General features: G+C 41.1%; 1 long non-coding RNA gene across 1 annotated transcript; it reads left to right on the top strand.

The window, feature by feature from the left end:
• The first annotated feature begins 40,847 nt into the window (after positions 1–40,847).
• LOC134583557 (uncharacterized) lies at positions 40,848–71,261 on the top strand. Its single transcript, XR_010086321.1, has 3 exons — positions 40,848–41,037; positions 66,856–66,967; positions 69,914–71,261. It is a non-coding gene; the product is annotated as an uncharacterized LOC134583557 (long non-coding RNA).
• Positions 71,262–72,089: the final 828 nt, after the last annotated feature.

Below are 72,089 nucleotides of genomic sequence, written 5' to 3'. Positions count from 1 at the left end.
AAAGACAAATAAGTCAATGGGACCTGATGGAATACACCCAAAGCTATTAAAAGAGCTTAGTGGTGTACTAGCAAAACCATTAACAGATTTATTTAACCAATCATTGATAACAGGAGTAGTCCCAGAAGATTGGAAGTTAGCAAATGTTGTGCCCATTCACAAGAAAGGTAATAGGGAGGAGTCGGGCAACTATAGGCCAGTAAGCCTTACTTCAGTAGTGGGGAAAGTGATGGAAACCATGTTAAAGGATAGGATTGTTGAACATCTAAAAACACATGGATTTCAAGACCAGAGACAACATGGGTTTACTTCAGGGAGATCATGCCAAACTAATCTTATTGATTTTTTTGATTGGGTAACTAAAATTATAGATCAGGGTGGTGCAGTAGACATTGCTTACCTAGATTTCAGTAAGGCTTTTGACACTGTTGCACATAGAAGGCTTATCAATAAACTACAATCTTTGAGTTTGGATTCCAATATTGTTGAATGGGTAAGGCAGTGGCTGAGTGACAGGCAACAGAGGGTTGTAGTCAATGGAGTATATTCGAAGCTTGGGCTTGTCACCAGTGGGGTACCTCAGGGATCTGTACTTGGACCCATTCTCTTTAATATTTTTATTAGTGATATTGCAGAAGGTCTTGATGGTAAGGTGTGTCTTTTTGCGGATGATACTAAGATATGTAACAGGGTTGATGTTCCAGGAGGGATAAGCCAAATGGAAAATGATTTAGGTAAACTAGAAAAATGGTCAGAGTTGTGGCAACTGACATTTAATGTGGATAAGTGCAAGATAATGCATCTTGGACGTAAAAACCCAAGGGTAGAGTACAAAATATTTGATAGAGTCCTAACCTCAACATCTGAGGAAAGGGATTTAGGGGTGATTATTTCTGATGACTTAAAGGTAGGCAGACAATGTAATAGAGCAGCAGGAAATGCTAGCAGAATGCTTGGTTGTATAGGGAGAGGTATTAGCAGTAGAAAGAGGGAAGTGCTCATGCCATTGTACAGAACACTGGTGAGACCTCACTTGGAGTACTGTACACAGTACTGGAGACCCTATCTTCAGAAGGATATTGATACCTTAGAGAGAGTTCAAAGAAGGGCTACTAAACTGGTTCATGGATTGCAGGATAAAACTTACCAGGAAAGGTTAAAGGATCTTAACATGTATAGCTTGGAGGAAAGACGAGACAGGGGGGATATGATAGAAACATTTAAATACATAAAGGGAATCAACACAGTAAAGGAGGAGACTATATTTAAAAGAAGAAAAACTACCACAACAAGAGGACATAGTCTTAAATTAGAGGGACAAAGGTTTAAAAATAATATCAGGAAGTATTACTTTACTGAGAGGGTTGTGGATGCATGGAATAGCCTTCCAGCTGAAGTGGTAGAGGTTAACACAGTAAAGGAGTTTAAGCATGCGTGGGATAGGCATAAGGCTATCCTAACTATAAGATAAGGCCAGGGACTAATGAAAGTATTTAGAAAACTGGGCAGACTAGATGGGCCGAATGGTTCTTATCTGCCGTCACATTCTATGTTTAAGCCAACTTTTGAGTAAGCCTTTTGTTTGTTTTTTAAAACATTTTAAAATGCAGTCAATATATAATTTAACATATTGATAAATAATTTATTTCATTTACTTCGAGTGATGTTAATTAATAAGTTTCCTCTTCAGATATAACTGCGTGGTCATGTCTCATGGACCTTGGTTGTTAAACTAATGTGCCGGGGCAGGGCCCGAACGGTCGCATGTAGACTGAGCTCTGTATAGAAACTTAAGTTATATGTTAAAAACGACTACATACCATTCAAAAATCAGCAATCTACAAGCTGGATGTATCCTGCACATGATTCTACCTTTCTCTGAAACTATTTCATCGCACGCAGGGCAGTCTGAACCTGAAGTGTTTTTGGGCCTACCTGTGGGTGCGGGTGTGGGAGAGGTGGACAATCTCCCTGCTGGCCATCCCGCTGGAGCACGTGGACGTAGGAATTCCAGTTCCCCCCCACCCTCTGCTGGTGGGGGCTATCCTGGCACCAGCACTTAAACTCTGCCTACCAGTCCCTGGAGGTACTTTCGCCCAGCACCTGCTCTTGCCACACAAGCTGAGTCCCATCACTGGAGCTAAGATGGCGGATGCCATATCTTATGCCACACCAGGAGGCCTAATGGAGCCTGTTTTAACGCCCCTAGATTAAATATTTAATGAATTCTGGCTGAGAATAAGTAATCAACAAAATAGGATGGCAGAAAAGACAGGTTGAAAACCCGCTGCACTACTCACCTCCTGGGGCTACGAGCTCTACTCCTGGCTCTACACAGTGGGTCACATCTGCACTCAAGCGCAGGATGCCCTGGAGGAGAAACTCCCGACCACCTGATGCAAGGCTTCATCGGAAGGGGTCTAGTGCCCGTTGCCGCATCCCAGGGCCAGGGGTCCTAAGTGGGATAATCCTGGTGCATGTCCCACACCCCAGGAGGGGCTATATACATCACCTTCCAGGTCGTCGCTTACGGAGCCTGGAGTGTACGGAGCAGTGAGAGTCACATATTTGCTCTTATGTGGGCCTGGGGCCAATGGCATGGCCAACAGAAGACTGCTGGGAATCTCTCTCGATACAGGATCCTTGTGGCAAGTGTGGTGTGAAGCCCATAACAAAACCCTGATGCAAGTGGTGCACAATTTTATTTTCAGTTTAGGTTCATGTTTTAATTATTTTGATGTGCACCCTATAGTGTGCCCTCGCTGGGGCAAGGGCTGAGGAAAGGGACAGGGCTGAGCAATGGGACAGGGGGAGGAAGGGGGACAGGGTTAAGCAAAGGGGACAGGGGCTGAGGAAAGGGGACAGGGGCTGAGGAAAGGGATAGGGCTGAGGAAAGGGACAGGGAGACAGGATTGAGCAAGGGGACAGGGGCTAAGGAAGAGGACTCTCTCTCTGAGTCTGATTTCAATGGATTTCAATGAGGATGACAGAGGATATCAGTTCCTCAAGATCTTTAGGTAATTCTCTGGCAGCAATCTCATCCTTTATAGCATTGGAGAGCCTATGTGAAAAGGCAGCCATGAGAGTCTTGTTGTTCCAGTCACACTCTGCTGCTAGGGTACAGAATTCACTGGCATGCCCGACAATTGATCTTGTGCGCTGTGCATTAGACATGAGTTGTTTGGCAGCAGAGGTGGAGTGAGCTGGAATATCAAAAACCCTTTTAAAGGACGCCACAAATTCAGGGTAATTGTAAATAATGGGTCTCTCTGCCTTCCAGAGAGTATTTGCCGAAAGCTAGGGCTTCTGTCTGTAGGAAATGTCTGGGGAACCATTTCAAGGTATCCTCTAAAATGCTGAAGGAGCGGGACAGACCCAGTTATTCCTCTAGCCGCAACAGGTTAGGAGGCTACAACCGGTGCTAGAACAGGAAGTAAGGCAGAATCGGCCGCAATCACAATCTGAACAGGTGCTGGATCCAGATGTGCAGTATGCATCAGGAGGATTTACAGTGCATGCACACAATGTTTCAAATGGTGGTCCTGCTGGTCCAAACGAGAAAATTGGTTAGGTATAGGTGGATTGCCTTTAACATCTGTATTCATGGCCCCTGGGTAATGTTAGGGACCAGGAACCAGAAAGAGACAGAATGTAGATGCAAAGCACCTTTATTAATAAATAGCAACAAATGAAATAAACCAAAAGCAAAGTCCAGGAGGCAAGCAGGGATCAGGCACCAGAGCAGGTAGTCAGACGAGCCGAAATCAGAAGAACAGAGAGCAGCAAAGTCAGGAACAAGGCCAGAAGTCAGGAACCAGGAATACACAGGAAACAGGAAGTCTTCTGGGAAACAGGAAACCACGCAAGAGTACTGGAACTTGCTGCTTAAATAGGCTGCATTGATTAGCATAAGGGCTGGCTACTAACAACCAGGTGAGTAACCGTGGTAATGGTAATGAAGGAGCTGATCGTTAAAAAGCAGCTGAATAGCTTAGACACACAGAGAGGAAGGGTTGCTGTTTAAAACAGCAGAGAAACCCTGCCAATATCAGACTGATCCCACCCATAAGGGCAGTTCAGAACTGAAATGCAAAGAGACAACAACCCCGGATGATTGTTTTCTCCTTCTTTAGGCCTCAGGTGTAGCTGATACCCCACTTTGTAGAGTGAGCACGGGGTCCACTTTTGAATAAACATTTTAACATGTCGTATCTTACTTTTTGTAAATCTCGCTTTCTTTATTTTTATGGTACATGCTAGCAGACACGGTGTACTAAATCCTGTTTAAATGGTCTAAGAGGTAGGGAATACAAATGTGTGCATCCTCCAGCACAAATCTCTCATACGGTGCTTGTAACAAAGCTAAGCACCCAGCTTGAGTGTCTAGGTCAAGGGTCCCTCTCATTGAACCCCGGATACCTGTAGTGATTATAGCGGTTTCACCCAAAAACTAGCTGAGACTTAGTAAAGGGTGAATATGAACTGATTTTATAAGGAACAAGTAACACTTTTATACACATGAGCCCAACAGGGTGTCCATGGTTAGAACCATGAAGTCCTACCCTGATGCCTCTGAGTATAGGAGATAACTAAATCAAAAACTGCCAAGTTAATTCTGTCCCAGACATCTGTGTATCATCACAATAGATCCCCAAAAACATATAAAAAATATAGATAACCTCCACAAGTCTTATGTCCCCAGATAGCAATGCCTGTCCACCTCCTTTTGTCAAAAGAGCACTCTTGACGCACCCACAGTGTTAAGTGCCAATCGGTTAAAGTTTTAGTTCAGACCAGAGGAACAGCTAGGAGCATCACTGATTTTCCTCAGAAGCTCGGTCACCGGGTATGGTCAGAAATGGCTCTGATTGGTGCAGGGTAGGGGAAACGTCAGGGTGTGTGAAAACGGCTCTAAAGGGGGAAAAATATATCTTTAAATTTGCAGAACTCCGGGTCTGTCAGAGTGCTCTGGTGTGTTAATGATGTTAAATAGCTGGAATATGATATCATATTTTAAAGTTCTAACATACCTGCCCAGGAAAACATGGGAAAGCACACAACAACAGAAATTTGTTACAATATATGTAGCTCTGAGCCCTAACACCACTAAATTAAAGGATGGAGACACATATGAAACAGCCAGGGCCGGATTAACATAGGGGCTGATGGAGCTGCAGCTCCAGGCCCAGGCCCATGGAATAGGCCCATTTAAAAAAAAAAAATGTAACTTTTTTATTTATTTTTATTTTTATTTTTTTACACACTACTCTTAGGTTTTCCTCCCGACTGGTATTTTAAGGCACAGCCTGTATTTGATGCTGCCTGGCTGTGCTGGTATTGCAGTATTACCGGCAATGCAAATATTTTTCTCAGTTTAAACTGAGATTACTCTGCAATACCAGCACCGGCCAGTAGGGGTCACAGTGTATGGAGAGAGACAGGGATAGGAAGTTAGAGCATATCCCTCCCTGCCTCTCTCTACTCACTGATACACAGGGGAGCAGCTACACAGTACAGAGAGTTCAGACAGCAGCTCCCAGCCTGCAGAGACAGACTACAGCTCAAGGAAGTGAGGGATGAGGGGAAAGACATCAGGGAGACATGGGGACACTGAGACACTAGGGGACACTGAGACACTAGGGGACACTGGGAGACGTGGGGACACTGAGACACATGGGGACACTGAGACACATGGGGACACTGACGCTGTGGGACATAGGTAGACACATTGGGACAGATGTCTCCCAGTGTCCCCATGCCTCCCAGCCAGTGTTCCTAGTGTCTCAGTGTCCCCATATGTCTGTGTCCCCATGTCTCCCAGCCAGTGTCTGTGCCCCCATGTCTCCTAGTGTCCCTATGTCTCCCAGCCAGTGTCCATAGTGTCTCGGTGTCCCTATGTCTCCCAGTCTCTGTGTCCCCATATCTCTGTGTCCCCATGTCTCCCAGTGTCTGCGTCCCCATGTGTCTGTGACCCCATTTCTCCCAGTGTCCCCAAATGTCTGTGTCCCCATGTCTCCATGTCTCTCAGTGTCCCCATATCTCTATCCACAAGTGCCCCCATGTCTCCCAATGTCCCCAAGTGTCTCAGTGCCCCTATATTTCCAAGTGTCTCAGTGTCTCCATGTATCCTAGTGACACTGGACACACTGAGACATGGGGACACTGGGAGAAATGGGGACACAGACACTGGGAGACTAGGGGACTGGGCGACATGGAGACACTGACACTGTGATGCATAGGGACACTGATGCCAGGCTGGCCTTCCAAATCTTTGGACAGACATACCCCCTTTTTGGGCATGTTCGCCCCTTCTTGCAGTTCTGGTCATGTGATTCGCATCAGTGGCCTACTCTTTTACCCCGCCCATTGGCTTCCTACTTCACTGGACACTGCTGTTGGTATGGATTTACTTAAAAGATGAAAGCATAAATTAGATAAAGAGATTAGCATAGAGTATGTGTTTTCTTATAGCTGCATCCTTTGAGTTTCCCTCCAACACCAACTCCATCAGATACATGATGCTTGGGAGGTATGACTGTTTTAGTGTTTTTTGTAGATAATATTCTGTAATTAGACCCCATCATAATTGTCAGCACCAGGCCCACTGGGCTCTTAATCCGGCCCTGGAAACAGCTACAGCTCTATGTAAGCATAGGCCTTAAAGGGTTAGACAATTTTACAGTCAAAATCTGCAAGCTTAAGACTTTAACTAAAGAATGGTGTGCATGCAATCACTTTATGTCAGCCGTGATACTTTATGGCATGCAGTTATATTCTATCACTTTTTTTCTCTCTCAGTTTAATATCAATTTACTGTTAATATCAAAGTGCATTAATGCAGTCTGTCGTAGGAATAATCGCATTCTAAAAATAATGTAATTTACAAAACGGAATAGGCGAGTGTTTTTATAGTTATACTAAACAAATATAGCAATAAAATGAGCATAAATGTATGACAAACTACGAGACAGAAACTATAAGGTGAAAATATTATCTCGGTTACTTTTTCCCTGCGCAATTCAAGCATTTTCTTCAAATTTAGTCATAGATTATTAAAATTAGGCTTATCTAATTTGCATGTAGTGTTGTAATGTCTGGGAATGCAGCAATCGGGTCATTAAGATGACTTACAGAATTGCTCCTACATATCTTGAATGTGTTCGGTTTAGTACAATTATAGAACTTAAGCATCCTTATCGTATTGCCATTGTTATAGAGTAGCAATGTTCTATGTTGGCACTACAGAATTTTGTGGAGTACATTTTCTTATTTGCCAACTATGACAAATGTGAACCCGGGATATCCCAGGAGGTCGCAGGATGGACCGTAGGTGTATAAAAGAAACAGTTTGGGGAAGTTGCTTGTGCCAATGTGGTGTCTCCACTTGGCCACGCTACACACAGCCACTCACCCTGCAGCTGCGGGCCCCGGCCCTGAAGTTATAGTGGCCCACTGTCAAAGGAGATGCGATTCCTGTGTGTCACGACTGCTAGTGTGGTCCAACACGCAGAAACTATGTAAACATATACATAGAAATAAGAAAGGAAATAAAAGGACAGAACGTAAACCAGACCATAGAATTGCCGGACTAATACGTTAGAGACAGAGAATGGTCAAAGGGAAAGCCAAGGTCAAGAAAGCCAGAAATACACAATACCATTTAAACAAGCCAAGTCAGGGGAACCAGAAATCGGAATAACCAGGAAAAGCCAAGATCAAAATACCAGAATATCAGAATCACAAGGAAAAGCGCACTCTCGGGAACCAGGAACAGGAAACCACGACAGGGCAAGGTACTGGGGTGAATCAGGGATTTAAATATCCATCTCTAGGCTCTGATTGGTCAGAGGGTGACCTCTGACCCCAGAACGTGCGCGTGCGTTGACGTTGTCACGTCACGCGCACGTTCGTATCATTTTTGGGGGCGGAGCCATTGATGGACACGACCGCATGATTGGCGCCATCTTGTTTTTTCCCGAGCAGCGTGGTGGAGTCGGGAGCCGTGACAGTACCCCCCACTCGAAGACTGCTCACCGGGCGGGAAGGAGCCGGCTTGTGAGGAAAACAGTTGTGAAACGACCGGACAAGACTGGGAGCATGAACCCGGTCAGCAGGAACCCAACTACGTTCCTCCGGGCCATATCCCTTCCAGTCAACCAGATAAGACAGAACACTTCTAGAGAACTTGGATCGGACTTCGTACTCCTCTTGATTACCTACTACCAAGGGCGGAGGAGGAACAACCATTTTTGTGTATCGATTGCAAGTGAGGGGCTTAAGCAATGATACATGGAAAGAATTGGCAATTCTCATATGTGCAGGGAGTGCCAATAAATAAGTCACTGGGTTTATACGACGGAGGGCACGAAAGGCACCTATGTATCGAGGAGCTAGATTCATGGAAGGAACCTTGAGTTTGATATGACGTGTGGATAACCAAACCTTGTCCCCTACTTGATAGACAAGATAGGCACCCCTTTTCTTGTCAGCTTGGATTTTAGCACATTTAGAGGCATCCTGCAGTGCTGAATGAACGGAATCCCAAGTGTCCTGAATAGAAGTCAAACGGGCATTCAAAGCAGGAATATCAGTGCCTGGAAATTCAGAAGGTAACACAATGGGGTGATAACCCTGATTCACAAAAAATTGACTATGATTAGAGGATTCATGAGTCGCATTATACCTGTCAAATTCAGCCATGGTTAAGAGTTCGTACCAGTTGGACTGATTGGCATCGATAAAGCAACGTAAATATGTTTCTAAAGACTGATTGGCCTTCTCTGCAGCACCATTAGTCGGAGGATGGTATGCAGAGGAAAATGAAAGTTCTACACTCAATTTATTACAGAAGGCACGCCAGAACCTAGAGATAAATTGGGTACCTCTATCAGAAACAATGTTTTTTGGTACTCCATGTAATCGAAAGATCTCCTTCATGAATATTTTGACAAGATCTTGAGCAGACGGCAATTTTTTAAGAGGTATAAAATTTGCCATTTTGGAGATTCTATCTATAACCATAATCCATGGCTAAATGGGTCCATGGAGTGTTAGGTATAGGAAGTGGTTTTGACAACCCAGGAGGAGGTTTGTGGGGTGTTTTAGAAACAGCACTCCTAAGAGTAGGCCACCAGAACTTCTACTATAAGCCAAATTCTTATGATCAGTGAAAATCAAAAGTGGCTCTTTAGAACCTTCTAAGAGATGCCTCCATTCCTTAAGGGCAAGTACAATGGGCAGTATTTCCCTATTCCCAATGTCATAATTTTTATCTGCAGGAGTTAGTTTTCGAGAGAAAAACCCCACAGGGATGTAAAGGCGCATCAGGACTCTCTCTTTGAGACAGAATGGCTCCTACTCCTGTTTCTGACGCATCTACCTCAAAAAAAAAAAAAAAAGCGATGAGATAAGATCTTTGGGGACAGCTGGTCACTGGTGTGTGAAATTTGCATCAGGTTCCCCCAGCAAAATCTGAGAATATCCAGCACTCCAGCAATGTAGTTATATAACTCCAGTATTGTATAATATACACACACACACATATTACAGTGCACCAAATCTTGGCTGCAGGGGGGCAGAGTCATCTGAGTGATTTTATTTGCGTTACACTCATTGCATTATCCGCAAAAGCCTTCCGAATCATCTGAATAGTTTTTGCGGAGAAATGTTGATGCTTAACGTAAAATTTAATGCACTACTCGCTCAGTCATTTTTAATTGAATTTCAGTTTCAATTAAACTGTGAATAGCTCCCAACTGATTGCTCCCATGCACCTGTCATTACTTCTCTAATACCTTTTGTGTCACTTTACTCCACTCCCTCTAGCAGTAAACTCATTGAGCAGGGCCACAACCCCTCTGTTCCTGTGCGTCCAACTTGTCTGGTTACAATTACATATTTGTAAAACAATGCAGAAATTGTTGGCGCTATATAAATATAATAATAATAATTTTGACGGCCACACAGTACACATGCTCACTCAATGGCGTCTAGCGCCCCCACTGACTAGTACAGTGAAGTTGTCATTGTTCACGCATGCGTATTCCAGTCCACTCTACTTGGTTGCCAGGTTACATCGATGTATAATAAACACAGGTTACTGGCTATGGGAGGATAATGTATAATAAACACAGGTTACTGGCTATGGGGGGTGTTGCGGAGAGCTGTTTTCTCGCAGCTATTCTCCACTTTAGATCCAAGGAAGGCTCAGGAACAAGTCATTAGTAAATCCACAGCAGAGTTTCCAGCAGGTAAAACGGTACAGCAGTATCCCCACAGCACTCCCAATAACTGGACGACACACAGTTTCAGGAGTAGAACTGACAATCGTTTATTCCAAGGTTTCTTATAAAGCCTGCTCCCATGCAAGGGAGGGAACTACAGTAATTAGGACAGTAACCAATACCATTCTTGTTACCTCCCACACATCCCCTCCCCTCAGAGTGAGTCATAATCCCCTTAAGTTGTACAGTAGTTTACCCCAAACTTGGATGTACCCCTAAACCATCATATATCTTTAATATCAGGGTACCGCTGGGTAGCCCTGATCTGGGTGAATATAATATCCAAAATTCACCCAGATCGGACCAGGGGTTCGGCAGTTACAGGCAAGTGAAGTTTGACCGACCGCACACGGGTTGGTATCCGAAAAGGGTTCCATGAGAATGGGCCCTGCGGTCGGTCTCCGTTCGGTAGTTAAAATAGACATTTACAATTGCCATCCACATTTGCATTCACCTAGATAGTGATTCCCTCATTCGGTACTTTATTACTACCGAATGGGGATTCGTTATGTCTCTCCGTTCGGCAGTTACGGAGCTCTGGAGGTCTCAGCGGTGTTTGATTGTCTGAGTGTCCGATTTGAGTTCCAGACACTCGACGACCAAACACCGCTGGGATTTTCATGCGTAAGATGGCCGCCGCCACGTGTACGCATGCCGAATGGCGGCCACCCAGATACAATGTTAATGAGCCGGTTAACTTGCGGTTTGGAAAGAATGTGAACCTTAATTGCTGGCACACTTCTCTCCGGGGTGGCCCCTCCGTTCGGTAGTTTCCATAAGTATATAGTACGGATGGAAACTACCGAATAACATATAATTCACATAATAAACAGGCGAACAGCAATTTCAACATAGGGAAAAATTATACGAACACAGTCACACAGGCATTTTGCAGGACAGGCTTACTGCATTCCGCTACACTGCTCCCCCTTGCCCACAAGCCGGCATACACAGTCTGATCCCACACGGATCGGCTTGGGGATGACCGGGGTGCTCACGGATCATTTCTCCAGATCAGTTTGTCGCGACAACCCGTCGGCGTTTCCGTTTTGCTTACCCGGGCGGTATTGAATGTTAAAGTCAAAAGGCTGTAGCGCCAAACTCCAGCGCAGCAGCCTGGCATTGTCCCCAGCCACCCGGTTCAGCCAGACTAACGGGTTGTGATCCGTGAGCAGCGAAAAAGCCTGTCCATACAAATAGGGTTGCAATTTCTTCAAGGCCCACACCACAGCCAGGCATTCCTTCTCGATGGCGGCGTAGCTTACTTCCCGGGGTAAAAGTTTGCGACTGATGTAAGCCACGGGATGTTCTCCGCCATCGGCCCCGACTTGACTTAATACTGCCCCCAATCCAAACATAGAAGCGTCTGTGTGAACAAGAAAACGTTTAGTTGGATTGGGAGCGGCCAAGACAGGGGCATTAACAAGTGCGTCTTTCAAGTTTTGGAATGCCTGCTCACACTCCGGGGTCCAGGTTACTTGGCGGGGAAGGTTTTTACGGGTCAGGTCAGTGAGGGGTTTGGCCAGGGCACTATAATTGGGGACAAACTTCCGATAATACCCTGCTGTCCCTAAAAAGGCTAACACCTGGGTTTTAGTTGTCGGGGTAGGCCACTGGGATACTGCCTCTACTTTGGCGGGTTCCGGCTTCTGCTTACCACAGCCCACTCGGTGGCCCAGGTACTGTACCTCGGCCATCCCGATACTACATTTAGCTGGTTTTAGGGTCAAACCCGCCTCCCTGATCCTGTCTAGGACCGCTCCTATATGGGCCAAGTGTTCCTGCCAGGTATCGCTAAATATGGCAATATCATCGAGATATGCGCAGGTATAGTCTTGGAACCCATCTAGGAGACGGTCCACCATCCGCTGGAAGGTAGCCGGCGCGTTTTTCATCCCAAACGGCATGACCTTAAATTGGTACAGGCCGAATGGGGTGACAAAGGCGGACTTGGGGATGGCGTCCGGGGCCAGGGGAATCTGCCAATACCCTTTGCACAAATCAATCGTGGTAAGGTATTGCCCCCTGGCCATCCGGTCTAGTAACTCATCGATCCTAGGCATCGGGTATGCGTCGGATACGGTCTTCTCATTCAGTCTCCTGTAGTCCACGCAAAAGCGGGTCGTGCCGTCCCGCTTTGGTACGAGGACCACTGGAGATGCCCAGGGACTATCTGAGGGCTCAATCACTCCTAATTGTATCATCTCCTCAATTTCTTTGCGCATATTCTCCCGGACCGCTTCAGGGATGCGGTACGGGGTCTGGCGCATGGGGAGTTGACCTGGGGTGTCTACTCGGTGGGTAGCCAGAGGGGTGTATCCAGGTACATTAGAAAAGGTTTCCTGCTTTTCCTGCAGTAGCTGTTGTACCTCGATACGCTCCTGTGGGCTCAACCGATCCCCCAATACAACTGCTCCTAAATCCCCAGCCAGCTGTCCGTCTTCTAACAGATCGGGGAGGGGTAGGCTGTCGCTCTCTTCAGAGGTGGGGGCGCAGATCGCTGTCACCTCCTCTGAACGTTCCTGGTAAGGTTTCAGCATGTTCACATGGATCATGCGTCGCCCCCCATTCCCTGCGCAGTGGCCAATTATATACGTGGTGTCACATCGTTGTTCTACCACTCTATAAGGGCCTTGCCAGGCGGCCTGTAGCTTATCGTGTCGAACAGGTTTTAAAATTAAAACTTTCTGTCCGACCTGAAAGCTGCGGTCCCTGGCGCCTCTATCGTACCAGGTGCGCTGCCGCGTCTGAGCTGCCTGTAGGTTTTCCTTTACCGTCTTGGTGAGTGCTTCCAGGCGATCTCGAAGGGCCAACACATATGGTACAATAGGGGTACCGTCCACGCTACGGTCTCCTTCCCAGTGTTCTCTAATCAAGTCTAGGGGTCCCCTTACTCTCCTCCCGAATAGCAGCTCAAAAGGGGAAAATCCTGTAGATTCCTGCGGCACTTCCCTGTAAGCAAACAGTAAGTGCGGCAGGAATTTTTCCCAGTCTCGGTGAGTCTCTGCGAAGGTTCGGAGCATCTGCTTTAAGGTGCCATTGAACCGTTCGCAGAGCCCATTAGTCTGGGGGTGGTACGGAGCACTAATTATAGGCTTAATTTTACAGAACTTCCAGAGTTGTTGGGTAACCTCTGCCGTGAACTGAGTGCCCTGATCCGAGATGATCTCCCTGGGTAGCCCCATCCGGGAGAAAACCTGCATCAGCGCCTCAGCCACCGTCTCTGCATGTATATTAGTTAAAGCTACCGCCTCGGGGTAGCGCGTGGCATAGTCCACTACAGTCAGGATGTATCGTTTGCCCGAGGGGCTGGGTTTCCGGAAGGGACCTACAATATCTACGGCAACCCTATGAAAGGGTTCCTCAATTATGGGTAGGGGGTGCAGCTTCGCCTTATGCTTATCCCCCCTCTTTCCCACCCTCTGGCACGTGTCGCAGGTACTACAGTACCTGCGTACCTCCTGGCTAATCCCTGGCCAAAAGAAACTCTGGGTCAATCGATATCTGGTACGGCTGACCCCCAAATGTCCGGATAGCGGAATATCGTGCGCTATCCGGAGTAATTCGGTTCGGTACCTCTGAGGTACCACCAGCTGTCTTGTGGTAATGGGGTCTGACCCATCTATCTGTTTACTTGATTCCCGGTATAATAACTGTCGGTCCCATACAAATCTTTCCCCCTCCGCCCCCGGTTGGATAGAGGTGACCTTGTCTCGGTATACCTGTAAGGTGGGGTCAGTGACTACCTCGGCTACAAACTCGTCAGGAGGGGCCCAAGGGATACAGTCTAAGGAAGGGGAGGAATCTCTTACCTGGACCTCCGGCAGTGCGTTGTTTTGTTGGGTGCGGGCCTGTTGCCTGGTGACTACTGGGTGTGCTTCTTCAGTAGGTTGTGGTTCAAATGCGGAGGTGAGTTTGCCCAGGTCATTCCCCAGGACCACCTCAGCAGGTAATTGCGGCATTAGTCCCACTTCCACATTCCCGTACCCCGCACCCCAATGCAAATGTACCCTGGCTGTGTCTAGCCGATACACGGCTCCCCCTGCAACCCTGACAGCCACAGTCTTATTAAGTTTGGCCTTATCTGGAACCAAATGGCTTTGCACCAGGGTGATGGTGGCTCCTGAGTCTCTGAGCCCCTGCATAGGCTTCCCTTCCAGATATACGGTTTGCCTATGGTGCTGGCGGTTATCCGCCTGTGCCTGTAAGGGGTTGGCCTCATGCAGCACTTCCCACTGTTCCACAGTCGTGACTGGAACGGCAGAGCTGTAGGGAAGTGGTACCTCATCCTGGTAATGATGTGCTGCTGCTCTCGGTGGTGGTGGTGGGGGCCCTGGTCGGATCCAGGTGTTGCGTTCCCTGGACTGCGGGCAATCTCGTTGGTAATGTCCCCACCTCTGGCATCGGTGGCATTGCACAGAAGCAGGTGTGCGGTATCTCGGCTGCGCTGCTGCTGGTGCTGGTGGAGGAAGGGATCTTGGTGGGGGTTGAGGGTTAGGAGAAAATGAATTTACCCCCAGTGGCCGCATGGCCGGTTTGTTACCCACTGTCTTGGTTTGTCTGCGAGCATCCATAAAGTCATCTGCCTTTTTGGCAGCCTCGGTGAGGGTGGTGGGGTTACGGTCCCTCACCCATTCCTGCAGTTCTGAGGATATCCCCTCATAAAACTGCTCCAACAGCAGCATTTGTAATAAGTCCTCCATGGACCTCGCTTTACTCGACTGCATCCACCCAAGGGCTGCCCTTTCTAGTCGGCAAGCCCACTCCGCATGTGAATCTTTGTCCACCTTTTTCAATTCCCTGAAACGTCTCCGGTATGCCTCTGGTGTTATTGCATACCGGGCCAAGATAATCTCTTTCACCCGGTTATAGTTCCTAATTTCCACATCTGGTACAGTGCGGTAGGCTTCCGCTGCCCTTCCTGACAGCCGTCCCGCTAATATGGGTACCCATTCTTCCCTTGGTATGTTATGCAGTGTACATAGTCTCTCAAAGTCCTGTAGGAAGGCATCTATATCCTCCTCTGCTTCCACATACGTTTTAAAAGCTTGGTAGGGAATTTTGGGCTTACCCTCTTGTGTTATAGCTCCTGCGGTGCCTCTTTCTGGTGTTTGTGGTCTCCTGTTTCTCTTTACAAATTCCTGCACCTCTGTCATGGTTTTAGAGATGATCTCTGTGGGTGGGTTTTCCCCATAGAAGGCCAGTCTGTATTGTAATTGCCTTTGGAACTCCTCCTGTTCTGTTTCAGGTCTTTGTTCCGTGGCCTGGACCTCCTCTGCTCTGTATTCTGCCATTACTTCGGTGATAAGCGTTGCTTTGGATTTGCTGCTGGCAGAGACACCTTTTGCTTCCAGAAGGTCTTTCAAGGTGGTTCTTTTTAGCGTAGAAAGGTCAATCTCCATTAATCCTTGTTCCTCTGTGAGTCTGGATCCCACCGCTGCCAACCAATGTTGCGGAGAGCTGTTTTCTCGCAGCTATTCTCCACTTTAGATCCAAGGAAGGCTCAGGAACAAGTCATTAGTAAATCCACAGCAGAGTTTCCAGCAGGTAAAACGGTACAGCAGTATCCCCACAGCACTCCCAATAACTGGACGACACACAGTTTCAGGAGTAGAACTGACAATCGTTTATTCCAAGGTTTCTTATAAAGCCTGCTCCCATGCAAGGGAGGGAACTACAGTAATTAGGACAGTAACCAATACCATTCTTGTTACCTCCCACACATCCCCTCCCCTCAGAGTGAGTCATAATCCCCTTAAGTTGTACAGTAGTTTACCCCAAACTTGGATGTACCCCTAAACCATCATATATCTTTAATATCAGGGTACCGCTGGGTAGCCCTGATCTGGGTGAATATAATATCCAAAATTCACCCAGATCGGACCAGGGGTTCGGCAGTTACAGGCAAGTGAAGTTTGACCGACCGCACACGGGTTGGTATCCGAAAAGGGTTCCATGAGAATGGGCCCTGCGGTCGGTCTCCGTTCGGTAGTTAAAATAGACATTTACAATTGCCATCCACATTTGCATTCACCTAGATAGTGATTCCCTCATTCGGTACTTTATTACTACCGAATGGGGATTCGTTATGTCTCTCCGTTCGGCAGTTACGGAGCTCTGGAGGTCTCAGCGGTGTTTGATTGTCTGAGTGTCCGATTTGAGTTCCAGACACTCGACGACCAAACACCGCTGGGATTTTCATGCGTAAGATGGCCGCCGCCACGTGTACGCATGCCGAATGGCGGCCACCCAGATACAATGTTAATGAGCCGGTTAACTTGCGGTTTGGAAAGAATGTGAACCTTAATTGCTGGCACACTTCTCTCCGGGGTGGCCCCTCCGTTCGGTAGTTTCCATAAGTATATAGTACGGATGGAAACTACCGAATAACATATAATTCACATAATAAACAGGCGAACAGCAATTTCAACATAGGGAAAAATTATACGAACACAGTCACACAGGCATTTTGCAGGACAGGCTTACTGCATTCCGCTACAGGGGGATAATGTATAATAAACACAGGTTACTGGCTATGGGAGGATAATGTATAATAAACACAGGTTACTGGCTATGGGAGGATAATGTATAATAAACACAGGTTACTGGCTATGGGTGGATAATGTATAATAAACACAGGTTACTGGCTATGGGAGGATAATGTATAATAAACACAGGTTACTGGCTATGGGGGGGATAATGTATAATAAACACAGGTTACTGGCTATGGGAGGGATAATGTATAATAAACACAGGTTACTGGCTATGGGGGGATAATGTATAATAAACACAGGTTACTGGCTATGGGAGGATAATGTATAATAAACACAGGTTACTGGCTATGGGAGGATAATGTATAATAAACACAGGTTACTGGCTATGGGAGGGATAATGTATAATAAACACAGGTTACTGGCTATGGGGGGATAATGTATAATAAACACAGGTTACTGGCTATGGGAGGATAATGTATAATAAACACAGGTTACTGGCTATGGGGGGATAATGTATAATAAACACAGGTTACTGGCTATGGGAGGATAATGTATAATAAACACAGGTTACTGGCTATGGGAGGATAATGTATAATAAACACAGGTTACTGGCTATGGGGGGGATAATGTATAATAAACACAGGTTACTGGCTATGGGGGGGTAATGTATAATAAACACAGGTTACTGGCTATGGGGGGAAATGTATAATAAAAACAGGTTACTGGCTATGGGGGGGTAATGTATAATAAACACAGGTTACTGGCTATGGGAGGATAATGTATAATAAACACAGGTTACTGGCTATGGGGGGATAATGTATAATAAACACAGGTTACTGGCTATGGGAGGGATAATGTATAATAAACACAGGTTACTGGCTATGGGGGGGCGGTAATGTATAATAAACACAGGTTACTGGCTATGGGGGGAAATGTATAATAAAAACAGGTTACTGGCTATGGGGGGATAATGTATAATAAAAACAGGTTACTGGCTATGGGAGGATAATGTATAATAAACACAGGTTACTGGCTATGGGGGGGATAATGTATAATAAACACAGGTTACTGGCTATGGGGCGGATAATGTATAATAAACACAGGTTACTGGCTATGGGGGGATAATGTATAATAAACACAGGTTACTGGCTATGGGGGGGATAATGTATAATAAACACAGGTTACTGGCTATGGGGGGATAATGTATAATAAACACAGGTTACTGGCTATGGGAGGGATAATGTATAATAAACACAGGTTACTGGCTATGGGGGATAATGTATAATAAACACAGGTTACTGGCTATGGGAGGGATAATGTATAATAAACACAGGTTACTGGCTATGGGGGGATAATGTATAATAAACACAGGTTACTGGCTATGTGGGGATAATGTGTAATAAACACAGGTTACTAGCTATGGAGGGATAATGTATAATAAACACAGGTTACTGGCTATTGGAGGGATAATGTAAAATAAACACAGGTTACTGGCTATGGGGGGGTAATGTATAATAAACACAGGTTACTGGCTATGGGGGGAAATGTATAATAAACACAGGTTACTGGCTATGGAGGGATAATGTATAATAAACACAGGTTACTGGCTATGGAGGGATAATGTATAATAAACACAGGTTACTGGCTATGGGAGGGATAATGTATAATAAACACAGGTTACTGGCTATGGGGGGAAATGTATAATAAAAACAGGTTACTGGCTATGGGGGGGATAATGTATAATAAAAACAGGTTACTGGCTATGGGAGGATAATGTATAATAAACACAGGTTACTGGCTATGGGGGGGATGATGTATGATAAACACAGGTTACTGGCTATGGGGGGATAATGTATAATAAACACAGGTTACTGTCTATGGGGGGATAATGTATAATAAACACAGGTTACTGGCTATGGGAGGGATAATGTATAATAAACACAGGTTACTGGCTATGGGGGGATAATGTATAATAAACACAGGTTACTGGCTATGGGAGGGATAATGTATAATAAACACATGTTACTGGCTATGGGAGGGATAATGTATAATAAACACAGGTTACTGGCTATGTGGGGATAATGTATAATAAACACAGGTTACTGGCTATGGGAGGGATAATGTAAAATAAACACAGGTTACTGGCTATGGGGGAAATGTATAATAAACACAGGCTACTGGTTATGGAGGGATAATGTATAATAAACACAGGTTACTGGCTATGGGAGGATAATGTATAATAAACACAGGTTACTGGCTATGGGGAGGATACTGTATAATAAACACAGGTTACTGGCTATGGGAGGATAATGTATAATAAACACTGGTTACTGGCTATGGGAGGATAATGTATAATAAACACAGGTTACTGGCTATGGGGGATAATGTATAATAAACACAGGTTACTGGCTATGGGGGGATAATGTATAATAAACACAGGTTACTGGCTATGGGAGGATAATGTATAATAAACACAGGTTACTGGCTATGGGAGTGATAATGTATAATAAACACAGGTTACTGGCTATGGGGGATAATGTATGATAAACACAGGTTACTGGCTATGGGGGGGATAATGTATAATAAACACAGGTTACTGGCTATGGGAGGATAATGTATAATAAACACAGGTTACTGGCTATGGGAGTGATAATGTATAATAAACACAGGTTACTGGCTATGGGGGATAATGTATGATAAACACAGGTTACTGGCTATGGGGGGGATAATGTATAATAAACACAGGTTACTGGCTATGGAGGGATAATGTATAATAAACACAGGTTACTGGCTATGGGAGGGATAATGTAAAATAAACACAGGTTACTGGCTATGGGGGGAAATGTATAATAAACACAGGCTACTGGCTATGGAGGGATAATGTATAATAAACACAGGTTACTGGCTATGGGAGGATAATGTATAATAAACACAGGTTACTGGCTATGGGGAGGGTAATGTATAATAAACACAGGTTACTGGCTATGGGAGGATAATGTATAATAAACACAGGTTACTGGCTATGGGAGGATAATGTATAATAAACACAGGTTACTGGCTATGGGGGATAATGTATAATAAACACAGGTTACTGGCTATGGGGGGATAATGTATAATAAACACAGGTTACTGGCTATGGGGGGATAATGTATAATAAGCACAGGTTACTGGCTATTGGAGGGATAATGTAAAATAAACACAGGTTACTGGCTATGGGGGGATAATGTATAATAAACACAGGTTACTGGCTATGGGGGGATAATGTATAATAAACACAGGTTACTGGCTATTGGAGGGATAATGTAAAATAAACACAGGTTACTGGCTATGGGGGGGTAATGTATAATAAACACAGGTTACTGGCTATGGGGGGAAATGTATAATAAACACAGGTTACTGGCTATGGAGGGATAATGTATAATAAACACAGGTTACTGGCTATGGAGGGATAATGTATAATAAACACAGGTTACTGGCTATGGGAGGGATAATGTATAATAAACACAGGTTACTGGCTATGGGGGGAAATGTATAATAAAAACAGGTTACTGGCTATGGGGGGGATAATGTATAATAAAAACAGGTTACTGGCTATGGGAGGATAATGTATAATAAACACAGGTTACTGGCTATGGGGGGGATAATGTATAATAAACACAGGTTACTGTCTATGGGGGGATAATGTATAATAAACACAGGTTACTGGCTATGGGAGGGATAATGTATAATAAACACAGGTTACTGGCTATGGGGGGATAATGTATAATAAACACAGGTTACTGGCTATGGGAGGGATAATGTATAATAAACACAGGTTACTGGCTATGGGAGGGATAATGTAAAATAAACACAGGTTACTGGCTATGGGGGAAATGTATAATAAACACAGGCTACTGGTTATGGAGGGATAATGTATAATAAACACAGGTTACTGGCTATGGGAGGATAATGTATAATAAACACAGGTTACTGGCTATGGGGAGGATACTGTATAATAAACACAGGTTACTGGCTATGGGAGGATAATGTATAATAAACACTGGTTACTGGCTATGGGAGGATAATGTATAATAAACACAGGTTACTGGCTATGGGGGATAATGTAAAATAAACACAGGTTACTGGCTATGGGGGGATAATGTATAATAAACACAGGTTACTGGCTATGGGAGGATAATGTATAATAAACACAGGTTACTGGCTATGGGAGTGATAATGTATAATAAACACAGGTTACTGGCTATGGGGGATAATGTATGATAAACACAGGTTACTGGCTATGGGGGGGATAATGTATAATAAACACAGGTTACTGGCTATGGGAGGGATAATGTATAATAAACACAGGTTACTGGCTATGGGAGGGATAATGTAAAATAAACACATGTTACTGGCTATGGGGGGAAATGTATAATAAACACAGGCTACTGGCTATGGAGGGATAATGTATAATAAACACAGGTTACTGGCTATGGGAGGATAATGTATAATAAACACAGGTTACTGGCTATGGGGAGGGTAATGTATAATAAACACAGGTTACTGGCTATGGGAGGATAATGTATAATAAACACAGGTTACTGGCTATGGGAGGATAATGTATAATAAACACAGGTTACTGGCTATGGGGGATAATGTATAATAAACACAGATTACTGGCTATGGGGGGATAATGTATAATAAACACAGGTTACTGGCTATGGGGGGATAATGTATAATAAGCACAGGTTACTGGCTATGGAGGATAATGTATAATAAACACAAACACAAAAAAAAAAAAAGAATGCAGCTTCAGAATTAATCTAAATTGTATGCTGTCTAGGAGGTGGGAGGGCCTGGTTACTGGCTATGGAGGGATAATGTATAATAAACACAGGTTACTGGCTATGGGGGGATAATGTATAATAAGCACAGGTTACTGGCTATGGAGGATAATGTATAATAAACACAAACACAAAAAAAAAAAAAAAAAAAAAAGAATGCAGCTTCAGAATTAATCTAAATTGTATGCTGTCTAGGAGGTGGGAGGGCCTGGGAGGGAGGGTCTGCTGCTGATTGGCTGGAATGTGTCTGCTGACTGTGAGGTACAGGGTCAAAGTTTACTCAATGATGACGAATAGAGGGCGGACCGAACATCGCATATGTTCACCGTCTGTAGCGAACGCGAACAAGCTATGTTCACTGGGAACAATTCGCCAGCGAACCGTTCGGGACATCACTAATCAGAATAGGTCAACCTATTCTTTCATTCTTCCCAGGATTATGTAATAACTACCATTCTACAATTCAACTGGTTAAAGCGAAGATCAATACCAGAGGATGTACTACATTATGAGAAAAATCTAAATTATGGATCCTGAATTTTAAATCAGATTAAAAACTTTTTTTCATTTATCCGGAGTCCCCTGTATTTCAAAAAAATCCTTCTTGCACAATTAAAATTAAAGAAAGAACAGATTTGTGCCTTTTCTTTTATAAAACGTAATTTGTTACAGCAAATAACATTGTAATCTGATACACGCAACCATTTCTAGAAATACATTTTTTGTTATTTCCATATATATAATTAGCTTAGCCATGTTTGCAAGATTGAGCTGTTGTTCAGCTTTAGTTTACTACAAGTAAAGTAAGATTGCTTCATTAGCTTCCAGCATGATTTTAAAGCTGATTAAGTATTTGGCTGCCAGTTTAAAGACGTGTTTATGCGTAGCAATCTTTAAATCTCTAGTGGGTTATTATGAAACAGTTTAAATTGCAGTCTTGAGTTTTCAACTAAGTAAATTTGATTGCAAGAAAAAAGGCCAGTCTGGAAACAAGTCAAGTGGTCAACTGCCCGCTGACCTGCTGTATTGTAACAATTGGCCTGAACATTCCATATGTGCAGTTTGAAACAATGCTGTTTCAGTGACTGTATCTTTTCTTTATGACATGTTCTAATTGATGTTTAGATCATACACATAGCGTCCTGGTACCACTCAGTATCTCTGTCTATTTTCTTTGTTCCTTAAAACCAATGTCGCCCTCAGACATTAAAGGAACATTCCACCACCAAATACAAAATATTTTTTTAAATCGCTGTTTAATAGATATACCCCAAATGAAAACTTGTATGCATTTAATAAAACAGTTTTTCATTGGGGTTATATCTAAATACAGTTTGCAAAACCTGCAGTTCTCTTGTCTGCTGCCTTTGCAAGCCCTCCCCTACTAACACTGCCCAGACATTCTGTGACTGTGAAATCACAGATTTCCTTGTTGCCTCTGGGCTTGAGCTCCACTGAGCATGGCTGTCTTTACACATGGGCGCGCTGGGCAGAGAGGCCCCACCGCATTGCCCATGTGCAAAGTCCAACAGGTGGGATCCTACATATCCTCGGCCGGCCCACGCAAAGTCGGACAGCTATCTGCTTCGAGGCCGGTGGGGAAATCAAAGAGCTCCCTCCCGGCCCTGGACACTTCTTACAGGAAAGGGAAGACCCGGATGGCAGAGGGGTGGCAGATGGGGGGACATCAATTTAAAAAAAAAATAAAAATAAATAAATATATATATATATATATATATATATATTCACACACACACACACACACACACACACACACACACACACTTTTTGCTCCCTTGGCAGACCCCCCCACAATATATACTCCATGGACAAAGACACACATTACTCCCTCACACACACATAACTCCCTCATACACATTACTTCCTCACACACAGTGGTGTATCCTGGTTTTGTGCTGCCCTAGGCATACATACATACTGCACCCACTCAAACACACACACTACACCCCCTCACATGCTGCACTCCCTCAAACACAGAGTACACCACCTCATACACTGCACCCACTCACACACACACACTGCGTCCCCTCACACGCTGCACCCCTCACACAAACGCTGCACCCTCCACACACACTGCACCCTTCACTGCAGTCTGTGTGTATTTAGCAGTCCGTGTGTGTGTGCACTCAGCAGTTATCCTATGTGTACTCAACAATCTCTGTGTGCACTTAGCAGTAAGTGTGTGTGTACTCAGCAGTGTGTCTGTATTTAGCAGTCTGTCTGTGTGTATTCGGCAGTCTGTGTGTATTCAGAAGTGTGTGTGTGTGTGTGTATTGCATTTGTTAGAGGTGCCAATAAATATAAACTTCATTTTATCGAAAATTAAATTTGTATTACTGTGAGTGGTTGTGTAGGCAGGGCCCCAGTGCACTGCTTTGCCAGGGGGCTTATAATGCGGTTAAGATGGCACTGCCACTGAGCTAACCAAACCAAACCAGGAAGTAGCAGGACTAGTCGCCAGTTTAACCCCTTAAGACCGCAGCCAAATGTACAAGTTGTGATCCAAAAAAACGTAAACAAAACCTGGCATTTGCGCTATATGTCTGTCCAACCATAATTCACCTCTTTCATATTAAATGCACCCCCCATTATTATATATCATTTTATTCAGGGGAAACGGGGCTTTCGTTTAACATCAAATATTTAGGTATGGAACATAATTTAATATGAAAAAAATATTAAAAAAATGGGAGAAAATAAGAATGTTTTAAATTTTTTTAGTTCTACGTGACATTCTAACTGTGAATGTCATAATACTGTTTGCTTTTACTGCAATACAATACACATATTTGTATTCAGCGATGTCTCGCGTGTAAAACAGTACCCCCTATGTACAGGTTTTATGGTGTTTTGGGAAGTTACAGGGTCAAATATAGCGTGTTACATATTTCAGTTTTTTTACATTGAAATTCGCCAGATTGGTTACGTTGCCTTTGAGACCATATGGTAGCCCAGAAATAAGAATTACCCCCATGATGGCATACCATTTGCAAAAGTAGACAACCTAAGGTATTGCAAATTGAGTATGTCCAGTCTTTTTTAGTAGCCACTTGGTCACAAACACTGGCCAAAGTTAGTGTTAATATTTGAAAATGCAAAAAACTAATTTGAACGCAAATTTTGGCCAGTGTTTGTGACTAAGTGGCTACTAAAAAAACTGAACATACCCTATTTGCAATACCCTGGGTTGTCTACTATTGCAAATGGTATGCCATCATGGGGATAATTTTCATTCCTGGGCTACCATACGGTCTCAAAGGCAACCTGGCGAATTTTAATGTGAAAAAACTGAAACGCAAACCTTATATTTGACTCTGTAACTTTTGAAAACACCATAAAACCTGTACATGAGGGGTACTGTTATACTCAGGAGACTTCGCTGAACACAAATATTAGTGTTTCAAAACAGTAAAACGTATCACAACAATTATATCGTCAGTGTAAGTGCCATTTGTGTGTGAAAAATGCAAAAAATTTCACTGTCACTGACGATATCGTCGTTGTAATATATTTTACTGTTTTGAAACACTAATATTTGTGTTCAGCGAAGTCTTCCGAGTAAAACAGTACCCCCCATGTACAGGTTTCATGGTGTCTTGGAAAGTTACAGAGTTAAATATAGTGCTAGACAATGTAATTCCCTGAACTTTTGGCCTGGGTTGGCAGGCAGGTCCTGCAAATTGTAATTAATAAAATTACCTAATTATGTAAAATTATTACATAAATATATGCGTAGAATTATTATATATATATGTGTGTATATATATATATGTGTGTATATATATGTATATATTTTTTTTTTAATTATTTTTATTTATATATAGGTATATACATAGTGATATATACGTATATACTTATGTATATAGATATATATATTATTTCGTTCTACATGTATTTTGATATCAATATATATATATTAATTTTAAAATACAGTTAGAACGAAATTACGCATGTTTATATATTTTTTATCTATTTTTTTTATTATTTTTTTATTATTTTTTTATTTATTTTTTTAACGTATTTATATATTTATTTATTTTTTATTATATATAAATATATATATAATGAAAATTATATATATATTTAATCAATATCATTGTACGTGTATTTTGATATTAATATATATATATAATTATGTATATATTAATATTAAAATACACGTAGACAGTGTATGCATATTTATGTGTATGTGTGTATATGTGTGTATATATATACTTAGATCATATATATAATAAATATATATATGATCTAAGTATATATAATTTATTTTTACACTGTTTTAACATTTTTTATTTTTTTTTCAGACAGCAGGGGGAGTACCTGTCATTACAGGCACTCCCCCTGCTGGCAATGCCTTGGACGGCTATGCCGTCCATGTGATCGCGGGGTCCTCGCAAGGACCTCGCGATCACATGGCCCTGGGCGGCTGAAGAGGACGCAGGGGGACTCCCTGGGCTCCCAGGTAAGTCCCCCATACCGCGATCGCCGGCGTGGGATCGCCGGCGACCGGGTAAGTACATAAGATCGCAGGACGTACTATGCCGTCCTGCGGCTTTTAGAGCCACCAAAATAAGGACGGCATAGTACGTCCTGCGGTCTTAAGGGGTTAAAAGACAAGGGGGTGTTACCAGGTTAATTTATAAAAGGGTTAATTTCTATTGAAACCAGCACTTTTTGCAAAATGGAAAAAAAAAAAGAGGACACTCTTCACATAGGAAGATTTTCAGCAAGCTAAAATACTTTAAGGGTCTGGAGTGTCCCTTTAAAGGGACATTGTAGGCTCCATACCTGGTTTATCTCCACAAATATATATAGTTCTACAGTAATAAAGGTTGAGGGCTCAAATTTATCACAGTTACGATCTTGTTACAGTCTGAATATTTGAAAATATCCGGAGCCAATGTTCCAGAGCCATTGCATCAACTTGCCCTATAGGTTGTAACTTGTCATCCTCCCCATTGGGACAATTAATATATATTTTATACAAACAAACTATTTTTCCATGGTGCTTTTGTGCATGCTGATTTTAATCAAATCTGCAGTTGAAAAACCCTTTCAGTGGGTACACAGAGACTGTCATAATTCACATTGCTGAACAGAGGAAAACTATTTGCAGATGGATTGCCAATTAAATCTCATACTACGTCATTATACAAGAGCCTGCATGGCCCACTCTATACAGTTCTGTTGAATTGCAGCCATAGGTAAAAATGTGCCCGAGAGGGCATTGAGAAGATATCAGGGCACATACACCGGCTACAAAACCAGTTCTCAATGCCATCCCAAATAAAGATGACACTTTTTATGTAGGTAATTTTATTTATAATAAGAGGCATTATGTCCACATGCAGACACAACATTTACATTTAGAATCGGTTTTCATAACATAAATGCCACCAGATTTCTTACAAATATTCAGCAGCCTTGTATTTGATCATTTTTATGTTTACTACAATGTCACATCTAATCTATGTTACAAAATCAGTATGTGTCATTATACACTAGTTTTACCAACATCTTTGAAGAATTGCAAGATCAAGAAAATTGAAAATATCGGATGCTGGAGATAAAATATTAGAGTTCGTACAAAGGATGAAGAAATAAAAGGAAAATAAAATAAAAGTACTTTGCGTGCATATATTTTAGGTATCTTTGAATTACAATCTATGCAAAATAGTTACGCTCTAGCCAATACGTCAAAATCTAACGAGGGTAAAATTATTTTTTTTTTTTTATAAATATATCTATTTATTCAATTTCTAATTTATTCACATACATACAACTTTCATATTTTATCTTATGAAAAAAAATCTACATAATACATGTTAACTGTATATTTGCTGTTTCATTTCCACAATTCATTCTTTAATGAATAAACCACATTGTTTATTTAAAATCTGTAAAATTTGAAAGGTCTTCTTCTGAAAGCTCGTGTCTACCCTTGCTTTTCAATGTGTTTGTCTGTTTTTTGTTATAAAATATTGCTATTTCTTAAAAAAAAAAATATATATAAAAGATTTACACTATGAAAGGATACATTGCAAGAATACTCAGGGATAAGAAATTAATTTCTCAAGAGGGCAAAAGCCATATTTCATGTTCGGAATGGCTCCCGATTCTTTGGATACATAAATGTCAGTCCTCTACGCAATCTATCATCGCCACTTGTGTATCATGTTATGTTTGATAAGGCCACATGTTATAGGGATGATTAGAAGAGGTAAGAAAACACCAAATGACATTATAAAAACAGGGACATTGTCCCTTTACAAAGGATTTAATACACCTTGTGTGTCCTGTCAACAAGGCATGAATATTCATAATTTGGGGGTCTATGCAAATAAGCTTTTGTAGTCTTTTTTTGTTTCTTCATAAACTAGGAATAATTGCTTGTAGGAAGATATCTCGACCTATGGTATGTATCCCCTTGATATTTGTGACAGTGTGAAGAGTTACTCCAGAATGTGTTTCATTTCAAATGTTAATGGTATTGTAATAGAAGCAGTTGCTGTCATGGAAGCTTGTTGGAGGAAAGGTTCAGATTGACATTCTTGAATGGTATAAGCTATTTCTATCAGTACTTGGGTAAAGAAAAGGCTGAGACCCATTGGCGCCAAATAAAAAAATCACTTGTAATTTGGATCTTTAAAGCAGAAACTTACATGTTGTTCTGGTTCGAATTTACCTTTGCTATATCACATGGGCTGCTGTCCATAGAGGTCCTAAGCAACTACCAGTACGCCAAGCATAGCTGGATTCAGGGTTCCATGATCTTGGAACTGAACAATCTGATGAACCTAATGAGAGAAGTTGAACTTACATTGCCATTGTCATAGTAGTTAGAGACTACATGTGTGGCATATAGCAAATCTATTGCTGGTCCATTTGACCTCTCAACCTTTCTGATTATAATGTAACATATCAGGGTTTGAGGATCTGCAAAAAAACAAGAGATCCAGACTTGGTGCACAATACAGGTGGTGTACTAGGAAACCATTAATAAATAAAACAATATAGTTTGAGGCAAATAAATGATATATAAAACCAAGAGGGCTGCACTCACCTGAACATACATACATTATAGGGGGCTGATTGGGCCAATTCATACAACAGCCAGCAAACCCACCCATTCACTAAACAGCAACTTCAAAGCTCACATCCTAACATTTGAGGAAGCCTTTGTATAGATTTAAGCCTTTATTACAATTTAGTCCAAGAATAAAAGCAGAAATATTTTAATTATTTAATGGTTGAGTACCTTGAAATAAAAATGGCACATGTTCAGACATGCTTAATGATCAATCATTACATCACAAGAAAAGCTCGAGAAAGGTTTGTAGCAGAACAGCAATATGAGGAGTTGCCTGAACAACACACTCCATCAATGAACTAGACAGAAGAGCCAGTCCTCCAGAACGGCAAGAACTCTTCTAAACTTGTTGTGAGCATCGTATGGAGTTGTCATTTCTGCCAAGTTAGTGAAAATGCTAAATTTCCAATCCTAACAGTGGAAATCTCTTGGTTTGACAAAATGTAAATGTCAATTATATGTATATAAAAATCTCAACACAAAAGTGCAGCTTTCGTCAAGTGTAATTAGGTGGTAGGGCGTCATTTTATTTCTTAATGAATTGAAAATGAATAAGAGTAAAACCTCTTTATTTTGTTTAAAGATATACAAGTAGCTGCTTACTAAAACGTCATCATATCGGTTTAAATAGACCCAAAAGTGTATCAGGAGATAATACATTGTGTTCGGATGCTTATCAGGCACTGGAATTTCTCATGCACGTTGAAGTTAATGTAGCGTTTGAGATGATTGATACACACATCACATAATAACAAACTGTGACTGTATTAAGTTTGTATTCCACACTTTGTTCGGGTTTATAGTTCACTAGTTTGTTATCATCAGCAGCCCTGTGTGTGACAATAAAGCAATGATAACTTTATTAGCATGTATTGCAAATTAGGGGGTGTCAGACATATTATGTTATTAATAAAATTATTACATTTTCATAATTTTAATAAAATATTATTTGTAATATTATTTGTCCCAAAATTATCCCTACAGTAGAAAGAAGTAAAATTACTCCATATTTTTAATTAGAATTTAAAATATTTATGGATGAAGCTTCTTTATAGGAAATAAAAACAAAAACTAAAATTGAGGGAAGAACGGAAGAACAAAAGTTTGGACTGTTCCATCAAACCAGAAATATGTGGAAGGGATATTTAACCCTGTAGTCTAGTGTCCTTTCAGCCCCAGGTCTGTGTGAGAGCTGGCATCTGTATACCACCGACTCGGGTGCTTCAAGAGTTCCAATCTGACCCTGTCTTTGGGTGGTCGGAGGATATAGGTGTTGTTCGCCACTTTGCGTGGTCAATCTTCCGTCTTCGTGGAAGATGCAGGGCTTGCGAGTCCCAGGTGGCTCTCGGCCTGGGTGGGCAGACATTTGGTTGCACATGCTTCTTCACTGTCGATGCGCCCTGAGTATGTAGCATGCCTCTCCAGTGACGCCACGATGCTTTACTGGAGTTTGAGCCAGAATTGTTGAAAGATCTGGTTGAGCCATGTCAAGGTTTCAGCAACAAAGTCGCGTGAATCCCCCTGAATGGAACTCTCAGTGTGTAAATCCAAGTGAAGGTTGTCCGCCATTTTGATTTCTCAGATAGCTGGTCACTGCAACTTTTGCGTTGTGATGAGTGTCAGTAGATTTGCTTAACCAGCAGGGGAGGGGACCGGGATATGCCCCACCGGTCCAAAGGGGGGGGGAGGGGGGGAAAGGGGTGTAGTTGAACCCAGCCCAGAACCAGAGCGCGTGAAGATCGGCCACTTCTCCCTTGCTCCATTCCCAGCAGGCCACAACAGGACAAGTCCCCGTGTGAGGTAATAGACAGCTTGCCCGGGGTCCCCTGCTCTCAGGAACACTTAGAGTGGGCCGTGGTAGCCAGTAAATCGGGTATATTACACTTTTATTGATTATTAACGCAGGAGCTGAAGCTTTCCACGTCTGGCTAGGTTAGAGGTCAGGCCAAGCCCCAAGTTAAATTGATTTTAAAGCTTATACTGTCAATATAAATTGTTAGCTCACCTTAGGTGAGCCCTAGGCTGACAAATAACCTTGATACGTGAGAGTCTCCTAACAGTGTTTTCCTTGATGTTGGCAGGTGAGCTTTCACTTTAATAGCCGTTGCATTAAAACTATCTATTTTGGTTTAGCATAACTTACGTTCTTTCCTTTGAGACAAAGGATTTCATTATATAGCTACAGATATCATCCTGGGACAAAGGTAATTCTGGAATATATTACAACAAATGACAACAGAAATATTGAAATAGAATGAGACGTTCTTATTTTAAAATTATGAGAGATTGACCACCTTGAAAGGGGTCTGCTACTCACTGAGCAGAGTTTACTGGGGACAGGAAGTAGAGTGGGAGGAGATAAGAAAGCTGGGAAACAGGCACATAGCTGGGTTACAGTTACATGTGGTAGTGGGTGGATGGAAAGAGGAAAGGCTTAGTTGGTCTTGATTTTGTGCAACCTAAGAGATTTTCTTGTTTGAGTGGAGATGATGGGAGCATCAGCTCAAGATCAACTGTTCTGGAGGAAACTGTTCCTTCTAACAGCCAAGGGAACAGCTGAGGGAATAGCCACTCTAGTACTGGTGGGGATAAGAATGTAAGAATTGCTAGAGATGTTGTGGTGGTAGGGGACTCTATTATTAAGAGAGTAGATCGGGTAATCTGCCACTCTGTTCTTCGTAACTGGACAGTTTGCTGTCTCCCGGATGCTCTGGTCCAGCATGTTGCTGACAGAGTGGATGGATTATTGGGAGGGGCTGGAGATGACCCAGCTGTCATGGTCCATATTGGTACCAATGACAAGATCAGAACAGGGGAGGTATGTCATAGTAATACATATTCACATAACGTACAAGTGACTCATGATAGTAATGCTTACTAATGCAAGGAGCCTAAATAACAAAATGAGGGAACCTACACTAAGCAATATGACATAATAGGCATAACAGAAACCTGGAGGGATGAGACACATGACATATTATTTACGAAGAATAGAAAAAAAAAACAGGAAGAGTGATGGGGCATGTTTGTATGTTAACAATGAGTTGGAGCCAAATCTCAACCAAGTGGAACGTTACAAGGCAAATTTGGTATCTTTAAATTATCTATCTGCTTTGGATAAAGGAAGGGAAATCAATGATTGGTTGGAATATGTTATAAGCCTAATGTTTAACATTGATGAGGAAGAACAGCTGTTAAAGCAATTTGGGAAAGCTGCACATCTGGGCAACATGTTCATTCTAGGAGAATTTAATGACCTGGACATGAATCGGGATAGCAGGACTACTAGTTCCACAAGGCGAACCCGGTAAATTACACCTTCCTGTCACAGTTAGTACAAGCACCAACTAGAAAGGACTCGTCTGGATTTGGTTAGAACAAACAATATTGATCTTTTGACAAACATTCGAGTATGGAGCACTTTGGAAATATTGATCCTAATATGGTGTCTTTTGAAATAAACTCAAAAAACCAAATGCACATGGGGTATGCTAAAACATATAATTTTAAAACTGCCAATTTAAATAAGGTAAGGGAAGTTTTACAACTCACTGACTGGCATAAACTCTTTAGTGAAGATATAAAAAAATATCAGAAATGTACACTTTTATATACAACTGGGTAATAAATATAAAAGATACAAAATGAAACCAATGTTATGGGAAAGTAAACCAAGAGATTACAAATAAGAAAAGGACATTTAAAGCATTTAAATCCCACAAAACAGATACATCCTGTATAAGATATAAGGAAGCCAATCATATATGCAAAAAAGGCGATTAGATGGAGTAAACTAGAAAATGAGAAAGTGAGCAATGAAGAGAGCAAAATAAACACCCTAAAAATTGACTTAATAAAAAAATAAAAAAATAAAGTGTAGGTACACTGAAATCAGAGATGGTTGTGTTAGTAAATGAAGACCAGGAAAAGGCAGACATTTGAAATAACTATTTTTCCTCAGTATATATTACAGAGGAACCTATGGCAAGAGATATGCAAATGATTACTGCAAAAAACGTACGGGAAAATTTGTGATTGGATGATTTAGGACAAGGTGCTACTAAAGAAAGTTTATGTTAACAAAGCCCCGGGGCCTGACAGTATATATAATTAAACAGACGTCTACGTGCAAATGTGCTACGTTAGTCCAAGCTGCATGTGCTAGTTATGGACCCATTTAAAAATTAAATGTGTGAAACTATTATTACTCCTCATAAAGAGCTCGTAGCAACAAGGTTGAAGAACTAAAAATTGATATTTTAGGAGACGGTTTAAATACACAAGCAAAACATTAATCTTAAAGTGTATATTTCATGGGCCATTTATAATGAAAAACATGAATTTGCGGATGTTTTCCACACAATAATATGTACAATGATGGAGTCGGTAAAGGTCATGATTGAAAATATAGAGGTGAATTTTACAAGCTTATATTCAATTACTGCAGCTTACCATAGCCTTGAACGGTAAGTTAGTCTAGTGTAGAATAGGGTTATAAATCTAGTAATGGCTATATACCAGTGTCACTAGTACAAATCCCCTTCAGCAGCTGATTTATGTAGAAGAAGATTACATTCCAAAACTTCTTTTTTTTTTTGTACGGCTTGTAGAGAAAAGAATACATTAGTCAATGAATCAATGTACTTTTTGTGTAGAATACAATGGTGCTTACGGTCATAAACTAAAAAAATATAGTTTTAGATTGGAAAAAGCTTTTTTAAAATGGCTGAATATATTTAAAGATATTTAGTTAGCAACAAGTATTTAAATCTTGTCCACAACTTTTACGAATTGTAACCCTCTTGACTGACCGTTATTAAATGCTTCCCCCGATAAATTATGTTTCACCGTACAATGACTGACATTAGGGGTTATTAATATAGAGCAAATTTATTTGAAAGTTCTAGAAGTGCACTGATAAGGTCACTTTTAGAATTTGTTTAATGTCCTGGTTACAAAGAAAAAAAAAGTTAGATAAGCGTCATCATGTATTATATCATTTTATTCTATTCTATTATATGTGGACCCTGTAACGTTCACTAGGGAACCCTAACACGCAGACAGGACAGAGTAGAGAGAATTGCAATACCGATCCTTAGAATGGTCGGGTTATGCAAAAAGGGATAGTCAAAACACGAGCCGAGGTCAGGGGCAACAGAGAGATGGAATAACGAGAGTCAAATCAGTAACCAGGAAATCCAAATAAGTGCAACGCTCAATGGTAAACCAACCACATAAGGGCACTGAGTCAAGGGAGGGGTTAGCTTATATAGACTCAGGGTGTGGCTGATTGGCTAATCTCCAATTAGTGTTAACCACAACACGTGGGAGGAGTTTCTTCCCACTCTTGTGGTCTCGGAAGTCATCACTGTGTGCCGGGTAACATGACTAGGTGCAGCACACATATAAGGAAGCTGCTCTGGAGCGTGCAGTGTCAGACACACTGCCAGTATGGAGACAGGGACCAGATGACGCCACTCGCGGTGATGAGGTAAGCGAGATCGCCGTGAGCAGCACGGAGACAGGGGACCTGACAGACCCTCTACATAAAATAGTCAGCATTGATCTAAAATTGGGGGCAGTCAAGACATCCCACTTCTCTTGGCACAAACTTTTGTGACTATTTTCCTTGCACTATGCACAACAGTGTTGGGTCCTTCTGTTAAAACCCAACATATTCAGAAATGTACGGTCAATAAAATTGAACAGGTCCACAAACAAACCTCTTCTCCTTCCTTAATCTCTTCAGTTTGTGATATGGAATATTGAATATCGATGGTTTGTTTTCTGATTTGCAGTTTAAAATGTGTACTGTTTCCCTGCTAATACATATTATTGAATCGCTGAATTAATTTTGCGTATTAATTTGTGTCTTTTGGATATTTTTCCACAAAACACATAATATGTCTTATGAAACATGTTGTTATGACTAGCACCTCAGTGAGATACAACAAGAATGACGAAACACATCCATAAACAAGACAAGTTTTATTGGTTTCAAGGGAAATGAGATAAATTGCTTTATTTAAAAAGAGCATAGTTTAAATAAGAACCCAAGGAACAAGATAAACCAGTTCAGATATTTTAACAAACACTTTATCTACAATATGTTCGACATGTGACAAGCATTTATAAATTAGATCAAAGATCATAAGCCACGAAAAGGTTTCCATTTTTATAAGAAATGCAGAAGCTGTCATACTGGTAAAAATGTTAATAACCCTAGGAAAACAATATATATATACAGTGCATATATCATGAGTTTTTAATCTAAAATTAGAAAAATTTATTTTTTAGGCTTGTCTGTGTTGACTCCAGGATGTGGACAGAATTAAAAGAAAACTGAAAATGTAAAAAAAAAATTAAACCAGTAGTACGCTTTGGAACATTTTTTTATTTTTTTATTAAAACTATAGTTTTTCTCTTAATTTCAATACAAATATCAAAAAGACTCCAGGGAACTTATATTTAAAGATTTATACAAGTGTGCAAAACATGCATGCAATTGTAAATCTTAAAATGGGGCCATATAGGTAGATTTAAAAAATGGGGCCCCAGGTAGATTAAAAAAAGATTTAGAGTGGAATCACTTTCTCATACTATATATATCTTATACTAACCTTCCATTTTTTTTAAATTTATATTTAGGGGGAAAAAAGTCTTATACATTTACACATTTACTAGTTTCAAAATTATTTTAGAGGAGGTATGAAAAAAAACAATCCAATCCATCTTCAAGTATTGCAGCGCAATATTCAATAGAGTGGAGTATACTATGTACCGGGGCTATATAGAGTGGAGTATACTATGTACCGGGGCTTCAGTATACAATGTATCGGGGCTATATAGAGTGGAGTATACAATGTACTGGGGCTATATAGGGTGGAGCATACTATGTACCGGGGCTTCAGTATACAATGTACCGGGGCTATATAGAGTGGAGTATACAATGTAACCGGGCTTCAGTATACAATGTACCGGAGCTATATAGTGTGGAGTATACAATGTACCGGGGCTTCAGTATACAATGTACCAGGGCTATATAGAGTGGAGTATACAATGTACCGGGGCTATATAGAGTGGAGTATACAATGTACCGGGGCTTCAGTATACAATGTACCGGGGCTATATAGAGTGGAGTATACAATGTACCGGGGCTATATAGAGTGGAGTATACAATGTAACGGGGCTATATAGAGTGGAGTATACAATGTACCGGGGCTTCAGTATACAATGTCCCAGGGCTATATAGAGTGGAGTATACAATGTACCGGGGCTATATAGAGTGGAGTATACAATGTACCGGGGCTTCAGTATACAATGTCCCAGGGCTATATAGAGTGGAGTATACAATGTACCGGGGCTATATAGAGTGGAGTATACAATATACTGGGGCTATATAGAGTGGAGTATACAATGTACCGGGGCTATATAGAGTCGAGTATACAATGTACCGGGGCTATATAGGGTGGAGTATACAATGTAACAGGGCTATATAGAGTGGAGCATACAATGTACCGGGGCTATATAGGGTGGAGTATACAATGTAACAGGGCTTCAGTATACAATGTACTGGGGCTATATTGGGTGGAGTATACAATGTAACAGGGCTTCAGTATACAATGTACCAGGGCTATATAGGGTGGAGTATACAATGTAACGGGGCTTCAGTATACAATGTACCAGGGCTATATAGAGTGGAGTATACAATGTACTGGGGCCATATAGGGTGGAGTATACAATGTAATGGGGCTTCAGTATACAATGTACCGGGGCTATATAGAGTGGAGTATACAATGTAACGGGGCTTTAGTATACAATGTACCGGGGCTATATAGAGTGGAGTATACAATGTACCGGGGCTATATAGAGTGGAGTATACAATATACTGGGGCTATATAGAGTGGAGTATACAATGTACCGGGGCTATATAGAGTCGAGTATACAATGTACCGGGGCTATATAGGGTGGAGTATACAATGTAACAGGGCTATATAGAGTGGAGCATACAATGTACCGGGGCTATATAGGGTGGAGTATACAATGTAACAGGGCTTCAGTATACAATGTACTGGGGCTATATTGGGTGGAGTATACAATGTAACAGGGCTATATAGGGTGGAGTATACAATGTAACGGGGCTTCAGTATACAATGTACCAGGGCTATATAGAGTGGAGTATACAATGTACCGGGGCTATATAGAGTGGAGTATACAATGTAACGGGGCTTCAGTATACAATGTACCAGGGCTATATAGAGTGGAGTATACAATGTACTGGGGCCATATAGGGTGGAGTATACAATGTAATGGGGCTGCAGTATACAATGTACCGGGGCTATATAGAGTGGAGTATACAATGTAACGGGGCTTTAGTATACAATGTACCGGGGCTATATAGAGTGGAGTATACAATGTACTGGGGCTTCAGTATACAATGTACCGGGGCTATATAGAGTCGAGCATACAATGTAACGGGGCTATATAGAGTGGAGTATACAATGTACCGGGGCTATATAGAGTGGAGTATACAATGTACCGGGGCTATATAGTGTGGAGTATACAATGTACCGGGGCTTCAGTATACAATGTACCAGGGCTATATAGAGTGGAGTATACAATGTACCGGGGCTATATAGAGTGGAGTATACAATGTACCGGGGCTTCAGTATACAATGTACCAGGGCTATATAGAGTGGAGTATACAATGTACCGGGGCTATATAGAGTGGAGTATACAATATACCGTGGCTATATAGAGTGGAGTATACAATGTACCGGGGCTATATAGAGTCGAGTATACAATGTAACGGGGCTATATAGAGTGGAGTATACAATGTACCAGGGCTATATAGAGTGGAGCATACAATGTACCGGGGCTATATAGGGTGGAGTATACAATGTAACAGGGCTTCAGTATACAATGTACTGGGGCTATATAGGGTGGAGTATACAATGTAACGGGGCTTCAGTATACAATGTACCAGGGCTATATAGAGTGGAGTATACAATGTACCGGGGCTATATAGGGTGGAGTATACAATGTAACGGGGCTTCAGTATACAATGTACCAGGGCTATATAGAGTGGAGTATACAATGTACCAGGGCTATATAGAGTGGAGTATACAATGTAACGGGGCTTCAGTATACAATGTACCAGGGCTATATAGAGTGGAGTATACAATGTACTGGGGCCATATAGGGTGGAGTATACAATGTAATGGGGCTTCAGTATACAATGTACCGGGGCTATATAGAGTGGAGTATACAATGTAACGGGGCTTTAGTATACAATGTACCGGGGCTATATAGAGTGGAGTATACAATGTACTGGGGCTTCAGTATACAATGTACCAGGGCTATATAGAGTGGGGTATACAATGTAACGGGGCTTCAGTATACAATGTACCGTGGCTATATAGAGTGGAGTATACAATGTACCGGGGCTTCAGTATAGAATGTACCGGGGCTATATAGAGTGGAGTATACAATGTACCGGGGCTTCAGTATACAATGTACCGGGGCTATATAGAGTGGAGTATACAATGTACCGGGGCTTCAGTATACAATGTACCGGGGCTATATAGAGTGGAGTATACAATGTACCGGGGCTATATAGGGTGGAGTATACAATGTACCGGGGCTATATAGAGTGGAGTATACAATGTAACCGGGCTTCAATATACAATGTACCGAGGCTATATAGGGTGGAGTATACAATGTAACGGGGCTTCAGTATACAATGTACCGGGGCTATATAGAGTGGAGTATACAATGTACCGGGGCTTCAGTATACAATGTACCAGGGCTATATAGAGTGGGGTATACAATGTAACGGGGCTTCAGTATACAATGTACCGTGGCTATATAGAGTGGAGTATACAATGTAACGGGGCTATATAGAGTGGAGTATACAATGTACCGGGGCTATATAGGGTGGAGTATATAATGTAACGGGGCTTCAGTATACAATGTACCGGGGCTATATAGAGTGGAGTATACAATGTACCGGGGCTTCAGTATACAATGTACCGGGGCTATGTAGAGTGGAGTATACAATGTACCGGGGCTTCAGTATACAATGTACCGGGGCTATATAGAGTGGAGTATACAATGTACCGGGGCTATATAGGGTGGAGTATATAATGTAACGGGGCTTCAGTATACAATGTACCGGGGCTATATAGAGTGGAGTATACAATGTACCGGGGCTATATAGGGTGGAGTATATAATGTAACGGGGCTTCAGTATACAATGTACCGGGGCTATATAGAGTGGAGTATACAATGTACCGGGGCTTCAGTATACAATGTACCGGGGCTATATAGAGTGGAGTATACAATGTACCGGGGCTATATAGGGTGGAGTATATAATGTAACGGGGCTTCAGTATACAATGTACCGGGGCTATATAGAGTGGAGTATACAATGTAACCGGGCTTCAATATACAATGTACCGGGGCTATATAGGGTGGAGTATACAATGTAACCGGGCTTCAGTATACAATGTACCAGGGCTATATAGAGTGGAGTATACAATGTTCCGGGGCTATATAGGGTGGAGTATACAATGTACCAGGGCTATATAGAGTGGAGTATACAATGTACCGGGGCTTCAGTATACAATGTACCAGGGCTATATAGAGTGGAGTATACAATGTACTGGGGCCATATAGGGTGGAGTATACAATGTAATGGGGCTTCAGTATACAATGTACCGGGGCTATATAGAGTGGAGTATACAATGTAACGGGGCTTTAGTATACAATGTACCGGGGCTATATAGAGTGGAGTATACAATGTACTGGGGCTTCAGTATACAATGTACCAGGGCTATATAGAGTGGGGTATACAATGTAACGGGGCTTCAGTATACAATGTACCGTGGCTATATAGAGTGGAGTATACAATGTACCAGGGCTATATAGAGTGGAGTATACAATGTAACGGGGCTTCAGTATACAATGTACCAGGGCTATATAGAGTGGAGTATACAATGTACTGGGGCCATATAGGGTGGAGTATACAATGTAATGGGGCTTCAGTATACAATGTACCGGGGCTATATAGAGTGGAGTATACAATGTAACGGGGCTATATAGGGTGGAGTATACAATGTAACGGGGCTTCAGTATACAATGTACCAGGGCTATATAGAGTGGAGTATACAATGTACCAGGGCTATATAGAGTGGAGTATACAATGTAACGGGGCTATATAGGGTGGAGTATACAATGTACTGGGGCTTGGAGTTTACAATGTTCCTGGGCTTCAGTGCCTAAAACTACAGAAAATGACATTTCAGATGAACTTCATATGGGTAGTTACAGTGAGAATTCTTGGCAACCTATTCAGAAAGGTATTTGTATTGTAGCAATTAATTTTTAAAGCAGTATATAGAACATTTATATCTAAATACTGATCTTTAAAAAGTCATTTTAAGCCCCAAAACCACTTTATCTTAATGGTGCATAGGCCCTGTCCCTTTTCTTTGTCTAATGGAAACATAACTATTTTTGAGAAAAAGATCATTTTAACTTTCTCAGAGAACACACTTCCACTAGAGCATGTCCTCATTAAGACCTTCAAAGAACTTTACAGTCAGTATCAGCTGGCAAGAGGAGACAATCTAGGCACTTTATTACAAATAAGTTTAATGGAGTTTTTTGCTTTTTTAATTTTTTTTTTTTTTTAAAAGAGGGTCCAATAGTATAATGCATAAGAACACTCTCTAAGAGTAAAAATAAGTTTAATAATTGTAAATCTTAAAAAGTGTCCCTTCCTTAACGCGATACAGAGAAAATATTCTAAGCAGTTTATAAAATTAGGTGCTTTGGGACAAATCTGATATAACTGAGGTTCCTTATCTTTACATAATCATAGTTTGCATATGTAATGTGAGCATTTGCCTCTCTCCTGGCTATAAAACTTTCTGTAATACATTAACTTAAATTAAAATATTCAGAGTATTTGAATAGATTCTGATGATCACATCTGTCAAGTTGATTTATGGACAGGAGGTTGGGCTGAATGACCCAGCCCGGTGGCCAGGAACTTCATCTTTCAATGTCACACGTGAGCATAAACAAATATAACTTCAGCAAATCTTTGGCATAGGTCTATATACAACAAAAGGGTGTTAAGTACACTCTCCCTGCCCTTGGATACACAGTTCCTCATTTGATAAACATCTCGCATGACTGTTTAATGTGCACTGTACGTTAATAGCAGCACAGTTGACTTTCAGTTTCTTTAGATCTGAGGCTGGAATGGGTAACCTTCTTTTCAAATTGCCACGAACTAAGTATTGCTAAGCCAGAATAAGGTATGTTAGTATTTATTTACTACTTACTAAACTAAAATTAAAGTTACTTTGCATTTACTGTTTTTATCTTAAGTGGACTATGGTATAGAATGGAATATACTAAAAGATGTCTGAATGCCGTCCCTTAAAAATAGTGGCAAGCAATGCTTAATTACCTAACTGCCACTAAAGTATCGTGATTTCTTTAAGTATGCTAGTGGCAGAGGGTCACACAGTGTCGGGATTTGAAGAGTTAATTGTAGTTCATCACTTTACGTTCCTGTGTTTTGTTTATTTGCTTGTTTGAGTGGAACTCTTCATATATTGCTCTACGTCCTTCTAGCAAGGTTTTTAAGTTCCCTCAGCCAAACTTTTTTTCTTTTGTGGTATGCGATGTTTACAGTGTGCTAATCTGGAGTTACTGTACATGCCAAGCTATGTTTGTATTATACAACCACACAAAAATAAATTCAGCGCGGACGCAAAGTGACAATAGTCCAAAAGCAGCTTGAATACAAATACGATAAGAAAACTGGATAAAAATAGGGGGCAGCACTTCACTAATCCATGACAAGGTATATGTGGAGTGATAGTGAGGAATTTTCTTTGTCAGGCATTTCCCCTTGCCATGGTCGTTTGTATCAATTTGCAACTCTCTGTATTTCTCCTTGTCCCCAGACCAGCTGGCGAGTAGCCCCAATGAACGATACAAGACAAGGTTCAAAGTGACTTCTGAGCCTTTAACCCCTTAAGGACACATGACATGTGTGATATGTCATGATTCCCTTTTATTCCAGAAGTTTGGTCCTTAAGGGGTTAACAAGCCGTGTAACAAGTTAAATACAGCAGGAAACATGGGTGGTCGTTACAAGCATTATCCAATCCTAACAAAATCATCTATCTTATCTTAACATCTTAACCTATAGCAAGCTTGCAGGTGTATCTTCATGTTCGGACCTTGCTCAAAGCTAAATTTCACTATAACTACACACTTCAGATTACTATGCATGTGCACTACAAATTAAAGAATTTACTACTCAGTTCTAAATTACACATTACTATGCAGTTATGCAGTTATGATCAAAGGGAGAAACACAGGAAATAAGGCCAACAGCAGAAACATACAGGATATAACACCTGTTACTTGTTACACGATGTTCTATAACTCTTGTCTAGGGGTATATTCACTAAGCACTGGATATAGATAAAGTATATTATTTCAAATAGCTGACATGTTAACCAATTTTAAAGCTTAAGCCCTGGGTAAACATAGGCAAAGTGTATTATTCCCAACATGGAGAGAACCAGAGAAGAAATAATAGTTTAGTATTTAAAACTGTAGTGGTGATAGGTGAAATAAAAGATGGGCACTCATACTTTCCTGGAGCTTCAATACAGCTCCAGTCTATGCGTCTGGGCTGAATAATCCCCGCCTATGGGTCAAGTGCAGAGGTAATTCTTTGAATAGTAGGTGTGGTAGGGGGTATCCTCATAAAAAATAAACAAATAAAAATTGTATATAATGAAGTATGTAGTGCTATGGAGCAAGGGTAGGTAAAAACTATAAAATGTACACTCACGTGTAATGGAGCCGTAAAACATGGCTCCTCTGATAGCGCTTGAAGTGGTATGATCCCCACTCAAGGATACAGGTGTAAATATAAATTCTTCTGTCCGTGTATATGTGGAGATAAACAAACAGAACCACAATAGTGTACACCGTAAAAAGGAGTGTAAGCAGAAATAAATAAGTTAAACCTACTCACATGCTAAAGAGCAAGTTCCGGTTTGCTCAATCCAAAGCGCTTGGGTGGTATGATCCCCAGAAGGGATATAGCTCCAAACATTCCAACAGCAGCAAAGTTAGGTCCAATTAAAAAAATACTTTAATATTAAAAAATATAATAAAAGTAATACACTATATAATACAAAATAGTAATAAAAAAGCTATAAACAATACACTGAACGCATTTCTCCTTGGTAGACTGATTTTGAACGTTTGCCTACTGACAAAGAAATGATCAGTCTATAATTTTAATGGTAGGTGTATTTTAACAGTGAGAGACAGAATAAGGAAAAAAAAATCCAGAAAAAAGCATGTCAAAAAAGTAATAAATTGATTTGCATGTCAATGAGTAAAATAAGTAGTTGACCCCTTCGACTTAGTACTTGGTGGCAAAAGCCTTGTTGGCAATCAGACGTTTTTTGTAGTTGGCCACCAGGTTTGCACACATCTCAGGAGGGATTTTGTCCCACTCCTCTTTGCAGATCCTCTCCAAGTCATTAAGGTTTTAAGGCTGACATTTGGCAACTCGAACCTTCAGCTCCCTCCACAGATTTTCTATGGGATTAAGGTCTGGAGACTGGCTAGGCCCCTTCAAGACCTTAATGTGCTTCTTCTTGAGCCACTCCTTTGTTGCCTTGGCTGTGTCTTTTAGGTCATTGTCATGCTGACATACCCATCCACCACGCATTTTCAATGCCCGGGCTGATGGAAGGAGGTTCTCACACAAGATTTGATGGTACATGGCCCCGTCCATCATCCCTTTGATATGGTGCAGTTGTCCTGTCCCCTTAGCAGAAATACACCTCCAAAGCACGGTGGAGATGGTGATCTTGGGGTCATAGGCAGCATTCCTCCTCCTCCAAACATGGCGAGTTGAGTTGATGCAAAGGAGCTTGATTTTGGTCTCATCTGACCACAACACTTTCACCCAGTTCTCCTCAGAATCATTCAGATGTTCATTGGCAAACTTCAGACTGGCCTGTACATGTGCTTTCTTGAGCAGGGGGACCCTGCGGGCGCTGCAGAATTTCAGTCCTTCACGGCGTAGTGTGTTAACAATTTTTTTCATGGTGACTATGATCCCAGCTGCCTTAAGGTCATTAACAAGATCCTCCCATGTAGTTTCTGGGCTGATTCATCACCATTCTCATGATTATTAAAACTCCACGAGGTGAGATCTTGCATGGAGCACCAGACCGAGGGAGACTGACAGTTATTTTGTGTTTCTTCCATTTGCGAATAAATGCACCAACTGTTGTCACCTTCTCACTAAGCTGCTTGTCGGTGGTCTTGTTGCCCATTCCAGCCTTGTGTAGGCCTACAAACTTGTCCCTGACATCCTTGGACAGCTCTTTGGTCTTGGCCATGGTGGAGAGTTTGGAATCTGATTGATTGCTTCTCTGGACAGGTGTCTCATATTCCAGTTAACGAGCTGAGACTAGGAGCACTCCCTTTAAGAGAGTACTCCTAATCTCAGCTTGTTACCTGTATAAAAGACAGAAATCTTGCTGATTCATTGGGGATCAAATACTTATTTCACTCATTAACATGCAAATCAATTTATAACTTTTTTACATGCATTTTTCTGGATTTCTTTTTTGTTATTCTGTCTCTCACTGTTAAAATACACCAGCTAATTAAAATTATAGACTGATCATTTCTTTATCAGTGGACAAACGTTCAAAATCAGCAGGGGATCAAATACTTTTTTCCCTCACTGTAGAGAAAAGCCACTAGAGCCACTCACACTCAAAGCAAACACGAACACACACTCATCTAAAAACATGATGAGTTCACATTGACATAGACACTTGTCTCGCACACACACAGAGTTCAAACTAGCACACACCTTCATCTCACATCCTCACATGATGAGTTCACACTAACACTTGCCTATCACACTCGCTGAATTCACACTATGAAACCCACGTAATTCAAATATACTGAACTCACTCTGCTGCAAACACTGATAACAACGATAAAATATACGCACAAACCAATAAACAATATACATTTACAACACACGAGTCATTTACATACGCTACACAAAATAAGAGCCTCAAGCTAGCAAGATAAGCTAATTCAGAAACAATTTGGCGATTACGTACTCAATAATTAGAGCCAGATTGATAGGGTTATTGGAGTAATGTGACAGCCACAATATCTATTTTCAGTTTTCTTTTATTAAGTCGATTATAAAATGGCTGCCACTAATACACTGGTCCTCCGGTTGTATGTGTCTTTTTTATTTATTAATAGTTTGCCGGACTCTGCCTGTAACTGTGCATAGAGGTTGGCTTCTATATTGTGTGCAAAGCCTCAAATTCAGATGTGCCATCGCAGTCAGACAGGAGTAAGAGTCCAGAGGTTACCTAGGCCAGTAAAGGTTTATCCATATGTCACATATCTAGTCCATAACTACGGTGACATTGGGAATATAAATTAAACCTCACTCATAAGATCCATCGAGTTCTTCAGCTCTAGGCCAAAGAAACCCTTAATCCAACCAAGGTCTCTATTTAGAGAGCGTTCCAAATTATCCAACAATGTTAGAAAGACATTCCAAATGTTTTCACTACAACAAAAAAAAACCACAGTCTTTAATGCTGACTAATATCGATCAATCATTTGGTAAATTTTATAACAATATTAAATAATTTGGGAAGCTTATTAAATTGTGCCAATGTCAATAATGCAAACAGAAACCCATGAAGCAGTAGGGCACCACAGCAGCAGGGTCCTGACTGGTAAGTTTAATAAATAGTCACAATGAAAACAGGTAGGCACACTTAATATGCTAATAAAGAACAGAAAATAACAACTAACCTCGGGTGCTCACTCGTAGAAGGCCGTATTCCAAACAGGCCAAAAGAGTTACATTTATTGCTTGAACAAGGAGCACAACCACAAAAGTATATAGGAAAAGATGTTTATTACATGGGTCAAAATAATAGGCTCTCATAAACAGTATCAATGCATAAGAAAGACAATAAATGTACAATAAAGAATGCAATGCAATATCTATAAGTTCTTAAGTTGCATATAAGCAAATTGCCTAATGCATAAAAAATTATATATAAGTATACAAGACAGCTATATGAGATGCCAAATTCAATAACCCCCCCAAAAATAATAAATTACACAAAAATAAAGACAACATACCAGACCTAGTGAGAAGAAGGACAAGAGTCAACCAATACACCCCCAACGTTTCGGCAGAATGCCTTTATCAAGGGAGGTTTAATAAAACATGAATCCTTTTTCTCTCTCCACCAACTAGTCAATAGTTTGCATTTCCACAGTCCAATAGAAAGTAACGCATTTTCTCTGCACAGAGTAGCCTCTTTCTGCCTGCTACCAAATGAAGAAAAGGGTTTTGAACCACAATCTATGGATAACCACAAATCCACATGGGCCTCCACGTGGATTTGTGGTTAAGAGTTCAGTGTGGTTTTAAAACTTTTTTTTCATTTGGTTGCTGATTATAACTTAAACAGAGGAGTGAGCACCACTCAACTGCTTGCTTTGTCTTCACTGAGTGAGTAATTCAATTAATATTATGTATACTATTATCAAAAATTATAGATCAGGGGGGCGGAGCCTGACCGTCAATGGCGCCAGACGTGTGAAGCCTGAGCTCCCTCGCCCCTGGGCTACCATCCGCTTTCATTCGCCTACACACCACTGACACCCGGCGTTAAAATACCCCCTTACTCACAGACATTCCCCCCACGACACCCGAGATGGGCGGCACAAAGAAAAAGAAGGACCAAACACCCTCGGTCGCCACGCTCTTTCAAACTCCCAGAGAACGCCAGCGGCCATCTTCCCCACGAGGCCACACGGACTCCGACTCCGATAGCGGGGGAGAAGACGGGCACACAAACCCCCACACCCCACTCACCAAAGGAGACCTCCGCCAAATGTTGCAAGAAGCAACAAACGAGATCAAAGCATACACAGCGGCGGAATTAGACAAACACATTACCGGCCTGAAAACAGACATAGAGACGCTGGCAGCCAGGACTCACAAAACAGAGACCGGTTTAGCAGAAATCACCTCCAGGTCTCGATTCCATGACCAGGAAATGACCCACCTACACGACAAAATTCAACAGTTGGAGGACGGCGTGGAAGATTTGAATAACCGGTCCCGCCGGAATAACATACGGCTGCGCGGCCTACCAGAAGCTATAACGGCGGAGGCCCTACGCCCGACCATACAGGATCTCTTTGTGACCATGTTACCAGAGGCCTCAGAATTTGAGCTCACAATCGAACGCATTCACAGAGCACTGCGTCCCCCCGCCTTTAACCCCCAAGCCCCTAGAGATGTCATCCTCAAAATGCTGCACTTCAACATCAAAGAGCAACTCATGGGTAAAGCGAGGACAAGTCCCCCCCAAGTACAAGGCCAAACGGTCCAATTCTACCAGGACCTAGCCCCCTCTACCCTACGAAAACGCAGGGAACTGAAACCGCTAACCGCAGCCCTCACCCAACAGGGCTGGAAATACATGTGGGGGCACCCCTTCAGATTAACGGCAAAAAAAGGCAACCACACCTGCACGCTGTTTCGAGTCGCCGACATGATCGATTTCGCCAAAGACCTGGGACTCACCCTCCATTCCGAAGAGGACACAGAAGACACCATCCCCGGGCACACTCACACGTGGGACTCTAACCCACTACCACCACGCCAACAGGGCAGGAAACGCCAAACATCAAACAACAGGGCTCAACTACAACAGACAACCTGAAGACCCAAAACCTCAGACACAGGTACCCTCTGCATCCACCTATTCCCCCGACAACTAGGCCCGAAACCCACGATGCTCCCCCTGCCACCGAAAGACCCCCATTCCAGGTCAGAACCCCGGGTCCCCCACCACGAGACCTGGGTATAAACCCGAAACCACCAGGGGCAACCCAGGGCACCAAGACAAGGGGCTCCGCAACAGCCCACAGACCCCCCACTATGTGTACCTCTCTGCTCCACTCTCTCGGCGGGTCTGCCCTCAGTGCTTCCACCCCATCTATAGCATGCCAGACGGACACAAAGCACCCGGCAGCGGCAGACAGCGGGAAAGGGCCACACAGAAAGAGCCTCTCAAAGACACACACAGCAATGATACCATACCTATCCATCCTTAAGGGGCCAACCCACGGATTCCAATCTAGGAAGCAAGATCCATCGTACCCCCCTTCTCGGAAGCCACAACCAAGACTACATAAAAGAACACAGGGAGACCATGAAGATCCCAACCGGGCATGGACTTGGAACTGACCACTCAAAAAATACCAGACTGCTGATCCCGTCCCACCCCCCCGCAGCCTTCCCCAGGCGACCCAATTCGCACAAAGGCATCCCAATTGGCCCGGTCAGCGAGGAACAGGGATGTAAAGACATTAATCGCAAGTACCAGGCACTGTTTTCCTCTTTTTTTTTTCTTTTTTCCCTTTTTTTTTTTTTCTTCTTTTATTACTGTGAGGCAACAGGCTCGTATCTAAAATGGTCACAGCCGTTAAAGATCATCCTCTAAGCAAGGAACCTACCCACTGGTAGGACTGAGACAGACAACTAGTAGGGGCCGGGAGGGCGGGGGAGAGGAGACGGAAGACTAGGGACAGCCAAGACACCGTTATGACAGCAGCCAGACCGTCCCCACACCCCTTTAACCAGAGCCCAAATACGGCCCTGAACCACCTAGCAGGGGACACACCAGTTTCCAACAGATGGTCCACACCACCAAGGACAGTTAGGGGGAGACTTAGGGAGAAAATTGATAAACCTGGACCTACCCCACCCAGGCCCAAGGCAAACTGACGGACCTAAGCCAAATAAACCACCAGATAGGGCGACAAAAGCTCACCACACGAATTACTGACAGGTTAGGCACCCCCACGCCCACCCCGACCACCAGCACCCCTTGCCACAACTAGCCCAATGGACAACACCAGACCAGGGGAACAAGGTAGATATCTACTAAGTCATACGCAAGGCCTACTAAGGCAACTAAAGTTCAAGAATCCTGTATATAGTTTAAATGTTTAATAAATGTTGAATTGTATGGTATGCTTCTCTACGAACTCCTCAAAGACAAACAACGCGGAGGCGACATAAGCCCTCGCCCCATGACGTCACACTGACACCCTTACAAGACCACGGACACACCTCTCCAACAACCCCTACACATACGAAAGGGAACAATACAGACACGTCCCTCCTCACAACACACACCAACACGTGCTAGACGACCACACAACAAACACAACCATACCAACCTGACACTAAACACAACCCAACTGGCTAAACGCCGCCCAACAGCAATATACCATCTAACACGAACGCAAAGCCCAGGGGGAGGGGCCCCGACTCACATGGAGGCCCAACTCCCCTTTGAACCATCTACCACCATAACCCAATCGAATACACACTTTACAGTCATAACCCACCCCCCCATAACACCCGGACACACCGTTCCTCACACAACGAGTCCGGAGTCACTCCACCCCTACAACACCTGGCACACCACAATTAAGACCAGGTAAATACGACAGACACTTGGTCTTCCTCACCCTCCCTAAAACCAAACCCCCCCCCCTCCTCTCTCCCTTTTTTTTTTTTTTTTTCACTTCTCTCCCTTCCCCTACCCCACCGCCCCACGCAATGGCCACAGGGGCCACCCGCCCCGAATCACCACACTTAGGACCAAAGGGTCAACCCAAATCTAGCCTTCTGACATGCACGTCCATAAACTGCAAAGGCCTTAATAGCCCCACTAAACGCCGCCAAGTTCTCCGCTGGGCCAACAGATCCAAGGCAGACATATTGTTCCTCCAGGAAACCCACTTTCCCCAATCCAAACCGCTCCCTCTCCTGAGCCGACACTACAGCAAATACTACACAGCAAGCGCCCCGACGGGCAAGCAAGGCGGAGTCGCTATCATGATTCGCAAATCATGCCCCCTAGTGATCCAACAAACACACCAGGACCCACAGGGTCGTTACCTTACGATAGCGGGACACATAGGTCCGCAAAAATATGCCTTTACCTCCCTCTACGCACCAAATGGCCCAACCACTACATTTTGGAGTTCCATACAGGCCCACCTTAAACTATTCCCATCACATCACCTAATCATTGGCGGAGACTTCAACGCCACTCTCCACCCAACTGAAGATAGACATAGAGCAGGCCCGACAACCTGCGATCTACCCCCTACAACTAAAACGGACAAACTCCTACTCTCATTCGTTACCAACTCCCGCTTAATAGACATTTGGAGGACCCAACACCCCACAACGAAGGACTATACATTTTTTTCACACCCCCACCGATCACACTCAAGAATAGACATGTTCCTGGTATCCCCTTCCCTCCTCCCACATACAAAAAACACCAACATCGGATCAATAACTTGGTCGGACCATGCCGACATCACTCTCACTATTGAACTACCACACATAACAAAACCATGGTCGTGGCGTTTGAACCCTACACTCCTCCATGACCCTGGTACCGTGAAGGCCGTCCAGATGGCACTCTCCGAATACTTTGAAATCAACACACCCTCAGCCACAACGGAGGGGGTCCTCTGGGCGGCACACAAAACGGTTATTCGAGGTACGCTCATCAACCTCGCCTCCATCCGGAAAAAACAACAACTACGTAGCCTAGAACAAACACTTATCCGATTACGAACACTAGAATACAAATTCAAACAAGACCCAACCACGGAAACACAAAAACAAATCACAACATGCCAAACTGAGCTGAAAAGCTTCATGGCAAAAGACGCAACCAAGGCCCTACAATGGACCAAGCAACTATTTTATGAAAAGTCTAATAAAGCTGACACCCTACTAGCACGCAGACTACGCCAACGCATCGCACATAACCAAATCCACCAAATCCTCACTCCCGACGGACAACTGCGAACACTCCCACAGCAAATAGCAGAAGTTTTCCATACGTACTTCACCAAGTTATACGATCATAACCCACAAGCACGCTCAGAACCACAAGCCCTCAGGGACCTGATAGATAGATACCTACACTCGACTACACTGCCATCTCTCTCACAAACAGCAGCTAACCAAATCGCATCCCCAATCACGGAGGAGGAAGTAGCGAAGGCAATCAAAGGTCACAAACCAAATAAATGCCCAGGCCCAGACGGTTACACAGGCTTATATTATAAAACATTCGCAAACACATTGACCCCCCACCTCTGCAATCTATACAACAAGATTATGGAGGGAGACCCGCTACCGCCAGAAATGTTACAAGCTAACATATGCTTACTCCCGAAACCACAGAAATCCCATCTCGAACCTGGCCACTTCCGCCCGATCTCCCTCTTGAACGTGGATATCAAACTATTCACCAAAATCCTCGCCAACCGTCTGAACCCACACCTGCACAAGTTAATCCACCCAGACCAAGTTGGTTTTATACCCAACAGACAAGCAGGCGATAACATTAGACGAACATACGACTTAATTTGGACGGTGACAGCACGACAGATTCCCACCCTAATTTTATCACTCGACGCCGAAAAGGCGTTCGACCGCTTGCTATGGCCATTCCTATTCGCCACGCTACATAAATTCGGCTTCCCACGCCCCTTCTTCAACGCCCTACAATCTATGTACGCAACCCCAACGGCCAATCTCCTCCTACCACTCACCCCTCCCCCTGTCATGCCTTAACTATGGTATCCTCTTACTTCCTGGTTCCACGGAGCCTAGCCACACCCCTTTATGACACGGTCTGCCTATTTAATCTGACTGCACCAGCTGATCAGGGCTGGATTATTGAACTACGTTCCTTACTCACAACCCGGCTACAACTTCGTTGTGAAAGCCTCTGCTACCAGACCGGACTGAAAGACTCTGCAAAGTTCCCTTCACCTCTCCTCATCCACGACTAAAGATTAAACACTCTTCATACGCCTCTGAGGAGATCTCGGGAACCAGTGTTCTATATGCCGGAAGCTAAGTAAAACCAATGTGATAAGAGTTGCATCTAAAAGCTGTTATTACCTGTCTCCAAAAATCCTTCGGAAAAAACAATCCCGTTACAGCTAACTTCAACTCATACTTCATATCAGTTATCTGCATCTGTCTTGCTTCAGTTAAAGTATGGAACAGCTATTGTAATTACTTATCACCTAAACCGTTAACTCTACTAAGAGACTCCTTATTGATTCAGTGTCTGCAATTTACTATCGTTTACTACTTAAAGCTACAGTGCCTGTAACTGTGGACTTCAGTTATCATTTACTACTTAAAGCTACAGTGCCTGTAATTGTGGACTTCAGTTATCGTTTACTACTTAAAGCTACAGTACCTGTAAATTGGAATTAAAGTCTTTACCTTTTACTTTCTTTAATAAATATTCAAACTATACGAAATCTGCAGTTGTGTTCCTTCATAACAAATGTTTAGACGTGACAGAATAATCCAGCCATTGTAATGGATCCAGCAGATTTCGATTCTACTATAGCTACGCTGAATCAAAGAGTTAATGCACTAGCCCAAAGTGTGCAAGACCTGCAAGTTACTAATGAAAGACTTCTCACTTATATCAGAGATTTACAAACTCATACTCCTCATACTACTCTGCACTCGGCTAGTGATCCTGCTGTGTGTAACCCTGAAAAGTTCTATGGAGATCGTTCCAGATACAGGGAGTTCCTCAACTCTTGCAAACTTTTAATTGCTTTGAAACCTAGATCCTATCCTACAGAAAGAACTAAAGTTTGTTCGGTTATTTCCTTTCTAAGAGGTGAACCTATGTCATGGGCTCATTCCTTTCTGGAAAACGATGACCCCATTTTAGATTCACTGGATGAATTTTTTGAAGCCATGTCTCTTCTCTATGAAGATCCTAACAAACAAGCTACAGCTGATTTAACAATCAGAACACTACAGCAAAGAAATAGACCCGTTGAAGATTACATTGCTGAATTCAAAAGATGGGCTATAGAAACGCAATGGAATGACATCACATTGCGCAACCAATTTCGAATTGGTTTATCGGAAGCTGTAAAAGATGAATTATCTAGAACAGAACTCCCTACTAATTTGAACGCTCTAATTCGCCTATCAATCAGCATTGACAGAAGATTAAGAGAAAGAAATGCCGAAAAAGCCCTTTCACATTCAAAAGACCGCAAACCTTTCACTCCCTCAAAAGCTCCAGATAAGACTTCCATACCAAGTGAACCTATGGAAATAGGGGCTCCAAAGCCTCCTGACAACCCATCTGAACCAATCGAACCTATGGAAATAGGGATAATAAGAAGTCCCCTCACTCCTGAAGAGAAAAATCGAAGACGTCAATTAAACCTATGCATGTATTGTGCCTCTCAAGTTCATTTAGTCTCTGATTGTCCTTCATTGAAACGGATAAAAGGCAGAAGGCAGTCTCATGCCTCTTCCATCCTAAGTGTACTTCCCTCTACAGCAAATACTCAAATGTCCCCTATCGTTCTTGTATTACAGTGGGACAATAAAAGAATCATAACCAAGGCTGTTATCGATTCCGGTGCAAATGGAGTATTCATCGACTCAGCCTTTGTAACAAAGAATAAAATTCCTTGTGTTCGTAAAAGAACTTCTGTACCTGTTAAAGTGATTGACGGGTCCCTCATCTCATCGGGACCAATACTTCATGAATCCGTCCCTCTAAAAGTAACCATCAATCATACTCATACGGAAAGTCTTATATTTGATGTTATCTCATCACCATTTTTTCCTATTATATTAGGGATCAACTGGTTAAGGAACCACAACCCTCAAATCTCATGGTTTCCTTTCTCTCTCACCTTTAACTCACATTATTGTAAAGAAACATGTTTACAGCAAATTCCAATTCTTCAGTCTACGAAAGAACCAGCTAAAACCTCATGTTGTTCTGACACCGAACTGGAGTCTCCTCCTCCTACAGTCATTGGTGAATTAAAGAGAAAGTTTACAACAGCTCCTATCCTTCAACTTCCAAATCCTTCATATCCTTATGTCCTTGAAACGGATGCTTCGGAATTTGCAATTGGAGCTGTCCTTTCTCAACACAAAACTCCTCAAGAACCTCCTTTGCCTAAAGTCATTGGAATCTTATCTTCTCTTATTGACGACATTAAAGGTCTCAGTGAAGATGCTCTTGAACTTCCTAAATCAATGAAATTATCCAAGAAAAACGGTCTCTACTATTTTAAAGACCGGATTTATGTACCTCCCTCTTTCAGAATTAAAATACTTGAATTTATTCATGATTCTCCTCTGGCAGGTCATCCAGGTATGAAAAGGACCCTTGAATTGTCTAAAAGATACTGTTGGTGGCCTCGTCAAGACCAAACTATCGAATCTTATGTCAAATCTTGTTCTGTATGCCAAAGATCCAATCAATTGTCCTTGTTGAAGCCTCATCATCCTGACCCTTTCCAAAGAAATGTCACTACTTCTCCTGATCCCATATTGGTCCAGGGTGAAGAAGAATACGAAATTCAAAGTATACTGGATTCAAGGATCCATAGTGGCTCCTTACAATACCTCATCAGATGGAAAGGATATGGAATTGATGAAGATACATGGGAAAACTCCTCTGTCGTTCATGCTGACAAATTGGTTTCCAAATTTCACAAGCGTTACCCTTCTAAACCAAGTCAATAGCACCCAGAGGTTGCTCATTAAAGAGGGGGTACTGTCATGCCTTAACTATGGTATCCTCTTACTTCCTGGTTCCACGGAGCCTAGCCACACCCCTTTATGACACGGTCTGCCTATTTAATCTGACTGCACCAGCTGATCAGGGCTGGATTATTGAACTACGTTCCTTACTCACAACCCGGCTACAACTTCGTTGTGAAAGCCTCTGCTACCAGACCGGACTGAAAGACTCTGCAAAGTTCCCTTCACCTCTCCTCATCCACGACTAAAGATTAAACACTCTTCATACGCCTCTGAGGAGATCTCGGGAACCAGTGTTCTATATGCCGGAAGCTAAGTAAAACCAATGTGATAAGAGTTGCATCTAAAAGCTGTTATTACCTGTCTCCAAAAGTCCTTCGGAAAAAACAATCCCGTTACAGCTAACTTCAACTCATACTTCATATCAGTTATCTGCATCTGTCTTGCTTCAGTTAAAGTATGGAACAGCTATTGTAATTACTTATCACCTAAACCGTTAACTCTACTAAGAGACTCCTTATTGATTCAGTGTCTGCAATTTACTATCGTTTACTACTTAAAGCTACAGTGCCTGTAACTGTGGACTTCAGTTATCATTTACTACTTAAAGCTACAGTGCCTGTAATTGTGGACTTCAGTTATCGTTTACTACTTAAAGCTACAGTACCTGTAAATTGGAATTAAAGTCTTTACCTTTTACTTTCTTTAATAAATATTCAAACTATACGAAATCTGCAGTTGTGTTCCTTCATAACAAATGTTTAGACGTGACACCCCCATTAGTTAAAATTCAAAACGGAACCAGACAGGGTTGTCCACTCTCCCCCATACTATTCGCCCTCTCCCTAGAACCCCTCCTACAAACGCTAAGACAAACCCCCCAAATAACTGGAATTTCGATCCGCACGGAAGAATTCAAAACAGCCGCATACGCTGACGACATCCTCTTAACAATCACCAATCCAACCGAATCCTTACCACCTTTATTGACTGCACTAGACGACTACGCAAGAGTATCGGGATATAAACTCAACATAGACAAAACCGAAACCCTGCCAATTCACATAAAACCCCAGCATCTTCAACACTTAACAAACACCTACCCATTCGACCTTTCTAGCACAACCATAAAATACCTAGGCACCCGCCTACCCAAGGACCTATCCCTAACATACCACCTGAACTACACTCCGCTAATACAGACAGCCACTCAAGACCTAGGTTCCTGGGCAAACCTATCTATCTCCTGGCTGGGTAGACTAGCTTCCGTAAAAATGAATTTACTCCCCAGATTTCTATATCTCTTCCAGGCACTACCTATTCCACTCATCACCAAAGACTTCAAAACCCTGCAAACTAAAATAGATCGATTCATATGGGCCATTAAGAGGGCCAGGATTAAACGGGCAACGCTGTACGTCCCGAATAGGGCTGGGGGACTCGGCCTCCCTCACTTCATGCACTACTACCACGCAACCCAAATAGCTCAGGTGCAACACCTACACGCCCCTTACGGTATAAAACGCTGGGTAGACCTAGAGCACACGATCTTTGGAAGGGACTTCCCCTCACTACACATTTGGCTACCCAAACAAGCCAGGCCTCAAATCCAGAACACTTCCCCAGCGATCACGAACTCCATCAAAATCTGGGACAAAATCACGACCAAATGCTCGCTTATAACAAACCCCTCCCCGTTAACACCAATCCTCCCCCCCCCCTCTTTTTTTATTTTTTTTTATTTTATTTTTTTTCTCTCTCTTCTTCTCTTTCTCTCTTTCTCTGTCACCCAGCCCACTCACTCCTCCCTCCTCCACCAAGCCTTAACCCCCTATAACCACTCCCAAAGAAAGAATACAACCAAAGATATAAACCCCTCCTACCCCAGGCGACCGACCACGATCACTAGCACTCAAACACCTTAACTCCACCACCAAACCACAACCCCCGACGAAGACCACCAAGCACTACAGCTCCTTCACCACCGACCCCTGAAAGGGGGAAAGGAACCACCACCCTACACTCCGCTACCCTACACCAACAGCGCCCACAGACCACCACAAAGACTCACCAGAACATCACAAGGTAACAGACGCAGAAACTAGGTCAAATGAGACACAAGATAGAGGACTAGCACACTAAGGCCTCCTGTACCCCACCCCTTTGAGTTCTGTACCCTTCCCCCCCCCTAGTCCTGGAGCAGCAAAATGGTATAATTCAAGACGATAAAAGAAGCGAGACTGCCAGCTCCGACACCCACCCAACCCAGACTTACAAAGAAACCTACCATGAGCACATCAGTACGTATTTGCACATGTTATATGCACTATGTAACAGGAATGTTAACCCCCAGTTTTTTCTTCTGTACCCTTCCCCCTTTAAAAACAAAAATATTTCAAAATAAAGAATAAAAAAAAAAAAAAAAAAATTATAGATCAGGGTGGTGCAGTAGACATTGCTTACCTATATTTCAGTAAGGCTTTTGACACTGTTGCACATAGAAGGCTTATCAATAAACTGCAATCTTTGAGTTTGGATTCCAATATTGTTGAATGGGTAAGGCAGTGGCTGAGTGACAGGCAACAGAGGGTTGTAGTCAATGGAGTATATTCAAAGCTTGGGCTTGTCACCAGTGGGGTACCTCAGGGATCTGTACTTGGACCCATTCTCTTTAATATTTTTATTAGTGATATTGCAGAAGGTCTTGATGGTAAGGTGTGTCTTTTTACGGATGATACTAAGATATGTAACAGGGTTGATGTTCCAGGAGGGATAAGCCAAATGGCAAATGATTTAGGTAAACTAGAAAAATGGTCAGCGTTGTGGCAATATTTGATACATTACTAACTTCAACATCTGAGGAAAGGGATTTAGAATGATTATTTCTGAGGACTTAAAGGTAGGCAGACCATGTAATAGAGCAGCAGGAAATGCTAGCAGAATGCTTGGTTGTATAGGGAGAGGTATTAGCAGTAGAAAGAGGGAAGTGCTCATGCCACTGTACAGAACACTGGTGAGACCTCACTTGGAGTATTGTACACAGTACTGGAGACCCTATCTTCAGAAGGATATTGATACCTTAGAGAGAGTTCAGAGAAGGGCTACTAAACTGGTTCATGGATTGCAGGATAAAACTTACCAGGAAAGGTTAAAGGATCTTAACATGTATAGCTTGGAGGAAAGACGAGACAGGGGGGATATGATAGAAACATGTAAATACATAAAGGGAATCGACACAGTAAAGGAGGAGACTATATTTAAAAGAAGAAAAACTACCACAACAAGAGGACATAGTCTTAAATTAAAGGGGCAAAGGTTTAAAATAATATCAGGAAGTATTACTTTACTGAGAGGAAAGTGGATGCATGGAATAGCCTTCCAGCTGAAGTGGTAGAGGTTAACACAGTGAGGGAGTTTAAGCATGCGTGGGATAGGCATAAGGCTATCCTAGATTTAAGATAAGGCTAGGGACTAATGAAAGTATTTAGAAAATTGGGCAGACTAGATGGGCCGAATGGTTCTTATCTGCCGTCACATTCTATGTTTCTATTAGTTTATCAATTTGTGGTAGCTGTAGTTGTCCCCCCATTTGTATCTCCTTCTTTCTGACAGGAACAATCAAAAGGAAATACCAATAAGTGTTTGAAACGAGCAACAGCTAGGGCCATGCACAATTCTTGGTCATCTGCCCGCATTCCCGTAATAAATACATTTCTATCGGATTCTGACTGCTAGAAGCTTTGCTTTTCTGTCACATGTTGAATCTGTGATACAATGACTTTTTTTCTAAATGCTTTCAACGTATCTGTTCGATCAGAGACAGAACCTGTCGGTGCACAAACTTCTCTAAACGACAGGCACTTGTTTATCCATGAATTAAAGTGATCTACTTAACATCCAATTACCGATTTAAAATAAAGCAAGCAGGTTTGTTCACTAAACTGATAATCTGAGACAATGGGCAGGGAATTGCAAATATATAATCAAAATAGCTAAGCACGAAAAATAATCCACCTTTAATTTTCTAGGCTGAATATTTTATTCAAACATTTTACAAATTTCCAATTGTGTTCTTCAATGCTGGATCAAGGATTGACTTTGATTTGTATATTTTATAAACATATTCTGGTCAGGGGGGGAAACCAGCATATATACTAGGCAAACACTACACATAGAGTATTTAAATTTCTATGTTTATTCTAAAACAGATTTTGCTTCCAATAAAACCATGTTTTTAATGTTTAATTGCTCTTTGAACTAACAGATTTGGAGAGACGGAGAAATGGATGAATAACTCTTAACAATGGTCATATAATGGAATTGAATATATTAAAATGTGTCAAATAAAAATCTATCACGTTGGTAACATTAAGCATTAATAATTAATATACTGTGTTTATATTTCATACACATACTCGGAGGCCTTCATTCATAATTGTATTTCGCTGCATGGAATTATGCATTGAGAACTTTGAGAGCGTAAAATGTTTTCCATAAAAACAATAATCTGCTCCTAAAATATATAAAAAAGTAAATAAAAGCACTAATAAAAAATAATAATTATAATGATGATGAGAAAACACATCCTCCCACAGATTCCTTTACATCGTATTTAAATGCATTGGGTTTTCCAGAGAATGTGGCTGTTATTATGCCCCCTAAAGATTTACCCATTAAATATTTGATAGATATATATGTATTTAAATTGTATGGGGATGTAAGTGCACAGTGTAGTGTAGTACTTTGAGCTTCATATTGCAGTCACCATTCTAAAAGGTCATTATTTTTGTGATTTCTACATTAAAATCTGGGCAGCCTACTTCTGCGGGGTCCCTATAAAAATTTAATTGGGTGGGACTGCACTGGAGCACTGCATGTATTTTTCATAAACACCAAATATTAACTGTTACAGTGCCAGTTATGTTATCAATGTATCGCACGTGCTGGGAGAGCCAACGTTGAGATTTAAAGCAAGTTTCAGCTCCTATCCATATGTTAAACCATTATTTCAATGCCAGCGTAATCGTTTTGAAGATATTGCACTTATTTGGAGCCGTTTGCATTGTTATGCCTTTTTTGGTAAATTCTGAATCCCTTTTGTCCAAAAATACCTCCCTCGCTCTAAACCCTCATTCCCATGCTTTCATAACATATTTGGATCAATGTAGCTGAATTAATCATGGGAAAGGAATTCTCATATCGGGTAAATATAAAATAAAGAACAAAGTGGACATTTGAAATTCAGTGGGTTTCATGTGTCAGAGAAAGTAGGTTATTCAATACATCGTTGTAGCAGTTCTATCTAAAATTATTTTGGACTCAAGAAGTCCGTGGTTACCTACAGTTATGGCACTCATGTTAAATCCAGAAGAACTGCTCAATAAACATATTTTTCCACTAAATGATATGTTAAATAATCAAAAGTCTATAAGCGCATGTGGCTTTAGAGAAGTGATTTTGGCAGCATTTTATTCAGTAGATTACACACTTGCTTCTGCACTCCAATAAATTACTGACTCTATTTTGTGCTGATTGCCACTTGTCAAAGAGAGAGAGAGAGAAAATTGCATGAAAATAGTGTCATGGAGTAGTGGAGTATCAATCACTTTTGCCACTAGGTGGCATATGCATACACCAAAGTGGTCCATGAACTCTGAATTAATCATCCAAAAGTCATTGCAAGGGATACATTATTTGACTAGTAATTTCGCTCACTATTATGACATTTTTAGATGACCAATTGCTGCTACTAAATAACAAATAATACTATTATATACAGCAGGGCTTTTTATTGTCAATGTGTCACTACTTGAAACAAGCATGTTCTCTTACAAATAACTATTGCCATTTACATTCCAGTTCTCGTACTGAAATGAAATAGTAATATAGTCTGCAGGACATTAGTCTCTATGGGACCAACATTGTGCTACAGCTGTGGTTGAACCTATTTAATCAAGTTGATATTTATAAATAAAAAATGAGGGACGTGGGGGCACAAACAAGCAGACCTGAGTGTGCAGGTCTTTAAAATTAATGCATTCTACAAAAATAAAATACATATTTATTCAATGTATGGTAAATAGAAGGTAAATAGAAGGTATGAGTTGTATCAGACCAGATGCAAGTTCCCTTAAGTATACTTAAGGTTCAGCCATATTGTACTCTTTGACCTTTCATGATTCTGGTGACCCTTAAGTGCATTTATAATACTTGTTTTAACTTTTTTTTGTGTTTTACTGACACTACTGAATACAGGTCAATCTTTTCATTGGCTTCTAAGCCCGCAGTCCACAAAGAAATTGTGGATTAGCCGAGCTGGATCATGATCAGAATTTACATGACATTTGCATAAATGAATTTGTTTTAATGAAAACAGTTAATCATGAAATTATTTAAAATTACTTTTTACCAATTAACAGTGCCTAGAACAGGGGTGGCAACCTTTTAGCAGCAATGTGCTGAAATAATATTGTGATGTCCCGTACCGTGCCGGTCCTATTTTTTTAAACTGAGGTGTGTATGTTGCCGTATTCTGCTTGTGTTATTATACTGCAGTTGCTTTGTATCGTTGTACTTGTGCGGATATGAGCTAATATATTGGATATGTTCATGAGTAGTTTGTGGTATTGTGTACCTATGAATGTGGGCTGTGTATGGGGGCAGCTTGTTGAATTGTGTGGGGATGGATATGTCGCATTATGTGTTTGGTAGTGTGTGTATGTGTGGGGCTGTTTGGGGTATTGCATGTGAGAGGCTGCATGTGGGGTTGTGTGCGTGTATGTGTGTGGATTGTCAGTGGTGTTGAGTTTCTGAGGATTATGTGTTGTGTTTGTGTGTGGGCTGTCGTATTATTTGTATGAGGGAAGAGTTATTCTGCAGCTCTGTGTAGATCTAGCAATGTGGGTGGCTTCCCTGGTTTCCAGAGTTGACCAGGCTGGCCAGGTACAGCTCAAGGACAGGAGCCGCTCTACTACAGTGTGGATTCCCATTCACAAGTGCTGGGAGGAATTGATCTGAGATCACTTCCTCTACGTACTGCAATGCATAAATTGAGGATTGTCCTTCACCACCTTTTCGTATTAGCAAATATCTGAAGTTTCACTGGGACTCCTGCTAGGCCAGAGCCTGTTTGGCTCTAGCTGTCTTGAGTGCCATGCAAAGGCACCTCGAGTGCCGTGCATGGCACATGTGCCATAGGTTGCCTACCCCTGGCCCAGAACATATCTCCATTGTGTAAGAATCATAACCTTTCAAAACATCATGTCTTGTTTTATCTCTGGAATTTTTTTAACTCAAATATTATATTGTTAAAATTGTTACATAAAAATAAAAGGCAGCGTATTAAACGTTTTTTGTTGTTTTTTTAACTGAACAAGACATTGAGGTACACTTACAATCAACATCATACAGAGCTTAGACTAAAAAACATCTTGTAAATGCACCAAAAGGGAATGTTTAAATTATAAACGCTATCAATCTGTCCGGTTTCAATTAATTTTTGTTTTGCAAGCCATGTCATATATTTCACTCATCTTCTTTACTCGCTACTTAAAACCAATCTGGAGAGAAAACTTCATTGTACAAATCAGATATCTCTGACATAAATTCACAACAAAAGCGACTCCATAGATATTGGTCACATTTCAGCTCCCTTGGGTAATGGCGTGCTACATAAATATGTATGTGTCTGCCTGAAGTGTTGATAGTGTGCTGGAACTGTTGATAATAAAGATAAACTAAGTATATATAATCACAATAGCTGTTCTCATTTTATATGACTCTATTTGCAATAAAACAAGATTCACTGATATGAGAAAATTGCAAGGTTAAAAAATAATTGGAGTAGACTCGTAGAAGAAAAAAAAAAAGAACTCTAGAGGGACATCATTTATAAAGTGGTTTGCTTGCCAGAGATATTTATTCAGGATCGAATAAAATCTGGATCAAACCGTTACTTCGTTGTTTGGCCTTTTTTTAACGTTTTATGGCCTTTGAGAAATCTTTTCTTGTAACAGAGAATAAAAAAAAGCATGTCCACAGTCAATTTTTATATATGGGTCATTTTACGTTGTCTTATGTCTGACAATATGGTGTTATTTATAGTGTTAGAAGAAGTAATTTAACTCAACAATGTCATACAAGGACTTGTGCTCACTGAATCACACTGCTAGTCCTTCGGTAACTGAAATAGCTATAGTAAAAGGATTAACAATATCACCGTAAGACAGGCTGAAGTTGTATATTGTACCATGAGGTTTACGGATTTAGCTAGTGGACTTTTGGAATGGGAAATGTGAAAAATATGGTAGGTGTTCCTTTTATTATATCTGTTGGGTTATTGACTGGCATGCCCTAGTGAAGTATGGTCAACATCATGCTAATATCCTAGAATGTGGAAGGAAGGAGTAAGAAAATGTTATCTGTACATATTCACTCTCGCATGCATATTTGCTCTCTAGATCTCATTATGCCATAACCAGCACCCAGAGTGTTTTGGAGGAAGCGCAATGCAATATACTAATCAGACCCCAAACTGGGACCTCCAACCCCAATAGTTCATTGAAAACGTTCCTTTATCTTTTCATCGCCAAAAGATACACATGATGTACATAGGGGGCCAACAAAAAAAAGGGAACCACAGACTAACATCTTTTGTGTTACAAGCACTTCATCCGAGCCTCTGCTTGAGAAAGGCTGGTTGAGTTGGATTCCTATCAGCAGAAATAGGCAGAGAGTTGGCAAGAAGCATTTCCAGATATTAGGGTGGCTTATTGAAAAAGCAGACATGTCCTATAGGTGGGAACTATAATGTAAATACTGAAACAGGCCTAGGTAAAGTCTCTTGATTTGCGACTGATTAGAAACACTACAGGTAGTAAAACAAGCTACACAGAAGTAAAGCAGCAAAGGATGCAGAGTGGAAAGAATGGGTTTTTTACTGACTTCCAAAGGCGTCTCCAATAAATGAATATAGAAAAAAAGGGGAGATTGCTTGTGTTCCACAGACTTGAGTGCCATGCAAAGGCACCTCCATGGGAAATAATGGGACAACCATGGCTGATTTTTATAAGTCAATGAGTGTCACACAGCATCATCAGGACGCGTAAAAAAAAAAAATTATATAACATGACCTACAGCACCACATCAATTGTATACGCAGATAGATAGACAGACAGATAGATTCTACATATATACATACACATACACCAACCACGCACATTCAAGGACTTATTTTAAAAACAAAAAAGAAACATGAAGATCTCAGTTAAATCTATACTAAACACTAGATTGTTGTTGATTAATATCCAAATAGGAAAATTTAGGTCAAAGTAGCTAGAAAAGTTTCTAAACCTGCTATCATCACAGCTTGAATTTTGCCAATTGGATTTTATTTTGCTAGCGTTCGAATTTTCATGGATGAAACCTTGTGTGCCTTCCTTGTAAATTGCTTTCTGAATAAGTAAACACAAACCTTTGTATTTGGTGATGGTCACAGGGACATATTCAGGTATAGACTGAGAAGGCCTGGGCTCTGGGTGGCAAATTGTAGGGGGCGGCATGATGCCTTATTATTTTATTTAAACATTTACCTGCTTGATTAGACCTGGCAGAGTCCATGACATTTTATTGATACAAGTAGTGGGCATGTAGTGATATAACAGCACCTACTGCCTGTTACTCTGGAGTTAACTGAAGGGGAGAGGAAGAACACATTTGTCTTGCCTAATGTGCAGTGTCCTGCTTCCTCCAAACTAGAGGCTAGGAACTTTTTATCTTCTCACTCCCCATGCCCACCCACAGAAGTAAGCAGCACAGGAGGAGAGAGAGATTTATTTTGTGTGTCTATGTATGTTACTGTCTGTGATTGTGTGACTAGGTATTATGTCACCGTGTGTCGTGTATTTTTATGCATATGTTATTGTATGTGATTGTGTCGTTGCATCCCTGTTACTGTGTGTTTGAGTGTTTATCTATGTGTATTTGTTATTGTATGTGATTGTACATCTATGTATGTTACTGTTATTGTACTGATTCTGTGTATGTTATTGTATCTGATCGTGTGTCTATGTTTTTGTATATTACTGTGTGTGACTGTGTGTCTACGAATGTTAGTGTGTGTGATTGTGTCTATGCATGTTACTTTGTGTGTATGATTGTCTGTCTATGCATGGTGACCACTTAAAGAGGGATTTCGTATACATGGCAATCTAACAGGCCAAGCAGAGAGAATTGTCTCCTTTGTTTGCCCCCTTTAGTGATCCATACCATGTATCTCAGAATCCCCTGGAGTATGATATCTCATACCAAATACTTTTAGTGATTCAGAATGGATGGGGTCAGCACTGCCAAGCTACAATGGACCCAGGTACCTAAATAACGCACTCGTAGCTACTATTTTAGTTGGCATTCTGAATCAACTTTCATCAAAATGCTTATAGGAGATAAGTAGTTACAGTTAACCTGGTTGAGAGTAAAATAATAGATGCAGCCTCGGGAGTGTCCTCGGGAGTATTTGTGGGCTGAGAATAGATGTACCCCAAAAAATAGTAGTGCCCTCAATATTTGGGGGTGCACTTAAAGTTTACTATAATCCCACTCACCAATACTAAACCCTCAAATGTTATAAATATGTCCTACTTATTCCATAATGAACCTACATCTGTTAATTCTGTATATTTATTTATGCATTGGTTTTCAATACATTCAGATACATTGTATTGGATCAATACTCAATAGACATAAAACTGTGCTTCTCATATATGTGTTGTGTGTTGACAGCAATTCTATTATTATACACAACAAAGAATGGGTTCATCCCCTTTATGCACAAGATCTATACAAGTTCTGAGATTAAAAAAAAATAAAAGCTAAAATATAATATTGATAAAATTACACTCAACGCCCTGAAAACTGCCTGCCGCCCACAATGTACGGTGATCCGTTGAAAAAAACTGCAGAAATTACATTTTATGTCAAATTGATTTTTTTTTTGTTAAAGCAAAACTGAATAGGAATATCAAAAAATAGGGGAGAAATGTGTGTCATGGGAAAAAAAAACCTGGAGGGCACAAGAGAATATTATAAGAGAAAAATTAAACCCAAAAAGGTGACTATATGCAGAAAATGCATTGAACCAAACCAAATGGCCTCTAGCCAAAATAATCTCTGAGATAAATTATTTTTATACACATTTTCCATCACCATAAATTAGAGAAAAGGATTGTAACAACAGTAGTATATTAGTATTGTGGTGGCTTTGGACGTCAAGAATATTGTTAAAAGCAATTTAATAACAGTATTATATTTATTGGGCCCATGGAGATAACAGAATGCAAAAATATACACACATTAAATAAGATAAAATATACAGAACCTTTTTCTAAAAAGAGTTCAAAGTAAACAGAATCAATTCCACGTGCAGCCATGTTAACCCTTTCATTATTTTTCTACGCCCGACATTTAATCATATTATGAAGGGATTTGACATTGACTTGACCTTGAGAAGAGTTACAGATAGAGAGATGATCATAAGCTGCATATATTCATGAAACAAATTGCAGACATTTTAGATAATAGTGTAAATCAGCGGTGTCTAGCCTTAGGCCCTCAACTGATGCTAGGATAAATTTTTTAAAGGACACTCCAGACCCCTAAAGCACTTTTGTTTGCTGAAAAGCTTTATGTGTGAAGAGTGTGTCCTCTTGTTTTCAGTTTGCAAAAAGTGCAGATTTCAATAAAAATGTACACTTTTATAAACTGGTTACAGCCCCCTTAACTTTCAATCAGAGAACAGATTTTGTTACTTCCTGGTTTGGTTAACTCAGTGGAGCTATACTCAAAAGGCAGCAGTTGCCCAGAGCAACTAAATTGTAAAGACTTCTCATTGAAATGCATTGGGAAGTCTGTGATTGGACAGACACATAAAGTCTGGGTGGGGTTAGAAGGGTTGGGCTTGCAAAGGCTGCAGACAGGAAAAATGCTGGTTTTGCATCCTGATTTTAAATTCAACTCCAATAAAAAAAAATGTAGAATCAAATTCATATAAGTTTTCTTTTGGTGCATATCTACTAAATATTGATTTATTTTGTATTTGAGCAGTGGAGTGTCCCTTTCACAAATTTTGACAATGGGCTGACAGAGTATTCTGTAATTTGTAGACACGTAAAATGCAGGAATATATAAATTTAACGTATCGATAGGGATCAATTATCACCATGCTGGGACAAAGAAATGTATGAAATATGTTGTGTGCCGTTTTCAAAACCGGGACACGAAATGTATAAATATTTAATATACAACTAATCAAACGATGGTACAAAAAAATGTATAATATATGGGATGCAATTCTCAACAGATGCCTACATCAATACTGCGTAAAAGGTCACCTGACAGTAATTATGCAAGTGAAACACAAAAATCTCAAAGACGAGTGCATTTTACAGAACCCGAAGCAATTATTATACCTGGTGAGTAAATTAATAATATGTTTGCACATTCAAATTAATGAGAGCACGGAGGGGCGATACAAAGAAACAAAATCCCAGGTAGGGTTGCGCATGTATGTATTGTCAATATAAGCATACACACATGCTCACAGTAACACTGTATAATTCACAATATATTACTAGTTATGTTAAAGTATATTTTCTATAACCATTGACAAAATAACTTAGAAGTCTGGTGGTTATGTTACTGAGTTTAGGGTTTGTGATTAGATTGTATGCCAATGTATAAATATGGGAACACTACGCACACCATAACCTCCTGTTAGAGTGCAATAAATCCCTGTCCATTCATTTTGTTTACTACAACTGCAGCAAAATAGTTTAGTTGCAAATCATTGGCTAGCACTTTTTTCTCCCACCCAGTGATATCTCAGTGAGCAGCTATCCCTTGGACATACAAGATCCGTTTTAAGCATTATGGAATGCCTTTTCTATAAGAGAACTTGTATCCTAGCGATAGCTAGAAAAATAGTGTAATTCATGCAAATAAGCTAGTCAGGAATTTAAAGGAAGTTGAGAGACAGTTTTTATTAGTTTGACAGGTTGTTTCATTCATGTGTTTTCATGAATGCAACTACCCATTAATTGCATACCTAGAAACCTTGCTAAGCAATGATTTATGTGGCATGCCGAATCCATGCTAAATAATGGGACAGCCATGTCTGATAATTCTCCAGGGCATGAGGGTCAAATCAGCCTTTGCATTATGGCAGATATACCTAATGCAGTGCTAGTTAAAACCTCCGAAAATGACTAAGTGTTATCTGCTTGCACACCCTCCAATCGCTATAAATAGTTAACATACAAAAGAAGTACAAGTTTACTCGGTACAAACCTGATTATTCTATTTAATCTGTACAGCAAATATTTTAAATTCCCCTAGCTGGATATATTTCTCTTTAGAATTTTTTTTTTTGCAGTAATAGGTCAAGCAACCACTCTGTGTTCTAAGATTTGTGCGGTCTCTCTCTCTCTGTTAATTCCCAAACTTACGGTTTGTGCTTAAAACAATTCCATATTAATACTTTTAGACATATATAACAAAAAGCTAAAATATAAAAAATATATATAAAAGGTGTATTGATTTTCTTTTTAACTATCTACTTAAAATGTAACCCTTACAAGTAAACCGTAAACTAACAACAAAAGCATATCCCAATAGAGACCTCATTTATAAATTGTTGGATAAGCTTTTCAATTTATTTAGTATTTTTGGATAAACATTTAAAAATAAATTTTTAAAATCTTAAAATATAAAAAAAATATATATATTAAAAATTAAAAAAACCTATATCAATAGGGAACGGCGCCTAGCATCCAAGCTAAACTGTCACCATTAAGAGGAGCTCCTGCGGCATATCGACTATTTGGCTGATCTACCTACCATTGCTGAGATAGTCTGATGGCAACGTACTCACCATAGCTCCTTTATGAGGGTGGAACTTGCCTGATTCCTTTTCTATTCTCCCAGGTGAGCAAACTGGTGAAGAGAAAGGTCTGCAGACTAGAGTGATGTGACTTGCTCCCGGATCACCTCGAGGCCTTATTCTTCCCTCTATCGAGAGGTAACTATCAGACACCTCACATACATATAATGGGGAGAAGATCCCAAATACCAGCAAGTAGGGACATCTAAAGACACACAAAACATTGCTCAACCATCCTGCGGCCCACAAGACAGCTGCATGGCAGAACAGGAGGCCTATGTCTCCAGCTCAGAGATGAACTCAGAGGCCCAGAGTGTGGAGAAAAAGACCCTTGTGCCAACACCTGCACCCTGACAACAGGGGATATACAAGTACCAGCTACAAAGCAAGACATACAAAACCTGCTACATGATATTATAAAGCTATTTGAAGTGGACCTAGAATCTATAATAGTTGACATTCAAGTGGGCTTTATTCAACTGAGGAGGACATTATTGACTTATGCCAAGAGGTATCCACTGTGATATACACCCTAAAACAAGTCCAGACAACTTTGTTGGATTTGTTAGATGATTGCAGCCAGAGGGCTAATATTAAAATATGGGGCATACCGGACTCTGTCACATCAGATGTGTCACTACCTAAGGCGCTTTATCGCTTCTCTTTTACGGTCTTCACAGGCAAAAAGAATAGTGTTTGAAGGATTCTACTGCATCAACAAGTCTTCCAAAGCACCGTCAGCATTCTACCACAATGTCATAGTCATGTGTCACTCACTTAATGGTAGCCATTTTATGACAGTGCTACAGGGCAAAACACTGTATGTCTTTAAATCCCTGGGCCCAATCACCCATCGACACCGAGAAGCAGGGGTGGACTATTGATGGTCTGCAGAGAGGTCTTTGACCGTAAACAAAAAGAGGAGGTGTCTTAATCTTTTTTTATACACTTGTACCATGACAACATTTGCTTGACACTTGTATACGCATTGCCTACCTTGTATTCTGTGCTTTCAAATCAATAAAAAAATGATTGACAAAACATATATATATATATATATATATATATATATATATATCAATATATTAAAAAATATAAAAAACATTGAAAAATATTAAAATATGTTTCAAAATATTAATAATTTTAAAAGTTTATCCAATATATTAAATAATTTCAAAAACTTGTCCAAAAATATTAAATCGAGGCTATGATCACGAAAAGCATTCCTTGATTCAGGCCCGTATTCTTTGCTGTTCACACATTTTTCAGGGTTTTGTGAGGATAGCAAATTTTGTGTGAAACAAATGATCAGCTATTACAGTAGATGTGTGTTTCAGAAGAGCTGTTAAGGCAAGCACATGAATGACTAGTGGTTTCTGCTGAGTTGGTGTATTAAAGAATTTGGTGGATTCAATATATAAATTAATGATTAATCTTTACTTTGTGTATTCTTTATTCATTTGTATTTATTTCTTTGCAGTAAGAAACCATCACCACACCTCAAGTTTGCTCCTGCTCTTGATTATCACTGTTTGCATTTTCATTTTCGCAGTGGCCACAATCTTGTATTCTCATCACATGCAGATGGGTTTTCGCTCATTCAAGTCCAAGTTTCTAATCTTTACTCTTCATGTAAAACACAATGCAGGATTTATTTGGAATCTTTGGAGGAAACAATAGAAAAAATACACGAGTGAACACGTGAAGAGCTTGATGGAAAACACAGTCTATTTAAGCTGAGGAATTCTGCGACATCGGAGAGATAATGAAAGAAAAAGGGATTGTGTGCGCTATACAATGTCAACTCATCTGCTGGTGAAGAAATTAAATCAAGACTCTGCCAGAAGACAAAAAAACATATTTCTGTTTCTGACAAGTTATGGAAATTGTTCATTTTAATTAGAGCGCAAAGAACCTTTGGAATCAATAATGAGGATTAACCAACCAGATTAGATATTCGTCAAAGTCACCCCTAAGTACTACTAAAGATGCAAAAATAGAGGCAGGGCATGGGTGTAAAATAGACGAAAAATGAGCTAACATCGGCACAATATGATGCGAAGCAGAGATAAATCAAATTATAGGATATATGTTTTTGTTACTAGACAAAATCCGTGGATACGCCGGCTCACACCGAGAACCATATATGAAGTAGATGCAATCCATGTTAGAATAAAACATAACTTTATTTGAGATGGTCTAAGAACAAAGAAAATGTGGGCACATAGCAGTGCAAAACCAAAGGAAGCATATTCCAACGCGTTTCACGCAACAAGGCACTTAATCTTATCATATCATTGGCATATGGTTCGTAGGAAGATGACACTGATATTTGAATTGGAAGCGTTATCTTGCATCTATATGTGATGTATAAATATATCCAGTAAATGTGGAGTTGTGGAAGTTGACCGCTGACTTGCAAAATATAGCTCAAACAAGTCAAATTGCCTAGCTTCCAGCTATTTTAGACCAGAGTTTTCAAATGAGTTTCAATTCATCAATCATAGCTTACTGATAAATTCCTGCACAAGTCCGTTGTAAGACTGATTGCCACTATGTGACGTACATTTGCTTTTTTTCCGGATAAGTGGCCACAAATGGTTCTAGCCAAAAGAGTTAATAAAAATATAAAGCAGATAACTGCTCTATGAATACATTTAGTTTTTCATTATCTTTCTTTCCTTTTTTGCTTACACCTTCCGTTAGTTTTGGTACCATTCCAAAATTGTTTTATGCACAACCTCCTAGGTTGTCCATGAGTCGATTGTAAAGTACTAGTTTAAAGAGTTAGCAACCTGTTCATTTTTCCCTAACATGGGAAAATTAAAATTTAATTTAAAAAAAAAATGAAAGAAATGAATTTTACCTTCAAATATGACTTTGCTTAATTCATAACTTGAAATCATGTGTGAGACTTATGGTAATATTAAAATATCCTTCCCAAAAAATAATGGATCTGTCACGTTACCTGTGATCCAGTTGAGAGGTCTACTTATTGTGAACCTCTTTTCGACTCCAAGAGCTATCACCAGTGCACAGATGTTATTCTGCAAGTTATTTATGGTACTTTTTGGACATTGTATAGAGCAGTATTCCTGTTCCTCAACTCAATCCTCATGGACCACCAACAGTCCAGGATTTGTCAGTATCTCCATTGGAATAAAACATAGAAATACATAAATCCTGGATTGTTGGTGATCCATGAGGATGGCTTGGGGAACACTGGTAAAACAGCAATGTGAACCCAGATCTTTTGGAGATGACATACTGTCTGTGAGCATTAAACATGTATAAATGCCTTTTAGATGCTCCTTCGTAATTCCAGCTGTGTATTATTCATTGATGTTATCTGTAGTGTAATCTCCCAGCTCATTATATAATCACTCAAACGACTAGAATGCTGACAAGTTTTTCTACCCAGATTATGTAGTTTCCCATTACTTAGCTTCCTATTTTCCATTAACCGGATACCCTGTGTAGATTTTGTCTGGCTTCCCTGGGATTATTTACGTATCTCTAGAGGGGCTGGAAGTGTATTTTCTTTTCAAATATTTTTTATTGAATTTTTTATAATTACATAACACTATTGTCAACAATGAGCAGCATACAATATATCTATAAAGAATTAATATCAAATAAAATGTTAATATTATAAA

Source organism: Pelobates fuscus, chromosome 13 (genome assembly GCF_036172605.1).
Source record: "Pelobates fuscus isolate aPelFus1 chromosome 13, aPelFus1.pri, whole genome shotgun sequence".
Lineage (NCBI taxonomy): Eukaryota > Metazoa > Chordata > Amphibia > Anura > Pelobatidae > Pelobates > Pelobates fuscus.
This window is presented reverse-complemented; position numbering and strand designations above follow the sequence as displayed.